We start from the raw sequence: 72,089 nt of genomic DNA on the forward strand, positions 1-72,089 counted from the left end.
CAATGGGGAGGTGACACCAGGAGTTAGTGCGCCAGGTGACACCAACCCTAATGATGCCACCAGGAGGGTGGTCAGGCAAGATTGCAGAAGCCTCTGGCTATGTCCCCATAGCCAGATGTAAAATGAATACTTCAATGCTAAGACACCTAGGGGACCCTGATGGAACTCAATCTGGATGTCGTCATTTTACTTGGTTATGGAGAAACGCTTCTGCAAACCTGCCCACTCCCCACGAAGCATGAAAGGGACCTTCAGAGGCTATTCAGAAAGTTGTGGACGGAGGGCCTTGGGTGCTGCCAAGGTAGAAAGGGAATACCAGCTCCCAAAGTGCTCAAAAAAAAGACATAGACATATGTTAGAGAAACATTGGTGCGACTATGCCACAAACAGGATGCTACCCATGGGGTGCTTCTGGACTGAGAATCCCTACTATTCACAATTAATAGGGATAGTAGAGCTATGAGAGAACTTGGGAGGGGTGCAGCCACAACTGCAAGGTGGTGCCCAGATGCTGTTCATGCCCAAGAAGGAAGCAATGCAATCGCACAGCACAAGCCTTCTCTGTGAAACTCATCCATGTCAGGGGTGCAGTGAATCTGCTCAGGATTTTATTCTAAAGACGCTATTTAAGATGCTGGACCCTATTTCCAAAAAAGGTTCCACACCATACATAGCTCATTTAAAGTCTGGAATAAAATTTAGGGTGGATTCACCATACCATTGACATGGAAACCACAGACCACCACTGACTTGTAGGGAGAACTTGGAAAGGCTAATTTGGGGGCAACGACTACCAGAATCCCCCACTCAATAGTGATTCTAACCCTTTTGGATAACTTTACCATGTGATCTTGCCATTACTTATTTACAAGTCTATGCCACAGAAGAATAGAGTTCGAAAGCAAACTTTGAATTGTGCTGGATTAAGATTTTTTTCCCCTTGTGTCCTTGCACTGAGATTAAATGTGAGCAAGTTGTAGATCCCATCATCAATTGTTATTGCAATAAAGTGTTATTTCTTGATTGGGACTGAAAATTGTTTATGTGAACTGGGATTTGAAGAAAAAGATATTAGATTTCTACCAGACTGGATAGACTAAGAATTTGTTTCACCTGTCTGTTTCAAAATCTTCTACAATCATGGGAACAAATTACAGCATTGCATTATGGCTCCAGCTTACATGGAAAGAAAAACAACAATGTTTGATAGCAAAACAATAGTTTTGTTTTCCTTCTGTTATGGGCAAGGTGGGAGCAAGTGATCGAAAAACATATTCCAAATAGGGTACAGTTGGTGTTGGAAGCTGACTCACTGATCCCTGTGGATCTTCTTCCTCTGAAATGAGTCAGAGCATGCCATAAAGAAAGCGCGTCTTCTTAAGAATTAGCTTTTCCTAGTACAGATAATTGTTTCCCATGTTTTGTATGTATGTATAGGATTTTATTATGACTACATTAATATTGCAAAATATTTTGAACTCCTGCTTCATGTAAATCAAATGGGAAACCATAATTAGGGGGCTGGATTCATGCTTTGGCTCTATTCACATCACTGGGACAAGTGTCATTAGTAATTAAGTCATGTTAATTCATTGGAATGAAAGAATGACTAAGTCAGGAGGCAACACAATCTGGGTTAGGGTAATACTGTACCCTTGTATTATGGAGGTACTGAAGAGAACCATAGTCCACCAAACTTACATATAGCTTTGAGAGATCAGTAGTGCATTATTTAATATGGTGTATTGCACTCATTTCTGGTCAAACAGGCTTTATAAATTTTGGAAGCACTGTAACACTCTCCTTAGCAGTGGTGCATTGGCTCCGTGCTGTCAAGATGTTGTAAGACAACAACTCTTACATTACTGACCATTGGTCGTGCTGGCTAGTGATGATGGAAGTAAGGCCAGAGAGCATTAGATTGGAAAAGGGTGCAATACTGGCATGATTGATGGGTGTGAACATACCATGGGTGGTCAACTTGTGTATGCTGACCTCTCACAGCATTTTCAACTGGATGTAATGCCTCACTCTTTCTAGGCTAGAATTCAGAGATATAGGCATGTTAGTCTGGAATATCAGTATGCAAAGGGATCTTGTAGCACCTTCGAAATTAACCAACTGAACCAAAGAAGTTGTAGCATAAGACCATCTAAGGAAATAAATCAAGTCTAAGGAGCTTATGCTACTTCTTTCACTCAGTCTCCACAGTGTTACAAGATCCCTTTGCATACTTCTTCTAAGCTAAAGACAGTAGTACATCCTTTTCACATAGACAGCACCAGATGTGACTTCTGGAATCACCAATATGAAAAGGTCAAGTAGTGTCTTATATGACAGTTATCTGCTTGAGACGCTGGAAAGCCTTTACTAGTCAAAGGAGACAATAATGGGCTAGACAGACAAAGGAGATTATCACACAGGGTTATAAAATGGGAGAAAAATGGAATGCTCCCATCATTACAGTGCGATCGCACAAAGATTTTCACATGATGTCAAGCTCATCCAGTACTTCTCCCATGAATAACCTGGAATTATCCCAAAACTTCTTATTAATGGGGAAACCCCGTGAATGATTTTCCAATAGCATTTTATTCACACTATTATGAAGGAACAGAAGCTAATAATGATGCATTTGCTCTATTGTGGAGCGCTGTCATGGAGCTTTTCCCAGACTGCACTTCAGCACAGGCAATTCACTCTCATTGCTAGGATCATTTTTGCAATAGATTTCTGCCTTATTTTGAGGTATAGGGCACGATTTTATGTGAACTGGATATATATCATGTTGTTAAATATAGAAGTTTTATTTTTTTTCTGTTTGGGACAGAACCATATTTTTCAGACATGTGCAGTAGCGCAATAATGACACACGCGCAAAACATCCAATCGCGATATACTACTGATACAGCACCGTGATTGGCTTTTGTATGCAGAATGTGACTGCATTTTTATTTCGCTTTTATTGAATTGTTATAGCATAATTGTGCAACTGTACAGAACTATAGATCATTATAGTGCTACACTTCCAACAACAGTATTGTTGTGGAATTGGCCCTAGTGTGATAATCTCTAAAGAGTGTGATATGCTAGAGAAGAAATTCCTAACACCATACATTTCTTAACATGATACATTACTAGTGATTATCCTTCACATGAAAGTAAAGAAGACCTTGAAGTTAATGGGATTGAAGAGACCTAACCATATATGGAACTGTAGCCCTAAAAATAATTAAACAGGATGGAGTGCCTTTCTAAAAGCCTGGAATATAAATGAGATGTGCTTGAGATGCCAGTGTATGGGAAGTAAAGAAAACTAAACAGGTAGAAACTCCCCTGAAGAAAATCTCTGTCAGCCTGACAGTAAACAGCAACCACATAAAAATTCAGAAATAATTTCTGTATGATGTGTGGTGAATACATTACAGTGAATTAACATGCTCTTGTAGCAGGTAAGATGAGGGACAAGAATCTCTAATGAGTTTAAGTTTTTAATTCTCTAGGATTTAGGGGGGCGGTATTGTGATATTGTTATATTAAAGCATTGTAAGCTGTAAATGAAAGCAGAGGACCTTGCAGGCCAGCTCTAAGCCTGCGGACAAGCCTGTGTTGGATAAAATGTTGATGGAGTAAAGAATGTATGGAGCTTCAGTTATAAAATGAAAACTCAAATTAAAAACATCATGTTTAATCTAGTATGCTTTATTGCCTCTCAGACCACAAAATGTAAGGTGGGGGACGGAGGAATTTGTTCTACAAATATAATTTTGTTGTTGTAGTATGTTGCCAAGTCATTTTTTACTTAGGGCAACCCTAAGGTGAACTTATCATAGGTTTTTCTTGGCAAGTTTCTTCAGAGGGGGTTTGCCATTGCCATCCTCTGGGCTGAGTGTGTGTGACTTTTTCTAGGTCACCCAGTGGGTTTTTATGCTCAAATGAGGAATTGAATCCAGATGTCCAGAGTCATAATCCAACTCTCAAACTACTATACCACACTGGCTCTCCCACAGATAAATATTCTACACCTTACAATCATGATAGAATTTCACATCTTGTCACTTAAAAAAATACAGTGCATGACTAGATTAACATATTTACACACACACACACTCACATCTGGTCATGCACAGTATTTTGTTTAGAGACAAATTGTGGAATTCTACTATCATTGTATGGTATACCATAAAAATTGGTTTTGTTAAAGATTTTGGATTAGACCTTTTCAGACCTACCTGAAGACAGGCAAGAAGCTTTGGGACATGGATGAATGGCTCCCTTTTACTGCTCTTGAGGTCAAAGGGGTTTACCCACTTTGGTTTTAAATACTCTGACTGAGATCCTGCAACAGCCATGTAGCTGCAATGTCATGGTTTTGATTTGTCTCCAAAACTGACTCCCCAGAACACACCATAAAATCCGTCCAGTTGCGCTGCGGAATGGAGTGCTGTGGTGTTGGCAAGCATGGTGATGAAGAAAGGCATGTTCCACCAGCTAGTGTACACCCAACAGAACCTGGGATGTCTGTGGGATCCTGTTGCAACTCTTTGGCACACCTGATCATTGGTGGGAGGTGGCTGAATGCATCATCCTTCAGCACCCTGCTTGCCAGTGCTGCAGAACTCTTTCCTTTGGTGCAGCTGGATGGATACTGAAGTGGGTTTTTAGGTGATTTACAATTATGGCAATGGTACCACAATTGTAAAGGTGAATAGGAAACAGTTGCAAAGATATAAGCATGGCTCATGAGGTCATAACTGATTGCCACTCTCTTTTTTAATACAGTACAGGTATTGTTTAATTCAGTTGTGTAAAGTTTTCTTTGGTTAAGCCCCTTTGGTGTGCGCTGTGTGTGGGTTGTTGGGACTGAAAGATAGCAGAGAAAGGATTCTCAAAAATAAATCTGAGAGGAAGAAGGGGAAGCAATTTAGGGCCACTTGAGTGCCTTTTTATAATGCTAAATTGATTTTAATCTGGTTTTACTTTAACATTGGCATTTATTTGGTTTTATATGTTAATTTTTCCTCTCTGCTGTTGGAGTTTACCTTCTGCTCTCTTTAGTCATCATTTTATTCAGACCATGATAAAGTTAATTTGGGGGGGGGGGGGGGCTACAATTCTCAAAATCTCCCAATCAGGATGTGGTCCCTCTCATGCTGGTTGGGTGATTCTGGGAGTTATAGTTCCCCGAGGTATGAGAGGGCCAGCATGGTGCAGTGGTTTGAGCACTGGGTAATAATAATAATAATAATAATAATAATAATAATAATAATTTTATTTCTTACCCGCCTCTCCTCACGTTTCGAGGAGGATACAACATAGTTAACACACAATCATTACATAAAATACACATATTACATTGCATCTCTGTGCAACATTTATATTACAATACATAGGACAATAATTAAATATAAAATTCATGTTTAAAATTCATTATTAGAAATGACTCCGAAGACCAGGGCTTGAAACCCTGCTGGGCCATGGAAACCTACCCTAGGCATGTCATACCTTTTCAGCCTCGGGGAAAAAACCACCATTGAGGAATCTTAATGCAGATACAATAAATGACTACATAAAGCTCCCCAAGGAATGGAGTGAGTGGACAACAACCAGCAAAACTCAAGTAGTTATATCATGAGAATCCACACTTTTTAAAACCAAGCTGTTACTTATGAAAGTGTAGCAGTTAGTTCTCATTTTAAATATTGGCAAAGGTCATGGAGATGCATGTGACATGTGAGGCTTACTGGAGTGCATTACGCAGCAGTCATAAACCCCCATCCCCAACTGATCCAAGTTCTATGTTAAGGGGCCTTAAAATATGGGCCTCCATTTGATCCATAAGCCCATTTGTCTGGTCCTGAATTAGTGCCATAAATCAGAAGAACAGCACACTGCTGCACAAAGGCAAATGAGAATGCTTTTATCCAATGAGACACTGCCTATTTCAATCCAGTATTCATACAGTGGAAGGAAGCTAAAGGCACATTAGGGAAATTGCTCAGATATGCTTTCACAGATTCCAAAACTGAAACATTTTGATTTGGCCAGGTGTTCTTTTAGACAGCTATGACAGCATGCATTCAGACACATCAAAAGGTCACTGGGGAGAGAAAGCCACATCTGCCAGTGTGGTATGTAGCCATAGTTCATTACAAAATGGCAACTTCTATGGAATTCCACAGTTTTGACTGCAAATTGGGCAAAAAAAATAAAATAAAGCATTATTCTTTCATTCAGGAGCTTGCCATCTTTCAATTAAATGTTTCTCTTGTCTTGGCACTGAAACAGGTAGAAAGGTGATTCTAACTTCTTTCTTTAAAAACAAATCTTACATAGGGATGCTATAGAGATGTCTGTAGTTTTCTTAATACAGTCCTTTACATTTCTAATGCAAAAGCTTCCATTTGCATCAGGTAGATGAGACCAGCCTTTTCAGAATAAACTAATCTGTGTCTCTCCACGAGTGTATTTTTAAAATCCAATCTTGTGTGTGCCTTTTTCTATAATAACACTGTTTAACTGTCCTTTCAGATGCAAATATTTCTGTAGACATTGGACAGCATATTAATAGGTTATCTGTTGTTACGTTATCTGCCCTGCTTTCTGTGTGCATACATACATTGATTTTGAATCAAATAATGCTGTGTCCATAAATAAGGAGTACTTCAAAATATTATGGATGTGTTTAACACTTTTGTATGTTGCCATAATTTCTATGAACATTGTGCCTGGGTATCTCTGCATGCCAGCCAGCATGGTGCATTGGTTCGAGTGTTGGACTAGAACTCTGTAGAGCAGGTTTGAATCCTGGCTTGACCATGCAAACCCACTGGGTAATGTTGAAGGCTTTCATGGCCAGCATCCATAGTTTTTTGTGGGTTTTTTGGGCTATGCGGCCATGTTCTAGAAGAGTTTCTTCCTGACGTTTCGCCAGCATCTGTGGCTGGCATCTAGATGCCAGCCACAGATGCTGGCGAAACGTCAGGAAGAAACTCTTCTAGAACATGGCCACATAGCCCAAAAAACCCACAAAAAACACTGGGTAACCTTGGGCAAATGACACTCTCTCTGCCTCAGAGGATGGCATTGCCAAACCCACTCTGAAGGAACTTGCCAAGAAAATGCCATGAAAGAGTTGCCATAATTTGGAAATTACTTGAAGGCACGCAACAACAACAATTTCTGCATGTCTCAGCTGTTCATCTCTGCCTACAGCGAGACTAAAGATTTTACTTTTCTGGCTATAGGTAATAGATTCTACATCTTATAAATGATTTTCCGCTATGAAGGATTATTGATCTACGGCGGGGGGATCAATGGGGGCATATAATAAATTAGGGGAATGATTGATTCCTCTATCCCTGTCTATTAGTGGCTTGAATGATCAGGTTGGCTGTCACCAAGCCTAATCTACATCTTCTAAACCTTCCTTGGGTTCTTAATCCACTCTGCCCCCTTCTGCTGCTCTGTCACTCATCTTTCTTCCCTTGCACACTATGCTTTCTCAGGCAGAAGAATGACCAGCATTGCATATCAGGCAAACTGTCAACTGGCTCAGTTTGTACATTCTAAGAAATCTGTAAGGTCCTTCACATAGCCTTTTCCTGGAGACAGACCAGAGAAGAAAGGGGGCATGCCATGCTGGGGCCATGCCATTTGTGACCTTGCTTAAATGCCAACAATAAAGGGGTAAATGCTGGAACCATGAATAATTCAGCCACCCCAACTTATGTGCCCATTTTATTCTTGTTCCCACTCTATACATTATTCAGAAAGACCCCAAGTTTAGACAACCTAATAAACAAACCTCCTGTCATTATGTGGAATTATACTCCAAAATATTCCTGAGTTTTTATTGAGTGGTCAAAGACATATGCTTTTTGTGTCTGTGCATTTGTTTTATACATAAACCATTTGACACTAACATATATGTTATATAAATAAAGGAAAATTGAATGTTATTTCATATATGTAAAACTTTACTCTAGATTAACTAAAATGTTTGTTCAAAGGATTTGACTCTCATGCAGGACTGCCAGGCATCAATTTATTTGCTTGTGACTTACCAGTATTTGTCAAGAAAAAACACCATGGCAACACCAGTATAAAGATATCTTTGTGTCCACCTTCCTGAAGAAGAGCAAACATAAAAATGGTTAAGACGTGTGTTTTGCTTTTCGGCAGAGTGAAAGATAAAAAATTATCCTTTGGGGAGAAAAACCAAGCTTGATTAAGGCAGCATCCTCACTGTAGAAATAATCTGTTTGACATCATTTTTACTGCCATGGTTCCATGCTATGGGATTCTGGGAATTGTAGCACTGGTGCCACAACCAACTATAATTCTCAGAATCCCATAGCATAGAGTCATGGCAATTAAAGCTATGTCAAACCAAATTGTTTTTGCACTGCGGATGGAACCTAAAACTTGTTTTTATAGCATTGATAATTATGAAAGAGAAGATAGGAAGAGCCATAGCTCCAATTTTGCATACTTAACTAAGGAACTGCTCCTGGCCTGACTTTCCCCAACTTGACAGAAACATCATTTGTTTTTATTGACAGCCAAATGGAACTTCTTGTCTCCACACATCTGATAAAGTGGGATGCGGGGGAGAGTTAGAATCATGGAAATAATATCACAAGCATGACTGAGTAGTGATCATATATACACAACAGTTATGTTTTAATAAATCTAGGTACTTGATATATTCACATTCTATATTGCTACTTAGTTATGATTGTAACACTGTTGCCTAAATTGTAAGTATTCCCCCCAACCTATTTTACCAGGCAACAGCTACATAAGGAAAAGGAGGCCCATTCTGCCAGTGATTGAAGCTCTGATGAATGATGTTTCTATCAAGGGTTGGGCCAAGAAAGGTTACTTGGGCGGGATACAGACGGGCAAAAAGGGGTGTGTTCATGACGTCATGAAGGTAGAGCCTTCAGACAGCCCTTACCTGAATGCCGCCATGAACACGCCGCCCGCACGCCCCAAGCGGGAAGAAGCGGCATTAAAAAGGTGCTGCTTTTCCCCGCTTCTTTTCTGTATGATGCGCAGCTGCGCAGCTCCGTCTGTAAGCTGCTGCACCGGTATGCCAGAATTGTTACGCTGCTAATTTAAGTTGCCCATTTAAAAGCTCCGTGTCTGCTGCGTCACATAATGAGTCGGGGTCCTGGAACATGCGCAGTTTGCAGTCAGGCTTTAATTGCAGCGTCAGCTGCCATGCAGGTGTGGAAGCTGCAGCACAGCTGCAGTGCATTTTAAGACTCGTAACCCTAACCCTAACCCTAACCCTAACCCTAGAGCAACATGTACGCATGCGCTGCTAGAATCGGGGAAAGTTTGGAATTTAAAGTGAACCCCTACACACATTCCTGTGCCATTTTCACCTAACAATAAAAACCCCAAAAACTTTAAATATTTACATTAGTACAAGGGAGGTGATGGGGGATGGCAGGGGGACAGCGGTGGCAGCGGCGACAGCTGTGGCTATGCATTGCAGATTCAGCAAGAGCGCGGGGACCAAAGGAGAGGAGGCATCCATGATGCTGGTGACATTGGCAACGTGCAAGCGGACAAGGATGCCAACACCAGCTGATCACCAGCTGGCAGGAGACCACCATTGTTCTTGGGCAGAGCGGGGGAAAAAGTTTTAAAGGGGCTTGGGCGCTTTAAATGTGCACATAAGCTTTCTGCTGCCGCTGCTGAGTGCCGCAGCTGCGCAGCTGCGCATCCGCCAGCCGGCAAAAGAAAAAAAAAGCCCCGTTTTTGGCCGCCCGTGCGGAAGCTGCCTCTCTCTTTGCAGCGTCCTCCGAGGCGGCGGTTTGGAAACTGCGGGTCCGAAACGGCCCCAGGTGAGGCGTCTTCACTGCCCCCCATGTGGAAGCCCCATCTCCTGAGCCACGCCCCCGGGGCGGGCGGTCTGGAGGCTCCGTATTCAGCAGAATACACCTCCAAGACGTCTTCCCCTGCCCGTCTGTATCCCGCCTTAGTTAAATATACTTAACTAAGTAGCTGATGTAAAAATGTGGCCTTGTAACCTTGCAAACATAAGGAGACCCTAAGGTGGGAATGTTGAAATTATTTGTTCTTTAGATTGTAACTATTAATTTAAATTTATTTGAACGTGTTCATGTATTTGAAACCCGCATTACCATCTTCAGTCAGTAGGTGGGAGACTTCCCTAATCAGGTTATAGATTTGCAACTATACTGTTTGAAATTAGGATAAAATAGTCTGAGGGATATAAGTCTGCCCATGGCAACCTCCTCTGGGTTAGCCTCACTTGTATAGGCATAGAATAGAGAGGTGTCCTACCTCAGGGCTGTAGGGGTGCAGCATAAAAAGGGATGTACCTAAGGATCTGAAGAGCCTTGGCTTCATGCAGGCACACATTGTTAAACTCTGCCAGCTATGTTAATTTGCTTGAAGGCTTTGGAATTAGGGTCATTTCAGTTTGTGCAAAAATGAGTATTTTCAGTAGTATTAAATTATCTTTACATAGGCTCGGTACAGACTGCTGCTATGCGCCGGCCTAGGGCCGATTGCAAGGTTCGGTAGAGTGGAGTGTACACACACTCCTGAGCCCTACCGTGAACCACGGGCACCAATTTGGAGCACCACCATTCACACACGGTATGTGATGATGACGTGCCTCATGTGCCGCATCCAAACAGCGTGGTGCACAGGGGACATCACTGCGCCACTGCAGGATGCTAATGATGCCTTGGCAGCAGCCGAGAAAGTCTCTCCATTCCTTTCTCCCCATCTGTATCCCCCCAGTGTTTATATTATTTTGGTACAGTTTTTTTAAAAAAAAAAACATTGCAGTGGTGTCACTCTTTTAACATTTAGCTATAATTAGCTAATTTTGATTCAGCAATATAGTCATATAGTTTCCTTTCTCACTTTGTAATGAATATACCTTTCAACAATCTGGCATAACAGAGACCACAGGAAGCGTGTTGCTCCTCAAGGCGACACAAGAGCATAGCTTGGAAAAGTTTTTTTTTTTAAAAAAAAATAACAACTCCCAGAAACCCTAAGTTTCTTTTGCTTTTTAAAACTTACTTTTGTTAGTCCAAAAAGTAATTTTTCGTAACTCAGCAAGAGTCTTTGTTGAGTCTACCCCTTTAGAGATATGAGATTATTTTAATAATGGTTAGGGATGTAGCCAAGGGGGGGGGGGTTCTTGGGGTCCGGACTCTCCCCCTTCCATTAGAAAAATTAATGGTGTGTGCTGCTGCACCACTGCACCCAAGCCCCATTATAATGGTGGCCCTTAGTCTGGACCCCCCCTTCCTAAAATCCTAGCTATGTCCCTGTAATGGTCTTAAATAGTGGGATATAAGGGGGATTGTAACTGCAATGGTGGGATCCTACTGCACAACCTCATGGCTAGGCAATAGCTATCCTGTAATCAATCTGTGCTTCTGCTTTTAATGAATGGGAAAATCCAATGAATAGCTATCAATTGTACAGTTAACCCATTACTGAAGTATGTACGATAGGTCATTCTGGGATAATTCAGAGAGAAGGGGATTTAAACAGGTTTCATTGCACTCTTCCCCATTCCCAATGAAAGCAAGACTTCTGGTGGAATTGTAAATTGGTGAAAAGAGATTAGGGAAAAAAGCATACTGCTATCATAGAAATCTTTGGAATCATCTTCCCTAGGAATGCAGAACTTTATCTTCTTAACATGACCGATGGAGAAGAAATATTGGAGAATAATTTTATATATGATCTCAACTTCAAGACTAGAACATAGACAAAAATGGAAACTTAAACACATTTAAGTGAAGAGTGGTTAATCTAACTGATGGACATAAGAGAGCTAGATAGACTTTCACAGAGAATTAATGAGAACACATCATACTTAATACTTAATATAAGGGATATAAGACAGAGATGATCTCACGCTATCTAGAAGACGACGTTGGTAGCAGTATCATATTATAAGAATAAAGATGATAAAACCAGAAGACATCTAGATTAAGGCAGAGATATTATGATATCATATCATACATAATATGAAAGTTATGTAGTAAAATATATACAGATATTGTTTATGTTTTAAATGGGTTTTTTTTCTTTCCATAATTGTTATATCCAAATTATGATTAGCTTGGGCATTAAGAAACTTTCAGTCACCCTAGGAAGGGGGTTAGGAAGAGGTGAAATCTACATCTAAGTATACAGCTGTAAAATATGAAGTAGGATTTATTTACGTTATTATTTTACTGTTGTATATATGATAAAATTCAGTCAGCCTGCCATATTTGTGGCTTTGACTTTTGCGGATTTGATTATTCATGGATTTGAATAATATGAACATAGGAATCTCTAAGTCCTCAAGTGCAACTCTGCTTGAAGCTGACCACATATACCTTTATGAATTTTTGGAAGAACATAGACAAGTGGGGTCTTGGAGTAAGTTTTTATTAGAAAGTTGCTTTCCACACCCACCCAACAGCCAGCCCATTTGTTGATTTTTCCCCATCCTTTCACAATCCCACCCATGCCTCATAAAAATCTGTGCTGTACATTTGAGGGACCTGCCTGAGTAGTAAAAAGTGGCAGTGGGGACTGCAGGGACTATTAGAAACTGGGGGCAATACACAACCCTTTCCTGCTCCTCAAGTAATAAGCCTCCAATGGATCTCAATTCCCTCTGCAAACCAAATGAATGTTTTATTCACATCTAGATCCAATCTTACCTTTCTCCCCAAATGGGATTCAAGGTGGCTATGTACAATTTGTACAACTCCATCCAACTATTTTCAGTGATGGAAGGGATTCTTGGTACATGCTTTTTTCCTCACATGAACCGGCAACACTTTGAACATGCTAATTATGACATGATAAAAGGGTTTCATCATTTTCACTCAAGTTTTCTGCCCTTCTTTGTTGTTGTTGCTGCTGTTGTTTTATAAGGGACTTCCTTTCATAAACTGGGGCCAATTAGGCTTCCCTGGCTCAGGATTAATCCTTTCAAGTACAATAAAATGATTACAACATCTTTTTAAGAAACAAAACTGGAACCTTTTTGTAAAGCACCATTAGGATCATGTATATGCTCAAGTACTAATTTTCCAGTTTGCCAGGATAATGAGTAATTTAAAAGCACATATTTAAGTATAGATAATGACTCTATTTATTCACCTGTCATTAACTGTACAAAGGAGCTGAAATAATCTCCATTGCTATTCATGCCATAATGCGCCATTATCACTTTCATATTTTTTTTAAAAAGCTAAGTACACTCACTATAATTATTGCGTAAAAAGGAGTTGAGATATTGTTTCCAAGATATCAGGTTTAGCAACCTTGCTTGAAAAATGAGTTTGGAAAAAATAATGACTTGCGTATCAGCGAGTCAGGTGTAGCCATTGTTGAGCTATCTCAAGTTACAGCTAGAATGTCAGCAATACTGAGTGACCTTATATTTTAGAGTTCATGAATAAAAAGTTCCACTTCTTTAAAAAATGTTAGATTTTCAGACTGAAACATTATGCTCCTACCCACATTAAAGCAGGTAAGGGTGAGGGCACAGGAAGCACACTGTGGATAGAAACCTTTCAGCACATTAATACCAATCATTGCATTTAAATTTCTTTAAGCTTTTGCAAGACGACAGAATTTTGACAAATCTTAGATAGTTCATTTCAACATCATCTTATATAAGTTTTGGATAATCAGTACAGAGACAGTTATGTATTACACACAGTGTACATAGCAAACAAAGCATATAAAATGATGTTGGAAAGGTTAATTACGAAACATTCTTGTCCTTTTTAATACTGGATCATATTATTTTTGTCCTACACTTGTGTTTTTAACTAATAGCCATTATACTAGCCTGGCTAATTTTGGTATCCTCTGGCTAGAGTTGTCAGGTTTTCAAAAAAGCAATAAGGGACAGTTAGATCTATGATGGTCAAAAAATGGCGATTAACAAGGTTATGTTCTTCCAAAATGGTAGTTAAGTAGGCTGCATCTGCACTGTAGAAATAACATAATTTGACACTGCTTTAATTGCCAAGGCTCAATGCTATGGGATTCTGCAATTTGTAGTTCTGTGAGATATTTAACTAGTAGTGTCAAACTGCATTAATTTTGCAGTGAGGCTGCAGCCTCAGACTTCAATCGGTATGTAAAACAGAAGTTGCCAGGACAGTCATTTTCCCATAAAATTAATCTCATAAATGAGATGAGGAAAGTTGCCAGTTTGCATATACAGTATTCAGCCTTAGCAATGCAGCTGTAGCCATGTTTTTCTCTGAAAAATTAACATACTGTCCACATTATCCAGACCTAAGTTAAATAATGCAGAAGCTTATATCTTTATGAAAAACCACACTGGTTTATTTTTGAGCATTCATCAGCGGTCCTGAGTCTGTTTTAATCATATCAAAAAATGCTTGACAACTATGATTAAAAGTCAGACTAACCTGAATCTCACAGAACACCTGTACCTCTCATCACTATGTTTGTTTGGGGTTTTTTGAGTTGGGGTGAGGGTTTAGAATTGAAAACTCTTTTAACAGAAGCAGGACTGGATTGCTCCAAAACAGAAGATACTATGCTCTGACAACAATTACACTCAGATCTGCTCTCAAAGTAATAATCCATATTGACCATGAGCCAATTACAGCTTCTCAGTTTGAACTACTTCACAGGATTGTTGTTAAGATAGAAATGGGGGGTAGGGAAAATAATGTACAACACCTTCACCTCAAGGGGATGAATGGAACCAAATTGGTCAAAATTGTATTTGGAACAAATATGATGCCATAAAGAAAGGGATGCATTTCTAACAGCCTTTTACCGCATAATCCTTCTGCTCTATCCATTCATCTGTGGAAACACAACTTTCTTCCTATAGCTGTACACGTCTCTGCCTCCAGCCCCTGCTCTCCACTTTGAGAGAGGATGCGGTTGGGACGAGGGAGGGAAAGTTGCATTGTTCCACCTGGAAAAACTTTATGCTACATCTCCCTGCTCTAGGATCTACTAACTAGTAAAGATATGGGAGACTTGTATTGGGTCTTGCAATCCTACTGAAACAGCAAACACATGCATATCACATTCCAGAACAGACTCTACTTTTCTCCTCTTGCTAGGTCTTCTTTGACTAAACTGGCTGAAAAGCTCATGTCCTATAAATATTATCCTTCTCATCTGAACCCAAGTCTGGCTATTAATAAATGAAATACAAATGCTAGCTTATTCTTTGGGACCCCCCCCCCCCCCACACACACACACACTTTGCATAGTGTACAGTTCTTCATTTTGCACTGTATGGCATCTTTCATCTGAAGATTTCAGAGCACATATAATAGACATGAATTATTCAGAGACACTGTATCTATCTCAGCCATTACAGGAAAGTAAAAGTAAAATTACTCCATTGGCAAAAGGGAAACCTGAAGCAAAGGTTGGTGAGTGACTTGCACAGGCTCTTAGTGAATCAAGGGCAAAAGCCTATAACTGAGTCCCTAGGCCAGCTTTTAAAATGAAAAGTGTCTAAGGCAGCAGAGAATTTACAGTCAAGGAACAGTAAAGAGGGATAGGCTGGAATGTTGCCCTTCTTTTACTTCTCATTTCATCATTCCAGATTAGGTAAACATGATTTTCGATGCCTATGATTCCCCCCTCTGATGCTGTTGGGGAGAGGTTTCCATTGAGATTTGAGTAATCCCTCTGAAAACTGGGGCAATACATACACTGTTATTTAATTTTCAAAGCTGCCATACCTTGTAGCAACACCACTTTGTATCATACGCAGCTTGATCCTAACTCTCTGGCTGTCCTTCCTCCTCATATCTATTTCCTTCTCCAAGTGGAATCTTTTACATTTACAGTTATAATCAATGGCATTCAAGAGATGTCTTATCAGCTCATTAATATGACAGTTTTTAAGGAAACCAGATCTAGGTGAATACAGTGGTTAATTATTTTGCTTAGACATTTGGTTAATGCTGCCATGAACATTTTGTTTTTCTATTTCAGTGGAGAAATAGGACAGTATGAGTCGGTGTTCTCCAGACTCCTGTCTAGCTTCAGAATCAATACAGTTTTGGACATTTTCCAGGAGTCTGGATGAGAACCCTCCGTAATAACAATAAACAACAAACACAGGTAGGGCATTCATTCATTTTCAAAGGTTTTGTGAAAAACACTTTCAAAGCTATCCACTCCAGGAGCTTTCCCATTTTTACTCTTAAAAAAATGTGGATAACTTGCTGCATTTAATCAGAAACTATCAAGTGAGATAAAAAAAATCTTGAGTGCTTCAGATCAGTTTTAGATATTAATATTTATCAATATTATATACTGTATTGTTTGCATAACTAAATAAACACATTCTCTGAAGATGCCAGCCACAGATGCTGGCAAAACATCAGGAATAAACTCTTCTAGAACATGGCCACATAGCCCAAAAAAACCACACAAAACTATGGGTGCCAGCCATGAAAGCCTTTGAATTCCCATTAAATAACATCTCTTAGCTGATCCTACTCCCAACTCACCATATCAGAAGTGGCATTACTGAGGTTGGAGTCACCTGGTGTGTGTATAGGTGTAGGTGTGGGGGGTGGGTGTGTGAACTGCCTTGTCCACCCACTTGCCCAGGCTACTGCAGCCCACCCCATCCTGAAGGCACTGCCCTCCTCCAGCAGCTACCACTACTGTGGGGAATGGCACTGTGGCCTCTGGAGGGCCTATTAAGGGTCCGCTGTGGCTGCTGGCAGAGCCTTTCTCACTTTCCCAATAGCCATGCCAGTCCCTTCAGGAGTACTGCCCCACCAGGTGACATTCCCCACTGGCGTGTCACCCAGTGTGGTCTACACTCCCTGCACCTCCCTAATGACGCCACTGCTTATCAGTCATCAGCCAAGTCGAGCAAAGAGGTCTCTTCAGTGGCTAGTTGGGGCACAAGGAGGAAGACCTTTCCAACTCCCACCCACCAGTGAATGAGGCCACCCACAAGTGATTTGTGACAATGATACATACTGGCCAAAACCACTTTTATCCTGTTAAAATATCGCTCTTTAGCCTTGTGTGGTAATCTCCCTAGTCATCTTCTGATTTCCTAGCTGCAATCTCTATTTTGATCAATGATGGATCCAAGGTATGGGAAATCTTTAACTAGTTCAATTCCATCATCTTCTAGGCTGAATTTATATAAGTCCTCCCTATAGGCTGTATTTATATAAGAAAATGTGAATAATTTATATATTTATTATTATTGTTTTCTTGATGTTCAGCATTAAGCCTCCCTTCACGTTTTCTTCAGTCATTGTTCCAAGTCTTTGTTGTTTTCTGCTAGCAAGGTGTCATCTGCACCTCTTAGACTGTTAACATGCTTTTCCTCCAATCTTCAGTCCTACTTCCTCGGAATCTAAGCCTGCTTTGCGCATGATATTTTCTACATATATCTTGCAAGCTTGCAAAAATGGGTGGAGGGAACAACCTTAGAAGTTACCTTCAACTTCTCAGGCATGTGATGTGTGTGTGTGTGTGTGTGTGTGTGTGTGTGTGTGTGTGTGCAATCCTTTGAGCTTTAGTGTTAATGTGCTAGAGAGTATTTTTTTAAAAAAATTAAAGATTTTTTTAAAAAAATTCTAGAGTTTTAGTGCTGAAGTGGAAACCCGTAATGGTGCTATTCTTATGTTTGCTCCCTTGAAGCAAGATCACTCCATCTCACACACACACACCACACATACACATGTGCTTAACACTCTCATTGAAATCACTAGGAATTCACAGTTTTTCACTTTGGATCCTGACATATTGGATCAAAGGTTTTAATTTAGTAAACAGGAAAAGAAGATCACCAACTCATATAATCAGTTAGCAAAGACATTAAGTGGAATGGAGTTCAGTTTGGCCTTTCAAATCAAACCAGTGCTCCTCCTAACTGCAACTGCCTGTGATGGGATATTCAAGAATTGTGGTGGAAAAGCTGTTTTGCTGAACTGGTAATTAGTACAGAACAGTATTCCACTCTCTCTTCCAAACTTGTCATTTTGCATACAAATGAACAGAGGAGTAATGGGATTTCCCCTATCAGATTTCATTGTGAACAGTACTTAGTATGCTTGTATTTCACGGCCAGAATAATGAGGTTTCATGGATCACTGAAGACACTTGGCATCATCTAACACTTGGCTATGATTCTGCAGTATTGTATTATCCAGGCACAAGCATAACTTCTTTTTAATTTAGAGTTGCAACATTTGCTCAAGTAATCTGTTAGGTTAATTGATCAGAAATCTTTACAGCACAATCCTGTGCATATTTATTTCGAAGTAAGTCCAACTGTGTTCAATGGGGTTTCATCTCAGATGAGCCTGAATAGTTGTTCTAGTTTTCTGGGAAAGGGAGAATAGTAGTTCTAATTTTCTGGGAAAGTACAAATGGCATGGAGAAAGTGGATAGAGGTACCTCTATCCACTTTCTTCATGCCATTTGTACTTTTAGACATACAGTACTGTATTTGTCAAATCCCCCTTTACCTGCCTTATTTCTAACCTAAAGACTCCCCATGTTGCAACCTTTCCTCATAAGAATGCCACTCCAATGGTCTAATCATTTTGGGTGCCTCTTTCCACACTTTTTAAAGCTCTACAAACATACTTCTTTGGGATGTAGCAGCCAGAATTATATTCCAAGTATAATCACACTATTGACTTGTCAAAAAGTGTTTATAGTATTGACAGTTTTATTTTTCAGTTATTTTTCTGATGACCCTTAACATACACTTCATCTATTCGCAGCTGCTGTTCATTGGATTGGCCTCATTTCCAACTGTGTTAGTGTGCTGCAGCAAAACTAAAAAAGAGTTGTGTAACAATTTTAAGATTAATCAATTTAATGTGGGCTTTTGCGGGCGGTAGCCCATTCATCAGATGCATTAAACAATCTTCCAAATGTTGGGTTTGTATGTTCTTGTAGGTCCTCCACAATCGCTGGGGTTAAAGGCACAGGACCCCTGTAAAAGTGGGAAAACTGCAAATAAAAAACCACTACTTTTTTAACATGAGAAAACATCTCTCTAGGAATCTCTAGGTCCTCCAGCAGAACTCTATGGTTAACATCTGCCAGAATTTGACTATAAAACCATGCTGGAGGAACTACAAATGCCCAGAGAAGTGTTTTCTCTAGGAATCTCTAGGTCCTTGAGCATAACTCTAAAGTCAACATCCAGCAGAATTTTTCTGGAGGACCTAGCGATTCCTAGAGAGAACATACTAATCAAATCCATAAATAATAAAATCTGCAAAAGTCGAAAGCCAATTGTAGACAGTGAGGTCAGGTAATTAAAAGCTTTTAATGTACTAAAGGATTTTTAAAATTATACATTCTAAAGTTTTTAAAAATATCCACCTCAAAGTCTTTCCCTTTGTCCTTTACTATTTGTTCTCTCTCTCTCTCTTCACATGGTTAGTTAATTACCTTTGTATATTTGGACTTGGTGGCAATGCTACTGTCCCATGACATACCGTATATTCTAGCTGACTTTCTATTATCATGGCAAATGTGGCATTACGATTGTTCTGGATTTGGACAGTTTACTCAGTTTCAGACAGCCCAGTTCTATGGCATTGTCAAGGGAGCTACTGCTATATGGAAGCTTACTCTGGATAAGCTTCTACTTGGGATTCTCTTCTCTTCCAACAGCTACATTAAAAGATTAAACATATAATAATATGGGGGTAAGCCCAACCTAGGAACAGTAACAGCTATGACCAAAAAATTTCTGCCAATTACATTATCATCTCTATACGCAGCTATATTTTAATGTTAAAATGCCAATCCATCTGAAAATCTAGGCAGAAGCAACATGGGCCCTATAGCAGTAGCAGAGACGATGGGGATGCAAAAGAAGAAGATGACTTAGCATAGTTCCAAGGTGGAATGGTTACATAAATATTACAGTTGCAGGCATTTCTCAGTTTCCTCTTTACAATCTCCAATACACTTTCTCTCCCATTCAGTATCCTTCTCTCAGCTCAGTTCCCTTCAACTGCTTTCAACAGTCTTCATCGCCTACTCCCCCTCCACTCCCACTAAGCTGCTCTGCACTGAACTCTCCTGAGCAGAACTCTCTTCAACTAGCTCAACTGGACTTAACTCCCTTAACTCAACTGACTTCCCAGTCACTCACTTCTTCCCCGGCAGCCCCTTCCTCACAGTCAGCCTGAACCAGGATTGGCTGACAGGAACCCAAGTCTGTCCATTGACCCCATCACACTGTTTGACGCTCTTGTGTCAGTTGTCTAGTCAAGCAGTTCTCAACTTGTGGGTCATGACCTCTTTGGGAGTTGAACAACCCTTTCATAGGGGTCACCTAAGACCATCGGAAAACATATATTTTCAATGGTCTTAGGAACCGAGACATTAGTAATTTTATGGTTGGGGGCGTCACCACAACATGAGAAACTGTATTAAAGGGTCACGGCAATCGAGGTGGGAGCAGTGGCCATATAGCCCTGAAAATTGCCCTCCTCCCTGTTTCACTGATGAATGCCTTCTGCTGGAGGAGAGCCAATACCACCTAATGTGAATAACTGAGCACAAAAGTAACTTTGAAACTATCTTAAATTTCTTTGCAAGATTGATGACAGATGTAGTTCATAATACCATGTTAGTTTAGGTCTAGGTACAAAAGTCACTGAAATTATGCTGTGATTTATTTTTGTAGGCAGTAATTTGCCAAAACTTATTACCATCATTTTTTTTACTCTTCCCTTTCAAGTAATGGCAGTAATAACATCATGGATAAAAGCATGCTAATACCACCAGAGACCACACCCAAACTTACAAGTGAGAGTAAAGTAGAACTAGTACCTAGAGTAAGAGCATTTCTATTTCACTTCTTACAATGCAACCCTATGTACGTTGACAAAAACTAAGTCCCACTATGTTTAAAGGGACTTATTCCCAGAAGTAAGTGTACAAAAGACTGCAGTCCTTTGGTCATTTTCCTTAACAACTTTGTTGTTCCCTGTGTCATGGTAATTAAATATAAATTACTGATATCTCCCATCTTCAATAATTATACTAATTATGTTTGGCAAGGCTTTTTGCTGGAAAGATCATAAAGTTGTCAAGGAAAACTTGCTGTTACTTGCTGTTACTCCCTGGTGATAATAAGCTTAATTTACACATACATTTTAATTTGATTTCCCACCAGACTCCCTAGGGATCCTTGTCTCAATCCATAGGGAGAGGCAGTTAAAAGATAATAATTATTGTTGTTGTTGTCATCATTATCTGCAGAGACATCCCAAGGACACTTGGATATCCCTGTAGGTAGTTGTCACAGTGTGTCCAGTGAAAAGAAAATAGCTGTCTGACAACCTAGAAATTGTCATGTTGGATATGGGAGCTTGCACTGGTTGCAAAGGTTTTTCTTTTTGTGGTAGAGAGCTGTTGTTGGTCATTGCATTGTCAAAACAGATTTCTGAGCTATTCAATGATTTTTTAAAAATGCAGCTGCAATCGAGTACATCACCATAACTTACTAACAGGATGACATCCAATATAACTAGCACTTCAAAATGTAATTATTTCAACTATACTGTCCTATTGGAAATGATGGCTGGGTTTCCTTCAGAGACCATCAAATTATTTGCAAAGCAGATGGGCTTAATAATGTTTTAACTTTTATTGATATTCTGTTGCTGGAGTAACAGAACTTTCAGTTCTCCGAAACATCTATTTCAGGGGCTTGAGGCATGTGTGTATAAACACACATACATACCCCATCTGAGATCTTGGCAGGCTATTGACTAGTACAGCTTTGTGGAACCATAAGGACATAAGGAGAGGCTTATTAGATCAAAAGCCAGTCTAGACCATCACAATGGCCAGTCAGATGAAACATGAAAGCAATAACCTTCTCCCAGAGTTGATCTCCAGCTATGCCCACATAAAGCATCAAGCGGATGAAAACAAAACAATTGTGGAGCATAGAATTCTGCAGTATAAGATATAAACTTTTTCTTGGGCCTGAGCAACCTGTTCTAGCTGCTAAAAACAAATTGGCAGTTAGAGTTACTGCAGGTTCTTTTCTTTTTAATTAACAAGAGTAATCTACCTACTTCACCTCCCACTGCCTGGCATTGTTGAAGCTTTACATTACATCAAAGTGGGCTGCAACCCAAAGGCAGCTGTTGAAAGATCATGATGGATGGTCTAAAAGATGCAGTCCCCAAACAGATCAAGATGAGAAAATATAACAAAGGTAATTATTTTTCTGTCAAGCCATAAAGGTCTAGCAGAAAGGAAACCTGTCCACCCAAATGAAAGCTTCACTGGCTCCTAGTCTCTGTTCTAGTTAAGTTGCAGCCACATTATATTATTTTCTCTAAAGGTCAGATTCTGACAGATACCAGTTTCTAGATAAGGTGGTAAATGAATTACTTTCTCTGGAGATGTGTATGTCTATGTAAAGGTTAGGCAAGATAAAACGTTGTAGTTATTTAAGAGTAAAAGAGGAAATTAATTGCTTGAATTATGGGCTGGGATACACATTGTATTTTCTATAGGCATGCCACTCAAAATGTCCTCTTTCCCATTGTGAATGAACCCAGCCTAGCCCATACAATGGGTGAGAATTGTAGGGCCCTTCAGTTGTTGTTGGGGTGCATTTCTCAGCATTCTTTACCATTGGCTGCACCTGCTAGGACTACTAGGAGGTGCAATCCAACAAAATTTGGAGAGTGATGCATGATTCCCACTTCTTGGCATCAAATATAGAAGCACTTGCTGCATAGATCTTAACCATCAGGTTGAGAGCAGGCCTAGAACTATGCATTTGTACAGAAACACTATGAGGAAGGATAACACTGGACATAGCTAGATGGATACTTACAATGACTCATTGGGACTACCACATTTTTAAAAAATGTAATATAAAGTTATAAATATTATTAACAATATGTAAATAACAATGGTGAATGGAATCCAGATTTAGGGTCTATCTGCAACCTAGAAATAATGTAGTTTGACACCACTTAACTGCCATGGTTCCATCCAACAGAATCCAAGGATTTGTTGGTTTGTGAGGCACCAGCACCCTTTGGCAGAGAAGGCTAAAGTCCTTGTAAAATTACAAATTCCAAGATTCCATAGGATGGAGCTACAGCACTTAGTAATGTCGAACTGCATTATTTTTACAGTGTTGATGTACCCATAGGCTGTCCAATGGGGTTGGCAGAAGGAGACTGCCTCTTCTCCATGGCTGCCCCTCCAGCTCCCTGACTCTGTGTGTATGTAATGCAGAAACGAGGAGAGATTTGCCACCCACCAAAAGAAAGCTGCATGGATGTAGCATCTGTCAGTAGAGCCCACAGTGCAAAGAAGATCCTAGGATCCTCACCAAGTGAGCCTGTGATTGTGGTGGAACTGAGACAAAGCTTCACCTGTGGATCTTAATAATGGGGAGATATGGTCTTTCAGATCATCTGGACATAAGCTATGTAGAATTTCATAAGCCATATAGAGTTTTAAAGGTGTTTTCTTTCACTCTAGTCTTTCTAATGATTTCTGTTAGACTGATGCAGCCTGAGTCTTCTTTATCTGAAATGCCTGGGACCCAAACTGTTTTGCATTTCAGATTCCCCCCGGCTCCAGATTTTGGAATATTTGTATATTCATAATGAGATATCTTGGAGATGGGACCCAAGTCTAAACATAAAATTCATTTTATGTTTCACATATAATTTATACACATAGCCTTAAGATAATTTTATACACAACATTTTTAATAAGGTTGTGCATGATACCAAGTTTGTGTACACTGCATTAAGCAAAGGGGTCACTGGAGTTTATCACATTGGCTTTGCTCCCATGATAGATATGGGATGTAACTTTAAGAAGGTGGATCTTATCGCATGTCCCTGTTGCCGAGGAGTATGCAGCCCATTTGCAAACCAGGCTTCTGCCACATCTTTTCAAGAATGAGAAAATCCCATTCTTGAAAAGATGCAGGAAGAGCCTGGAGAAGTTTGGGTTGCAAACAGGCTGTATACTCCCTGGTGATGGGGAAATGTGATAAGATCGGCTTTCTTAAAGTTACATCCCGCGTCTCTTGTGGGAGAAAACCAATGCAATAAACTCCCCTATCTCAGCCACCCATGTGGACAATTTTGGATTTTGGAATTCTGGATAAGAGAGACTCAGCCTGTACCAATAAGCAGTTTTGTTTTATATAATTCTAGCCAAGAAATGCTTCAGGAGAGTTGGTAAACCTTAAGAAAGGCAAGTTTTTCCTTAGATGTGAACGAGGTCTTTATAGTGCTGGGGATCTAAGCCTTTAGGATGAAAAGATATCCTGTCCATAACAGGCACTTTCCATACTCGTCATATATTGAACTACCAAAGTTTTTAACCATCCCAGATTCTCTGATCTTGAACACTCAAAGGCATTTGTTATATTAAGGCTGTCTTGAGATGATGCAATTACAGGGCTGCTACATTTAGGAGCGGATTTCAAAAGTAAATTTATATTGGTCTGTGAGTAGAAAAGCTGTCGAGGTGCAGTTTCATGAATCATAAATCATTTCATTCATTCGTTTAATTTACCTCATTTTTAACCTTAATTTACTTCCGTACAACCCAAAGTGGTGTTTGTTGAGTTTTCAGATCTCGCACATTGAATAGAGAGCCAGCTTGGTATATTGGTCCAGAAGGCCAGGGTTCAAATCCCTGCTCCTTCATGGAAACTCTCTGGGTGACCTTAGGCAAGTCACACTCTCTTAGCTTAAGAGGTAGACAGTGGCAAACTTCCTCTGAACAAAGCCTTGCCAAGAAAGCTCCATGACAGGTTTACCGTAGGATCATTGCAAAGAAGAAATAATTGAAAAGCATGCAGCAACAACAGATCGTCAAGATACTTTGAAAGACACAAAAATTATAGCTCCCATAGTTCTCCCTGCCACACTCATGTTGGCTGGGAAATTCTGAGAATTACTGTCTGGGCTGTCCTTCAAAACTAGGCATGAGATTAGTGGTTTTTATTTTGTCCCACTTCCAATAAGCATACATTACGCTGAAATTTGTACTGAAGGATCAAAATATATGAAGCAATAAAATCCATTTTGGCCTGCACCTCTTAATGCTCTCTTAGTTCCAGCTGCAGCAGTTATCACAGCTCAGTGATCTGTAAATATTTGCTAAAACATGATGGAACTGTGCAGACACAGTAATTGTATGTCACCTAGCGTTGCTCAAAATTAATCTCCCCCTTTCTCTTTTCCCCCTCTCTTTTAAAAGGGGGTTTGTTTTCTTTTACCTTCAAAATTGGAAAGTTATGATGCAATTGGTAATAGTGTTCCTGAAGATCTAAACTACAGCCAACTTGTCATAGTGTCTGCATTTCATCCATCTCCTTTTCCAACTCTGTGGATGGTTGATTTCATTAACCCTCATTGTATATGTGTATATATGTAACACACACAATGATATAACAGTAGACCTTGTCAACAAAGCTCCATGGCATCAAGCATTCATTTAAAGTGGAACAATCCCCATGAAAAAATCAGATGCCAAATGAGCTTTGTTGACGAAGTCTACTGTTATATCATCTACCTAAACCAATGGATGGTTTGGAAGCTACATAAGGTGGGTCACCTCAATGGCCCTAATGTAACTTCCTTCATTCCTTCCTTTTTGACAGAAGGACTAAGGGTGCATCTGCCCTGTAGAAATATTATTTGACACCACTTCTGTAGCTCTATCGCATAAAATCCTGGTATGTATAGTTTTAGATGATCTTTCGCTTTTTCTGCCAAAGAGTGCTGGTGCCTCAGAAAACTACAAATCCCAAGATTCTGTCAGATGGAGCCATGGCAGTTAAAGTGGTATCTCAAACTATTTCTACAGTGTAGAGGCACCCTGAGGCTGCTGCCACACTACATAATTAATGCAGACACCACTTTAACTGTCATGGATTCATCCTATGTTATCCTGAAAATTTTAGTTTGTTCTGGCACCAGAGATCTCTGACAGAGAAGGCTAAATAGCTCATAAAACTACAGGTCCCAGAGTTCCTTAACAATGAACCTTGCCAGTTAAAGTGGTGTCAGACTGCATTAATTCTGCAGTGTAGATGGAGACAAAGTCAGCAAGATAGAAAATAGTGACCAGCTGCAGAGGAAGAGCTTTATTTAATAGTGGCATAAAACAGAAATTTAGATGGTATAGCTTTTCTTACCTTCATATTGCAATCTGTCAAAATCACCCCTTTGTACAACTTTGAAGATTATCGCACTGACTTTGAAACTGCTTTGAAACTGACCCCAGAAATGGCATCTCCTGGAACACATTGGGAACCTGATGGGAACGCCCAGCAGCAACGGCGGCGTTCCACAGTGCAGTAAACTAGTGTTCTGGGTCCCATCGGGTTCCCATCATGCTCTGTGCTCACACCCGTGAGAATGCTCTGGGGAACGGTTTTACCCCAGTGCGATAATCTTCTTTGTCTCAGGTCCTGATGCATTTGGTCACTTTAAAAAGAAAAGGAGAAACTTGCTTGTATGGAGTAAAAACTCGGAAATGAGCCCTAGAACAGGGGGAAAAGGAACATCTTTTGACCCTTTGTAGACTAGTTGACTATAGCTTTCTGCCAGGGGTATTGATGGGTGGGAAGTGGGGGCAATGGCATTTCCTCAAATAAGGATTCTGTTTTCCCCCAGGATTTTTTCCTTCATTTCCCAAATTTCTAGCACTACAATAACTTAAAACTCCAGCTGAGCATTTGGAAACAGAATGTAGGCCTCCAAAGAAAAGGGGCAGAAGAAATTTCCAATGGGATGCAGGCACAGCAAATATAAGAATTCTGAGTGTGAATAATTTTCAGTTTCTCTCTCCTTGCAATGCTAGATATTTGGGAAGTAAAGGAAAAATTAATGAGGGGAATAGATTTCTTATTTGGTAGCTACACCCCTGCTTTCTGCTATGCTTCTTCAAGACACTTCTTCTCTCATATATACCTCTATCTCTCATAGACATCTTCCATAGGTAACTATTCTCAATTTTTCTACTCTTTTTCTGTCTACTTTTTTAAAACTATGATGTAAGAAGACTGGATAGCAGATGATATCTTTTGGATTGTTGAACTGGGACCTATCTTCTCTGGGACCATCTTTCCCCTAGATTATATTGGCCATACTGTCACTCAGTCTCCTGAAGTAAAGGTTCCCATCCTTGGGTCCCTGGACATTGTTGGATGAAAACTCTCAGAATCCCTAGCTAACATGGCTGATGATCAAGGACTCTGAGATACATAGTCCAGCAACAGCTGGGTACCGAAGGCCAGAAACCACTGCCCTAAAGAGCCACAGGAAACACATTCAATTGACTCTTTTTATATATAGGGCTATACCACGTGTATCCCAGAACCTAGGTATGCTTAAGTAAATTAAGTTCAGTGAGACTTACTCCCTAGTAAATATGTTTAGGGTTGAAGCTTTAATCCCAGTGTTTTCAGTTCAATTGAACTTTGAAAAATCACACATTGTCCCAAAAACAATATTTCATTTATTCTTCAATTTCCAGATATGCATCACTCCAACACTGGTATGATGTTGTGATGCTGTGTCAATAGTTAGTTCTGGATACAAGACGTTTTAGGACTGGTCTGTTAGATTAGTGATAATCACTAGAGACTACACCCAATCCCAAAGTGCTTTTTTATATCATTGCTCTGCTTGGAAAACAGTGCCTCAAAACACGCGTGCATCCAAGCACACACACATAGGAACCAGTAAATCATTGTTCATTTTTAAAAGCGAGAGTAACTTAAGCAGTATCTCTGAATGCTAATGTTTAATCAAATGCTACCTACTCTCTATTCATGCAAATTCTCCCACATAAAAGCAAAGAACAGCATAAATTGTTTCCTCAGAATAATTGCTTGTGAAATAACTGGTCTTCATTGATGTTAAGGCTGTTGCTGTTTGAAAAATTCAACATTTACCCAAAGTGGTACCTTGAATACTGCAATTATCATGCTTGAGGCAAATGCAGATTTATTTATTTGTAATTTGTAATTTTTAAATTGGCTTTTCTTACATTATATTGTGTGAAGCATTAGGCCATAGCATAGCCTGGGGAACTATTTTTAGCAAAACAAGATGGAGCTTGTTTATTTTCTCTTTCTGTAAAACATAGGACCAATGAATGCTCTTTATAAAACTATGATTTTAGAACAAATATTAGGAAGGACTGCATGATGATGGAAGCTGTTGGTGGAGTTGACTCCTCCAAAATATTTTTTCATGATAGGTTTTAGCGGGTTGCCATAATTGTCCACTAAAACCCGGGACAAAATGTAGGACAAAATCTAGGCCAAACTGTAGGACAACTGCAGGACAAAACTCAGTCCAAAATGTAGGACATTTAAGGTCATCCATTTTTCTTAAATGTCCTACATTTTGGGCTGAGTTTTGTCTTGTAGTTGTCCTACAGTTTGGTCTAGATTTTGTCCTACATTTCGTCCTGGGTTTTAGTGGACAATTATGGCAACCCTTCATTATTCTTTCAAAGCTGCATATTTATCTACTGGGGTGTTGCAGTAATTGGTTCCTTAAATGTTTTAGCACTGGGTTGTATGATGCTTGAGGTCTCTCTAAGGCTGCATCTGCACTGCAGAAATAATCCTATTTGGCACTGCTTTAATTGCCACAGCTCAATACTATGGAATCGTGGGATTTGTAATTTGACAGAGAAGGCTAAATGTCTCACAAAACTACAAATCCCATAATTCCATAGCATTGAGCCATGGCCATTAAAGCAGTCTCAAACTATATTATTTCTGCAGTGCAGATGCAGCCTATGACAGCTTGTGCTGCCACACTAGTGTCCTTCAACATGATTCTTAGCATGCCTCACACTGAGTTCAAGGGAAATCATTCATTCATGTACCTATTTTGGAGGATCATAGATATTTATTCTGGAGTCTGATATTCACTTACAAGAAAAGGGGATCCACCTAAACAATGGGGAGGGGGGGTTCATGACCATAGGAGCTTTTTGAGGATGGACTAGGCCATCTCAGAGGGTGGTGGATTCTTCTTCTTTGAAGGTTTTAAATAGAAGTTGGATGACCATCTCTCAGGAGTGCTTCAGCTGCATATTCCTGCATGGCAGGGGGTTAGACTATATGGCCCTTGGGAACCCTCCCTATTTTATGAATCTGTTTTCTCTCCCTGGGCAAGTCATTTCATATTGCGGTCATGCAACCTGTAAGCATTTGCTTCTTTTTAAATTTACATTTGTGGACATTTTTTCCATGATGAGGAAGATGATCAACATTTTGTTTTGCAATGTCATATTTTTTTGTCCACTTGGTATCAGGCAAATATAGTCCTTTCCATTCTCCTGCTGTCTGACCACATATGTATGGATAGCTGATGACTTAAAGACCAAGGGTCAGATAGGAAAGGTTCTACTGTATTTCACTTCCACCATTTCTATAAAAAACAACCCACTGAGGCACTAACGATAACAGACTTTTTATCTCTCTTTAACAATCCTTTTATCCTTCACCTCATTTGGCCAAATGAAAACTAAATTCACTCTGATCTGAGATTTTTCAGCACTGTATCAAAACAACAGGGAATAAATTACAATATCATCCATTATCCTTTATGGGAGGAATCCATCTTTTGTTTTATTGCACTAACTGCATTTCAGTAAATGCCCTTAATGTTCCCATCGCCTCCCGGATTATGAAAAGATGTTTATCCTGAAACATTGCCCTTTCCACCAAGGTACTCTCATATTTCACAAAATCCGAGACGCACTAGGGGCCAGATGGAAGGACTCCAATTGGCCCATCTATGGGTTCCTGATGACCTCAGTGATTAAATCTACCTTTCCGTTTCATAGCATTTAGTAGGATTTTCAAACTTTACCTCTCAAAAGAATGAGGGTCAGCTCTTTGGTTGCATCCAGTGGGGGATAATGGACTGGGTAAATCAGATCAATAAAAGGGATTTGAAGAACCATGGGACCGAATGCCATGATTCTTCATTATTTCCTGTCTATCACTCCTGCTGCAGCTTATGTCAAGCCCCGATAAAAAGAATGAGCACAATATAGATCTTGTAAAGTCAAGCAAATCCTCTTCAGTGTCTCTAAATGGGCATTTCCAAAGAAACCTTTGGAGTCATTTTAATTCACAGCCATCGCACTAAATTCTGAGAGAATTTTCAACGTCTTCCCAAACAGCTTAGGCCAAGTATGCTATAATGTAAGACCTTCTTACATTTAGAAATGGCAGGATTATCCTGGTGTTTTGTCAGTAAGCATACAAATAAATATTTCTGGCACTGATGCGACCTTTTCAAAACGCTAACACTTGAGGGGAGGGAGTAAATTCCTTAATGCACACTTAGAAAAAAACAGGGCTGTTAAGAAACAAAGAAAGTGGCTTGGAGGAAATTGATCTGTGAGGAGGTAAGCTAGGAGTGAGGGATCTTTGGCTATGAGGCAGTATAGAAGTATTTTAAGAAGAAATGTACTTTTTAATAGCATGTTTTAAAGCAAAGCTTTTCATTGAGGAATACTTTTGGGTAATATCCAGTGCCGGACTTCTGCTGGCAGAACAGCAAGATCCAACAGAAGTAGAAGGGGGTGCTTCCTAACTACATCCTCCCCCCCCTTCCCTCCCCCATCCATCAACTTGCTTTGAAGGGCTGGAAAACCTATCAGATAGGCAATTCCAATGTTTGTGTGTGTGTGTGTGCATGCATATGCGTGCACAAGCCAGGAGAGGGGTGGGTAAGAGAAATAATGGAAGTTATGCCATCATCCACAAATTTGCCCTTTGGCCAGCTGGAACCGAATCATTTGGAATCGATTCATTGATAAATGTGAACCACAAGTGGGTTATTTTGATGCCTGAAAATGACAGAAAATACAATGGGGGCAAGTGTAGTGTAAACCACAATCCGATGTCAAATCGATCCATTGATTCGGATCGCACACCGATTTATCTGTAAGTGGGAATAAGGCCTTTGTTAACTACTATAAACTGTAAAAGATTTGCAATAATATTAATTGGATTGTCCAGTGTATAAGGTGGGTTGAATGATTGTAGTCCTCCAGGTGTTGTTGGACTGCAGCTCCCATAATCTCTCACTTCTATTCTAGCACAGGCTCATGGGCGCAGAAGTTTGTGTAGTGTCTCATCATTAGACTCTTCTTTAAAATCTAAGGCGGGATACAGATGGGCAGGGGAAGACGTCTTGGAGGTGTATTCTGCTGAATACAGAGCCTCCAGACCGCCCGCCCCGGGGGCGTGGCTCAGGTGATGGGGCTTCCACATGGGGGGCAGTGAAGACGCCTCACCTGGGGCCGTTTCTGACCCGCAGTTTCCAAACCGCCGCCTCGGAGGACGCTGCAAAGAGAGAGGCAGCTTCCTCACGGGCAGCCAAAAACGGGGCTTTTTTTTTCCTTTGCCGGCTGGCGGATGCGCAGCTGCGCAGCTGCAGCGCTAATCAGCAGCGGCAGAAAGCCTATGTGCACATTTAAAGTGCCCAAGCCCCTTTAAAACTTTTTACCCTCGCCCTGCCCAAGAACAATGGTGGTCTCCTGCCAGCTGGTGATCAGCTGGTGTTGGCATCCTTGTCCGCTTGCACTTTGCCAGTGTCACCAGCATCATGGATGCCTCCTCTCCTTTGGTCCCCGCGCTCTTGCTGAATCTGCAATGCACAGCCACAGCTGTCGCCGCTGCCACCGCTGTCCCCCTGCCATCCCCCATCACCTCCCTTGTACATATGTAAATATTTAAAGTTTTAGGGATTTTTATTGTTAGGTGAAAATGGCACAGGAATGTGTGTAGGGGTTCACTTTAAATTCCAAACTTTCCCCGATTCTAGCAGCGCATGCGTACATGTTGCTCTAGGGTTAGGGTTAGGATTAGGGTTAGGGTTACGAGTCTTAAAATGCGCTGCAGCTGTGCTGCAGCTTCCACACCTGCATGGCAGCTGACGCTGCAATTAAAGCCTGACTGCAAACTGCGCATGTTCCAGGACCCCGACTCATTATGTGACACAGCAGACACGGAGCTTTTAAATGGGCAACTTAAATTAGCAGCGTAACAATTCTGGTGTACCGGTGCAGCAGCTTACAGACGGAACTGCGCAGCTGCGCATCATACAGAAAAGAAGCGGAGAAAAGCAGCACCTTTTTAATGCCGCTTCTTCCCGCTTGGGGCGTGCGGGCGGCGTGTTCATGGCGGCATTCAGGTAAGGGCCGTCTGAAGGCTCTACCTTCATGACATCATGAACACACCCCTTTTTGCCCGTCTGTATCCCGCCTAAATTTCTGCTTCTTGGGTATTGTGAACACATATCTGTTGTAAGAGATAGTTATACAGTGTATAGATTTTATATTAACAGTCCACATTTCTTAAAGCCCCAGAAACTAATACCTGAACTGGCTGGATGATTCTGGCAGCTGTAGTCCAAAACAGTAATTCTTCCAAGGTGTTTCCTGAAAATCCCAAGTACAAGTAGTTACAATTATGGGCCCTTACATGTGGTGGCAGAGTGAGCAAAAATAAAACAGGAAAGCTGGCCATTGACACACACACCCCACAAGATACCACTAAACAATGTGTTAGGTGTGTTAAGTATGTTTTCCCTCTATATGTTCAGATTATGAATAAATTACAAAATGCACGTTTTGCTTCATATTGAATGCTTCATATTCAGTGCTAACAACAGAATTCAAAAATATAGCTGTGTTAGTCTGTAGAATCAGTATATAGAGAGATCTTGTAGCACCTTTGAGACCATGTGCATCTGAGGAGGTAGACTTTAGTCTACAAAAGCTCATGCTGCCGACTCCTTTTTTCCAGTTCGTTTCAAAGGTGCTAAAAATGCTTTAAAAAGTGCCAGTCTCATTGGGTTTAGGGATCCCCCTTTTCCAGAGGGGCTGTGAATCTGATGAACACAAACATCTTTTGCACCAAAAATACACAGGGACATCTTGATGATGTACATACTGATTATATTAACATAACAGTACCAGAAATGGGGAGAAACAGGAAACAATTCCAAGTCAGGGGTGGGGGTGGAGAAGGGGATGCTTAACTCTTTCTCTGTTGCCAGTTTCCCCTATCAAAACCTTCCCTCTGTGCATTTTTTTTTAAAAAATTGTGTGATAAATATATTTCCCTTGTTAAGCGGGGGGGGGGGGGGGAGGAGGGGGGGGGAACAAACAGTTGGAGTAGGTGAGAAATGGAGTCTTTGGGGAAACAGTGGGCGTCCTGTGTACATATCCTGTTTTGTTCTTAAATATAGCCAATTTTTCAGAGATCTCAGATAGCACACCTGGGAAATATCACTTCCTGGGATATATTGGAAAACAGCTGTCGGGCAGAATAGACAGCACCAGACTAGAGGAATAAGTGGTCTGAATCAATGTGTGTGCGCGTGCACTTGTACCTTAATTTCCCATTAAACCAGGCTTAAAGGAATAAAGATATTATTAAAAAAATAAAGATATTATTTTAGAATAATAAACACTAACGAATTGTTGGAAGATGCAGATCCCCTCCTTGCACTCCCTCCACCTCTGCCAAAGCATACAGCTCATTTTTCAGTTTTTTAAATTTTAAATCTGATAGAAAATCTGGTGGCAAGACAAGGAAGAAAAATGTGTCTCCCCTCTTTTCTGTGTCTCCTTCTGCTGCTCCTTCTTCAAAAGTCAGAAGTAACTTTACTCATTAGTGCTAACAGGGTGGAGAGGAAATAGAAGGGAAAGAATAAAACTTTTATACTGAGGAATGTTGGGATGTTACACTCTACAATGAAACCTTATGCCCTGGAAATGTTTCCCCCTTTCTTCCCATTTCTGGTACTGTCATGGAATATTGGCACCAGTGTTAAGGTCACCATTGCGTACATCATCAGGATGTTCCTGTGTATTTCTGATGCAAAAGATATTTGTGTTTTTATTTTGCGCTGGTTAAAATTAACGCTACATTCCTTGCAGAAAATCTCTTTCTCTGCAAATGAAAAAAAAAATGTTTTATTTTTGGTTAGAATTAGAACATTTATCAAAATTCCTTTTGCCTACTAGTCAATATTAAGAATTATACTAAAGAACTATACTGAAAAACAGGCTGGGGTGTTGTGTTGTTTTAAAGTATTTTAAACAGGGTAATCTTTTTAAACTGAATTTTAGTCTTGTAACAGCCAATCTGTTTTAATATTGTAATAATTTAATTCCATTTTAATGTATCACTTTTCTATGTTTTTTTAATTGTACCGTTCTTTTGAAATTGTGAGTCTCTCTGGGTCCCAATTCTGGGGAAAGAGTGGGATATAACAACAACAACATCATCATTAAATAACCATAATAAACTGATCTATGTGAAATGTCCATGAAGACATATTGTTAGGAATAAACGTTGTGGATAGGAATGTATGAGAGAGACACTTAAAACTTAGGGAATTACGACACAAGACCTGTTCCCACAACAGTCATATCAGTTTAAAAAATGGAAATATATCTGTTCCAGAGCAGCTGTTATCCCGCATCTTTTCAGTCACATGACTTGGGCTGTTGATGCCATCACACTCTTTTCTGGATCACCCCTTAAGCCTGCCTCCCTGCCCTATATCTTACCCAGCATGCCTTTTGGTATTTCTTATTTTTATTTTTTATGTTTTCACACCATTGATTGTGATTTAAGATGTAAAAAAGAAGAAGAAAAGAAATAGAAAAAATGCATTCAGGCTGCATGGAAATTGTGAGGGAGAAGGGGAACAAGAGGAGAGGAGGAGAATGTGACACCATGCGACTGCCAATATTGCAACTATGCCAGCAGTGACATTTTACAACTGGGGCAAGCGCAACTGCAAGCTCATTGATGGGTTTCCCCCATCAATGAAAAGGGATCCCTTAACTGCATTTAGGAGACACAGTAGCTATGGGCTGGAGCCAACATCACGTGATAAATATCAGCAAAGGCACTTTTTTCTAAATCTAATTACAGCTTAAAAATCTTCTTGTTCCCTCAGCTGCATTCTTCTCCCTCTTTTTAAAATTAATTTCCTAGCTCTTTTAAAGCTCTTCCTCAATGTTAATTTTCTGGTAAAAAAACTCTTGTGCATTTCATTTTAATGCTTTAAAAGCAGGTTAGACAAGGAATGCCTCCACAAAGTCCTACTCTGCCCTGTCACTGCAGCATGTTTCTCTGAGTATGTGCCTTCAGATTGTTTGTTGAGTTATGGCGACCCCATAAATTTCATAGGGGTTTCTTAGGCAAGAGGTACTTTTGCAGTTCTTTCCTCTGAAATATAGCCTAAGAACACCTGGTATTCTTTGGTAATCTCCCATTCAAGTGGTAAGCAGGGTTGACCCTGGTTAGCTTCTAAGATCAGACAGGATAACTCAGAGGATTTAAGCCATATGAATACCCCTTCTGCTATGATGACAGTTAAATGTATTCAAAATTGTGAAATCATTGACATTTTAGGAGACTTCTCTCACACACACATACTCAGGACTTCTGACAATTTTGCTGTGGATTCCAGAAGGTTGCAATTAATCACAAATTTCTTAGAGTGATTAACAAACAGAACTTAACATGTGAATTAACATTAAATTGTAAACTGAATTTGTTAATCACTCCAAGAAATATGTGTTGTTAGTGATTGACTGTATCCTTGTGTAAACCAGAATTCTTCTATACTAAACTCGTTGGACATGCTATTTATTTTATTCTTTTTAGATACTATAGCAACTCACATCCTATATGGATCCAGGTATCTTCTTTCAGTTATATCTTCAGGCATAACAGCAATCTAAAGGAGTGTTCTAAATAGCCAGCACGTATCCAGCTCACTTTTATATTTAACAATAGAAACGTGTTCAACAAAGCTCTCTTTGTTGATCACTGTAAGAAATACACCCTCTCTCACACACACAAGGCCTTTCACTTGCTAAGCGTTTAGATTCAATTTACTGTAACAGAAAGGAAAGGGGTAAAGGTGGGATAAGCTTTCCTTTTCTTTCCTGTAAATTAAATCTAAAGCTTAGCAAGTGAAAGGCATGGCGACTTTGCTGGAGGAGAATTCTTCACTTGTCTCCATTCTGAAATGCCTTCTATATAACACACTTATGTCTCTATTATTATTATTATTATTATTATTATTATTATTATTATTATTATTTCTTTTCCAGTTCCCAACTCTGACCTTTATCAAAATTCAGATAATATTGTGTCCATGACCAGAAAACTTTAAAAAGCTAGCAGAAGAGTCAATAGCACCTGGAGGGCAGCCCAATAACCTTTGAGAAGGGAAAATGAAAACAATGAGCATCCACAAGCCAAGTCAGTTGGCAATATCAGAAAATTGTTTAGGGTGCCCAAAAGACAGTTTTAAAAAGCATTGTGAAAAAGGAGCAGACATGGTGCTAAGCTCTGGGAACAGTTTTCTTCCGAACTTCTCCTTAGCTGCAGAAATCAGTAAACCTAATGAAGATGAATTGGGTCTAATATATTCACAACTTTGTACTGTAATGGTTTTGGAGGACTTTTCTTTTTATAGGTTTCTCATCAAATCTATATCAACTCCATGAGCAATGGTTTTGGTATAAAGCAGCTGTGGAAGGAGAATATCATAGACATTTTGGCGCGTTACAGACGGGCCCATGAGGCGCCGTCATCACACACGAGGGGCAACGCTTCCTGACACACCTTGCCCCTCGCGTGTAATGACTACGTCAAAATGGCGGCAGCCGTTCCACAAGGCCACCGCCATTTTGACATAGCGGACACTCTGCGTGCGCACATCACGCCCCGGAAGTGACGCCACAAGTGCGTGACTAGCGCCTCGCGGCGTCTCTTCCGGGTCCCAGGAAGGAGCGCGATTTTCACACTCCTTCTCTGCAGCGTCCGGGAACCGCGCCGTTTGGCTGCTGCGGTTTCTGGACACTGCAACTGGCGGCGGTGGCAGACCGCCACTTCTTGGCAGTCTGTAATGGGCCTTTGTCAGGGAAGCTTCCATGATGTCTGACCCTAAAGTGGCTGGGTGGGAAGAGAGTAACACAGACAGGTAGTGCAACCTGCCAGTTCCATATTCCTTACATGCACAGTTCACTGTCCTTCTATGGCCCTTCCATACAAAAAGCCACCCTCATGAACCCCACTCCTCTCCAGCTATGCTTATTTTCACAGTATAATTTTTAATGCTGGGTAAAAGTCATTTTATGGCTGCTATTCTTAACTAATTGGGAATCAGAAGTCCTTGCCAATCTATTACAAACCAGCTGGTGATCAGGGATGCTGAGAGCTGGCACTTGGCACCTGGACAAGATGCATGTTTGACACTCCCCTCCTTAAGTTTAGGGACAGATATTACATTTGCTATCTGGGCTCTTAAGATACCAAAATATATTTTGCAATGTACTTTTTTTCACTGCTCAGATCCCAGTGAAAGAGACTTAGGGAAGACCTCTTATAAAGTCACAGCTGGGAAACCCTAGTAATGTTACAAAGATGGAATTAAAAGGGACAGCCAATGGTGGTGCCATTAAGCATGATACATTAAACATCACTCCAGATATGCCATTTAAATTAAAAAAAAATCAAGCCTAACAAATAAGGAAAGCACACATGCACATACTGTATATACCTTTCAAGGCTGTGCTCTTGTCCTGAGGTTTCTCCCCTCCCCCTGAGAATTGGAAAATTGGAGCCAGTCTCTGGAGTTTATCAGACAAGAGAAATTGGAAGTATAATCCAATGGCAATCCAAATGCAATCATGGGGTTTAACGTTATTGCGGGATAGACTATCACATGCAATTTTGGGCAATGGGAAGTCAATCTGAACACAAACATGGAGTTTCACATTATTGCATGAGAGGTGATCACACGTAATTTCAGGCAATGGCTAGCTATTTTCGGGCAATGGAAAGTCATTTCGAACGTAATTCAAATTCACGTAAATTTGCTGAACTAGCGAATTCACGTGAATGCGTTCTGGCCCCACTTCCTTTTCATTTGAAATTAAGAAAGATTTCCCCGATGTGATGAACTCCCCTGAGGTCTGGCAACCCAACCAGCCAGCATTTTAGGCAACTGTTTGACATACGTGGCTCTGTGACACTCTTGGAAATGATCTGGAGGTCTCCTGGGCTTGGGTCAGGCACGGTGTCAAGGATATAATCCTATTTTTACAGTGCAGCACTAGGTTAGAGATCAAGACACATCAGGGCATGGTGTGAGTAAAGCTGCCTGCTTATTGAAGACTGCCAACCTGTGTACTTTTCAGGTCATGATAGAAAAATAAATAAATTGCATTCTACCATTGGATCCAGATTAATAGTGCAATCATGTGCATGCTTAAATTAGAAGTCTAATTTTAATGGTACTTCCTCCCAGGTAATCCTTCCCATGAGACTGCAGTCTATATTAACTGTTGTGCTTAATTCTCACTGAAATTAATGGAAGTTAAATTATGGCTTTTCCCCATTGATTCCAATGAGACCTAAATTCAGCTAATATCAGTGTAGCCCAGTCTTTCTCAACTATTTTACCCTGGAGGGACCCTTTGAAATAATTTTCAGGTCTCAGGGAACCTGTACATAAAATTATATATAAGTATATGTGTGTATGTGTACACACACACACACGTTTTTTTTCCAGTTGCAGTCTCACACAGAACCTCTAATGATTTCTTGCAGTACCCTAGATTTCTAGAGAATTCTGGTTGAGAAAGCCCAGTCTTTTCTCTGTACACTCAAAGTTTAGAAATTATGCTCCCTTGTACCCATGACCATGATGCTTGGAGGATTCTGAGAACTGTAGTCCAAAAAAGTAACTTTCCCAAGCTCTCATCACTTTATGTTTAGGGTTTCTCAGTATCCTTTAAGCAACAATGACCTTTAAGCAACAGACAAGGAGATGCTTATCAGTGCCTTTTACTTGACCTTACTGGGGAGACATTGCTCAGGAGCAACCAAGCATCCCCTGTGATGTCCAATGTGGCCTGGTTACTTTGGACCTGTCTTTTCAAGAAGTGTTGCAAGGGAGCTTTAAGAGTATATGTTACTTTGTCTAACAGGTGGGAAATATTACCTTTCTGGACTACATCTCCTACAATGTGCCAGCCAATCTGCGCTCTGGCCAAGCTGGTTGGAGGATTTTTTAGCAACTGAAGTCCAAAAAAGTAAGATTTCTCTATTGGAAAGCTTATGTGCACATTCAAGATGTTGCAGCTTTCTACACAGTTGTCTTGTTTTATCTCTGCCTTGAGTCACAGTCTGAAAGAAAGATGGGATGTAAGTAATCTCATCACTCAAGAGCACAAAAGACAAAGAAAATCTTCTAAATTCAGTGCACACTGTCAAACTTGCAAGACCCAGCCTTGCAGAAAACAAGAAAGTTTTATTTCAGCCTAATAAATAACTCGCTGGCACCACATTTCCAGGACCAAAAGGCAAATGTTCCTTTTTCATGGAGGACTCTTCTCCAGCTCCCCAATCAGAGCCTTTTCTTCTGTCTCAGGATTCTTGTTCCTCAGACCTGAGCTCTGAAAAGGTTTGCAAAATGCATCCCAAGCAGGGGAGAAAGCAAAAGCTTTGCTTCCTGACCACCCAAGGCCCTCAAAGAAATTACCAGTCCTGATTTTGACGTAGCAGAACATTTGCATTTCAAAAAAGCCAAAAGCAAATATTAACTTCAGCCTCGTTGTATCACACTATAATGCTGATTTCAGAAGTCCAAGTGTAAAGTAAATATAATTCACCAACATTCAACAGTCTTTCTTAAAGTGTTTTTTTAAAAATAATTTTGTATTATGTTATTTCTTCTTCTTCTTTGAAAAAGGAAAGTGGACAGGAAAGAGAGTGGCTTGGAGAGCAATTTCCCAGTTGGCACTGTTCCGTTCAAAGGAGAACAAAAGACGGGTGATAGGGCAGAGGGAGGCTGCAAAATGATGGGTTAGTCTCCTGGTAAGAACCAGTGCTGTGCCTGAGCCAATTATAGCTGATGAATGGTCTGTAGGAACCTGCTTAGTAATTGTAGGGGAAGTGGAAAAGAATAGCAAATTCAGTAGGAACCTAAATGATAGAGAATCACAGGGTTGTTTCTTTTTTTTCGAAAAAACATATACCAGTACCTCTCTTCTGTCAAGATTTAGCAGTCCATCAGAACTTTTTCTCCCTCCTGCTTGAATCCACTAATTATGGATGTGCTTCACTGACACAAGTGGTGGCAGATTATTCCCTCCCCCTTGCTCCATCTCAAAGTCACTGGCATCTTCTCTCCCACATGATAGTTAGTTCTCTTTAAAACAGCCAGGGACATAAATTCCTTTGCAATCAGTTGAAAATCTGACGGACACTAATATTTACCAGGAATAGCAAGGAAGAAGTAGGAAGCTGACCTAACCCCCCCCCCCCCCCCCCACACACACACACACACAACCACCCTTACCCACTCACCCACACAAAATCTCTTCTGCTAGGATCAGAAGGCAGGATCCCTTGTACCAGGCCTACTGGGCTGGATGAACATAGTATATGACAACTGTTCCCAATCTGTTGCCATCCAGTTGTATTGGACTACAATTGCTGCAAGTCCCCATGTTATAGCCCAATACACCTTAATCATGCCAGATGTGGTGGAAGCCAACTGGGATGTGATGCCAGAACGCTCCTCTTCCAGCTCACAATGCCACCCCATTTTTAGCCATTCCATTGGCCTTATCTTTCCTAGCACAGTAGCTATATTAGTCAAAAGTTCTGATAGCATATCTGGGCAGCTCTGTGCTATATTTGTCATGGTAGCAGCTTCAATAACATTCTGCTTCCACCAAATTTCAGGGCCCTTCAGTTGACAGCATAATCTGAAAATAGGATTTCTTCCTCCTCCTCTTCTTCATTTGATTTTTACCTGTAACAATCCAGCTGCATGGACTTCAATATGTAGGCTGTCCTCCCAATAAGCTGGGAAAGATGATCTCAGAATGATGTACTGTTTTTGCTCCTTTGGAACATACATGCAGTAGATGCATTGATCTGTTTTTAAAAATGGAAAAGCACTCCAGACAAAAATAAAAATGTTTCCCAGAAATTAGGCCATTATCTATGGTCTTGCACTGGGATACAAACAGTAATTATCGCAATTATTGGTAGCAAAACCAGATGCGGTATATACAGGAAACAGAATATTGCATCTGCATTTTGCAGGGTGTCATGGTGAAGCACCTATACTGCTCAAAATGGCACTGTGGAAAATGGAGACTTCCAGGTAAGCTGTGCAAAATCAAGGGAAAGCCGCTTTTAAAAAATATGTAGATTCCTGCCATCCACAATTCCAAACATGGAATCCTTCCATTTTTCTTATGCCCATTAACCTGGCTGTAGAAATCAGCTTGGAAGAGAGAAAAGGAAGGCTTGCCCCATCCAAAATGATGTCATAGTAGTGGTTAGAATGAAGAAAACAGATATTTTAAATAATAATCTTGAACAGTAGCAGGAACCGAATGGAGATTTGTGACCCAAACAGTACCTCAGATGAAGAGAAGAATTTCTATGAAGACCATGTTGCAGCAAAACCAAAAATTCTTTTAGTTTTTTCACCCCAATGAACTAGGACAGGATAGTTTACTCCTCCCAGAGCCATGTTTCATTACAGACTCCCCACAGTATCAGGCATACAATGTAGGCATTTTGTGGCTGTATTACCTGCGCAGTTGTAAACTCTGTCCACAAATTCCAACCTCTTGCCACAGTTGTTGTTGTTTTTGTTGTTACCTACCTTCAGGTTGACCTCAACCCATGGTGACTGTGTATGAGAAATCTCCAAATCACCTTATCCTCAAGCCCCCTGCTCAGACTTATGGCCATGGCTTCTCTGATTGAATCTATCTATCTGGAATGTTATCCAATGGCCTCACTAGAGTTGATGTCACCTGGTGTGGTAATTCAAGATGCCAACTCCCCCCCCCCCCCCTTGAGCTTATCCCATATCTCTACTGAGGGCAGCACAGCAGGGGAATATACCAAGGAATAGTCCAGAGTCCAGTCCAACTGTCACACAATACCAGCCAGTCAGTCACAACAAAGGGCAGAGGCAAAAGCATAGTCACAAGACAAGTCCAGAGGTCAGATAACCAGAGTCATGAATCAAAGAACACAGGAACAACAAGGCTGCAAAACTGGTTGTCCACTGCCAAGAACCTCTGCAGCTAGAGGTCTTTTAAAAGACCTCTGCTTCTCTCAGCTGAAACCTATTAGTTCTTCTCTCAGCTTCTAGCCTCACAGACTCCTTGATCTGTCTTCTCTCCACGGGTCCTAACACCTGCAGCCTAGAGTCCATAAAGTCTGTTTCTCCCTCTCCAGCTTCCTGACCCTCCTCTGAGACTGCTGATCCAGGCAGCCCCAGATCTGTCTCCTCCATGTCTTCAGAGTCTGAGTCCTCCGAAGTCCTGTGGTGAAACGTCAGGAACTCTTCCAGAACATGGCCACATAGCTTGAAAACAAAAAGCTATGGATTCCAGCTGTGAAAACCTTGATTATTGTGTAACTTGCACCAACTGAATTAAGTTCACCCTTAGATCTGTAATTTATTGGGTTTTTTACCCACAAATATCCCAGTGCTTTATTTAGATATGGATGCTTAGTTATTTTTAAAACCAGGAATGCTGATTTGATGATGTTGCTATAATTACTGTATCAGATAAGATAGCTCAATTTAGTATACGTTCTAAAAAGAGATTTTAATCGAGAGGTAGGTGATACATAATATATTTATACCTAAACTTCAAGCATATCTCCAGGAATTACAGTGGGATTAAACTGCTTACACTATCCAAATCAACACAATAACTATTTTTGTAGATCTCCTCCCCACATTTAAATTGGTGATTTTTGAGCCTGATAAAGACTGTGTGATAAGCATGTTGTCAGTTCCAATTTTATCTTATTTTTCTTTCTTTATAAAATAGGCAGCTTAATAGGGGGAGATGAATGGGGGAGATATTTAGCAACTAGATATTTAGCACTAGTACAGCCTTCTTTTTTGTGGTGCTCTCTTAGATAGATAGCTATTAGATATTTAGCATTAGTACAACCTTCCTTTTTGTGGTGCTCTCTTAAGCATTATGATTGATATTCATTATTGCGGTTACAATTTTGCAACCCAGAGTTACAGATCCGTATCTGTTTTCAGTAAGACTGTGCAATCTTATGACTAACCTATATAAACACCACCCAGCAAGTCTTAAGAGCTATTGATCAGATTGGTCAGTGGAGTTCCATTCAGCTTTTAATTTGAGCATAAGTAGGGTGAAATTTCCCCCCTCCTCTGACCAACAAGCTAGTCTGCAACTTCAGAAGCAGGGCCTTTGTTGCGAGTCCTTGTGTTGCAGCATTGCTCACTGGCAGGAAAAAGGTGGAAATATCATCCTCCTACACTCCAGTCACCTATTTAACACATCTCCATCTCTCAGCAGTGGCTGTTGGCACCGAAGGTGGGTTTTGAGGGGCAGGCCAGGAGATATAACTCAGTAGCTGATCTAAGATTCCGCCATAGGTTTTTAGAAGTTGGCAGAGCTAGATGTGTACCTTCATTTTATCCTATACCTATCCAGTTGAACTGCTGTATGGAGACCCAGTGGACAGAGTACTCAATTCAGACTGGGACTCAGGTTCAAATCCTTGTTTATCCATGAAATGTTCTCTAAGTGCAGCCTGCTCCAGGAGGTTCCTGTGAGGATAAAAGTGGATAATGCTTTGGTCGCTTGTTCTAAACTCCATGGAGAAAGGGCAAAATACAGATATGGTTAAGGATCCAGCAAGGTGTAGTGGTCTGAGCACTGGAATCCACCTCAGAGACCACGCATGGCCATGGAAATCCACTGGGTGAGCTTTTTTTTCCTTCAGCTTCAAAGGAAGGTAAAGGCAAATCTCTTCTGAACAAATTGTGCCATTAAAATCCTGGCTTACATATCTTTGTACATCACTTGAAGATCATCACTTAGCACCACTGAAAAAGCATTGGCTGGATAATGACACTGGGTTTTGTGGACATTCTTTCTCATGCACAAGTCTTTGCTTAAGAACATAGTTATCAAATCATTGAAATGCATTTGATTGTACTCAATCTTAATTTCACACTTTTATACAAGAGTGGGGAGAGGGTGGATTGTCAGCCGCCCATCAGCCCATATCTGAATGGTCACTTAGCCTTTGGAGCAGAACTTTGAAAAAGTTACTTAATTGATGCTCAGAATCTCCCTGTCAACATGTGGTCCAAAAAGGTAAATTTTCTGAGCTCTGCTGGGAAGTCCTGCAACAAGTGTTGTGATCTGGTTTGATCCTTCCTAAGCAAAGTACATAGTCAGGATAATTTAACCCATATATACATTCTATGAAGAGATCATTATCTTTACAGATCACACACATTTGCTTTCCAAATTTATAGTACTCTGATGACCAGTGTGGATTCTGGTTTTTTATTTTTAGAATAGACTACAGAAGACTGGAGTCAGACTGATGATCTAATGGACTATGGTGTTCAAGTGAGGACATAAGATGCTGGATCAGAGTAATGTAGTGAAGGTCTAGCTTCATTTCATTCCTTTCATCCTACAAAATACTAAAGTGTTGTGCATTGTTGATTTGTTGTTCTTCCCTGCCTCGATCCATGGGGAGAGTTGGGTAAAAGTTATTATTGGGACCAAACAGACAAGCCAAAATAAAGATGCTTCAAGTCACTTTGGATGTACTGTTTAAATTACACATGCATCTTAAGAGGCCAGAAGCTGCACCAAAGCTGCACTCCAATCCTTAGGACTGGAGCGTGGCTTTGGCACAGCTTTCAGCCTCTTAGGACACATGCATCATTTAAACAGCATACCTCCAAAGTGACCCAAAGCAGCTTTATTTTGGCCTATCTGTTCAGGCCCATTAATAGCATCATCATCCATCATCATCATCATGGAGGAAGTGTAATGAAAACCCTGGTCTTCCCCTAATCTTGGATATATCATAGCCTCTACACATTTAAAAAAAAGCAAGCAAATAAGGGCAAGATCATGCATGAAGCATGCAGTCATGATGTCATGGCTGTGATCTGTCTCCTAAACTCAACTCACTGTAGCATCCAGCCATTTGCTTTGAGGGACAGAGTTCTACAGTGCTGGAAAATGGGATGCTGAAGGATGACACATCTAGCCTGCTCCCGTCAGCAGTGCACTGAGCAAAACCAATGGCCTCTGTGGGATCTTGTTGCAACTCCTTAGTGTACCATTGATCATTGGGAGGACTGGGCTGAGCACATCATCCTTCAATGCCCCTCTCTCCAGAACTCCATCTCTTGGTGCAGCTGCATGGATTTTAAGGTGGATTTCAAGGGCTTTTACACTGCAACTGTAAATATGAATAGGAAACAGTTACAGTGTCATAAATCTAACTTATGATATTATAACTGTTTAACAGGATGACAGTGAAACAAGCAGCAAAAAAAGTAATGTGAAGTACCATCATTCAAGCATTGCTCCTGCTTCAATGCGATTTCAAGGGATGCTGTGCCAAAATAGGTCCAGAACTTTGGATACCCCATGTAAAGTCTGGTTGAAAACCCAGAGTTCACTACACTATTAACATGGAAGCCACTAGCAGTTTGATACACTTTTCATACACTTATGTAATAATGAAGCCACCAGTCAAAATGTATGTCACGTATTCATCATATCTGGAGAGAGAAAGATCTTTACTAGACAATTTTCTACTAAAGAGTATTTCCTTTCCAATGTTCCCTGCTATTCGCAAATAAAGATTCCAGCTAAAATTTAAATAGGAATAGAGAAGATGTTTTCCCCCCTACATTATCTTATCTAGCTTTCATTCTTTTTTTGAAATCTTGACTCTTATACAACATGACATGATGGCAAGCTTGGACTAGAGAACTCTCCGCCTGCCTCCATGGATGGAGGATGGCATGTTAATGGCTCTGAAGAACAGATGTGGAGTGCACTCTTTCAATTTGCTAGGTGTGAATGTTGAAGATAATACATCCAAACTCACACTGGCCTTTTCTTTCTATTAAAAAGACATCTTTCCAGAAACTGGTCCAGATTTCTCAGCTGGAGCAAATTGGCATATAGCTGTGATAAGAACAGTTTTTACCAGTGAGCAAATGAGAATCAACTGTGCTGGTGTCTTCTTCCTCCGCTCTTTTAATAATTCCAACTGTAAAGGAAATTAATAACTATTCTAGTAGATAATGGTCTTTTCCCTCCCAAGAACTGTGAAATTAGCTTACCCACTTCTCCTTTGATAAACTAAACAGGGTGGTCTTCACAGACAAAGATTCAATTAAAATGCAAATACTTGGTTGTAGAAAGAAAGTGGGAGGACGGTCCTCTCACCCTTCTGGTTCTTTGTGAACAGCATTTGTTGAACATCAGAAATTAAATGGTTTGAGGAGTGTGGTTGAAAAGGAGGTAATTGTGTTAGCTGAGCATATCTGTTTGTTGGACTAAAGCACTACAGGAACATTTACTACAAAGGACAGGAAACATTTGGGTGGGTGTGAAGCTTTTCTCAGATTGGGTTAATTGTTGAATGCCCTGTCTGAATAGGTACTTGGCCCTGCTAGTTGTTTGCTTTGACCCTGCATGTGCCATTTGCATTGCCTCTCTAAGCTAGTTGCAAGAGAATGCACACCATGGGCAGAAAGGTGTTCCCTTCCATAGAATACGTAGATGCCCTTGCTGCATGTCCACAGGACCTTTCACACTATGCAGTTTATAGCACTATGATTACAGGAAAGGAGATTCCACCTAAATAATAGTAACAGTAAGAACTATTCAACAGTGGAACACTCTCCCCCAGAGTGTAGTGGAATCTCCTTCCTTGGAGGTCTTTAAACAGAGGGTGGATGGCCATCTGTGGGTGTGCTTTGATTGTGAGTTCCTGCATGGCAGAGGGGGTTGGACTGGATGGCCCTTGAGGTCTCTTCCAACTTGATGATTCTACGATTCTATTATTCCATTTTAACTGCCATGGTAAGATCCAGTGTCATTCTCAACAGTTCACCTGAACTTGTTGTTAAAATGTATTTGCTTTGTCAAACTGCTTGTTGCAGGGACAGAAAACAAAGGGTTTTGCTAATCCCGCACCCTCCAACTGGCACATGTTGTAGTTGTGTGACTTCAAGTCATTTCTGACTTATCATGACTCTAAGGCAACCCTATCATGGGGTTTTCTGGGGCTGAGAGTGTGTGATTCAACCAAGGTCACCCAATGGGTTTCCATGGCTGAGTGAGGAACTGAACCCTGATCTCCAGGGTCACAGTCCAGTGCTCAAACCACTTCACCACACTGTCTCTTCCAACTGGCACATGCTTTGATTCATTCCCAGCCACCTTCTCTGTCAACAGTAGCAGCAAGCCAAAAGCATTCCCACCCAGCCTCCACTCTGCCACAGCCATGTGTTCTGCTGAGGGAAGGATTAAACAGCCAAAATTTTTGGTTAACATGTACACATTTTGGCAAAAAATTAGAAATGGTTGTCAGTGATTTTGAATGACATCACTGGCAACATCCCATACAACCCTAGGATTGGCAGTTTAAGGAGGAGCATTTAGAAGTGTCACTCAGAGGGCTCCTCTGGGGCCTCTGAACAAACTGCAATCCCCAGGATTGCCTAGGATGCAACCAGGGCAATTAGTGGAATCATAGGACTACCATGATGTAGTGTCAAAGGCTCCCAAGTGACCAGTATGTCATTCAGTGGCTCTGACACTTGTTACATGCAGAGCTTTCTATAAGATGCTGTTTGCCCTCCTCACATAATTGCATTTTGCTCTGGGGGGGAAATTGCTTTATTGTGATGATATTCTCTTTCAGTGCCTACAGCAGCACTCTGGAGAACAACTGACATTTATACTAGTAATTAGGTGAAAAACAATACAGTTTTGTTGGGGGCAGGGGTGTATAATGGAGTGAGAACCAAAAGTCAGATTCAGATTTCCTACTTAGCCACAAAGTTCACTTGGACAAAGTCATTGTTTCTCAGTTTGATCTTTCTCAGAGTTCTTCCAAACGCTTTCAATGAAGACGTGGATGATACAAATATAATAAGTAAATTAAAATAAGTAATCTGCATGACCCAGAACTCTACTTTTTTGGATTTATATACTAATCTTGAATCTATTCCTGCTACAGCTTCAACGCTATGGACACTTAATTTTGCATATGCCTAGCTGAGTAAGCCTAGTCAATGGGACTCCCAGTAGGCATTGTGTTTACACTGATATATTTCTGAAGCTGCAGTCATCTATGTCAGGAATGAAGGACCTCAAATTAATCTGAATCTAGCCTGTGGAAATTTGCTACTTCTCTAACAGTCCTGCCTCCCCGTCCCGAGGTCTTACCCTGTCTCCCAATCTCCATAGTAGCAATTCTCCTTCATGCTCCATAATAATAAATAATAATAATTAAAAACTTTATTTATATACCGCCTTTCCAAGGTGATCAAAGCGGTTCACAACATCAAATATTCATTACAATACAGGGTAAAAATACAGTACAGAGTCTGCCTGGACTGGGATTCTGAACACTGCACAAAGCAGACGTGTATGTTAGCTAGGACCTGGAAGAAAAGTTCCTTCAAGCACCAATTGAGTCTCTTTGCATGCTGCTTGCTATCTCAATTGGCACATGCAAACAAATCCCCATGGTTATTTCCAATCAGTGACTGGAGATGTTTGTGTGAATTCCACTTTGGAAATTGCACACTGGGATTATAAGTAGACCCAAGCAGATGTGCAGCTTTGCTCCTGCATTAGTTGAATTCTTTTCTCTGTGCCATTTTTTGCATAGTGGAAGGTAAAATGTGCATAGGAGAGGTTACCCATCCCTTGACATCATCTGGCCCCAAACCCACCGAACTGAACCCTGTAACCAATCGAACTCTTCACCCTTGCTATACCTACATAGAGCATATATGTTATTGGATTGAAATGTTGGAGTAGTATGGTCCCTAGTAAGATAAAGAAGATAACATTTCATATGGGGTTTATTCAAACAGTGAAAATAATCCAGGTAGAATATGGGTTGAATCTTTGTTGTTTGCATGCATTTCAAATGTATCCAACTAAGTTGTGCAGATGGGGGGCTACCAAAGTCCCCCTTTACCCGGGATAATCAATCTTGAGTATTTTTCTGTGTTTGTCTAAAAGATTTTCATCATCCACTGTGTGAATATTCAATGTGAGTAGACCAAGAATAAACTTGGATAAAACTCTGCATGCCTTGAATTTGCTTCATCGACGTCATCTTTATTCCAGTGCTGGCACGTGTGAACAATAGAACTCGCAGAGATGCACAGAGATGCAGTTCCATAGTGTGAACAACAAAACCGGAATGCACGAGTGAGATTATTCGTATCATCGTGCTAATAAAAATGGCATCTCAATAACCCCCTGTGGGACAGTGGTTTCTCGTATTGTCTCTGTCATGCACATAGGGATGAACTGACAATGATTCAATTGGTGCATATGCTCCCAGCCCTTCACTGGCTAAGGGCCCAGTGCCAAAGGAAAATGGCATAGCTTCCTGTTGCTGCATCTTCTCCAGTTGCTTCCTGAACCTCCCAGGGCTTCTGTCACAATTAAATTATGTGTTACCTGAGTAACTGGGTAAAAATACATAATACTATATTGCTGTAGTGCTATATTACACTTTAACTGCCATGGCAACATCCTATGGAATCCTGGGATTTGCAATTTAGAGATGGGCTTTATAATTCTCAACCAGAGAGCTCTTGTGACTTACCAAACTGCAAACCCCAGAATTCCACAGGATGTTGCCATGGCCATTAGAGTGGAATATAGCTCTATAGCAGCGTAGTGCGATAAGGATTGCTTTTTAGTCTCCTTGAAGTTGCAGGGCTGAAAAGGAATTCATACATTATACTTTTTGTGCTGCTCTCTATTGCACTATTAAATTTTTATGCCTCTGTTCTTTAATCTAGCATTAATCCATACAATGCATTTCTTAAAGCAACCCAAAATATATACAAGTTGTATATATAAAAAAAAGTCTCAAGTGATTTGCAGCTATTTCTTGGTTTGCAATTTGTTCATTAGATTTTCCTGTTTACATTTTTCTCTCTCTCGCTCTCCTTCTTCCTCCGGCTGTATGTGTATGTGGCTGTATGCGTGTGTGTGTTTTTTTACTGTTTGATACTTTCTTTTAAGATAGTCCTCCCACTGCCACTTAAATTTTAAACCAAGCATACAAACTTTTCATTTTTGCTTTTCATATGGCTTTTGATTAGTTGAAAGTATGAGTAATACATTCTCTGTCATCAAAAAATAAATTACTTTTCAGCAAATCTCCAAACAATTATACTTGTTCCTCTGCAGAAATCACTGGTTCTGGATAAAAATGCGGCAGGAAACATCCCTGACCTTATTGTGAATTCAAAAACAGTTCTTCAGTTAATGAATCTCTCAGAGCTCAGTGGTTGACAAACTCATATAATTAAATTGTTGATACATATAGTTGTAGTCAGTTGGACCGCTGCAACCAGGCAAATGGGTTTGGGTGTCTTTGTAAACATTATGGCCAAAGAGTGACAGCTTTCCAGTGAAAGGGTTCATTTGTGTTAAAGACCTTGGTGGTTACTTTTTGAATTCAGTTTGCAGTTTGAAGTTGGGAAAAGATTTGAAGGTTCAGAATGGACTGGGGGTGTGATTTTTTTAACCTACTTGCACAGTTTCTCATAGCTCTTGGGTAGTGATGGGTCATACTTGTGCACTTTGACTTTATTTATTTGCTGCTGCACTATATAACCCTTGGGAGTTCTTCTTCCATTGGTTTTGGCTTGAGAGTTGCACCCCAGCCCAGAGTCCCCATATATCCAGCTCTGGGAAATTTGATTGCTAGCCAAGGGATAGTTTAGGTAAAACTAGTTTGGGGGCCAGTTCTACCATTAGCTGTGAGAGGATGTTGGACCACATCAGTATAACAGCTGGAATGCTTTTTACATAACACTCTGCATCATGAGTTCCTATCTCTAGGGTTGCTGAAATGTTCCTCACATTGCTCATCAGTTTCAGTTGTCCTGGAGATAGTGCAGACCACTTCTGATCATACAACTCAACGCATTACTCTATATGAATGAAAACATACCTCCTTCATCCCCCGCAAAGGAAATTTAATGAATGGCATGTAGCGTATATGCTAATCCAGACCATTGAAAACACCCCCAATTTCATGACAATCCATCCAGCTGTTCACACATGCTGCTGTAAGACACTAAGAACCAAACAGATAAACCATTAATTTTATTTATTTAATTATGGCCAGACTTCAAAAAGGTAATGTTTTAAAATTCAGCCTGTGAAGGTCATTCAAATGAACCCCTCCAAGTGAATTTTGTGTGAATACATTCTCCAAATTCAGCAAAAATCCATCCAGCAATTTTTGTGTAATGTGGTAATAAACAGATAGAAGTTTAATTTTTTTATCTCTCACCTTCACATATAAATGGTCCCTCAATGCACCTACCTGTAATAACAATTCTTATCTATGCCACAAAAGTTTCTACTTACATATCCTTTTGACCTATTTTGGCTTTCACAGTACACTAGGGATGTCTGATTTTCTCATTTTAGATGGACACTAATCTCATGGTCAGACTGAGGTTTTAGATGGCCATACTCAAATGTGGTTCTGGAGGTCCCATTCTCTAGAGTAGGATCCCAGTGGAAAGTAGCTAGAGCTCAAATTCTGTATCTCAAATGTTAGAATGCAAACCTGAAAGCACTGTGTCATTGATTTAAAGAAGAAGAAGCTAGAATAGGCTCTTGATGTCAATGCAATGCCTAGCCAATCCAGAATTTAATTTAAAGAGGTTGGAAAGGTTACTTTTTTAGATTCTCAGAATCTGCAAGCCATTGCTATTCCTAGTTGATAGCTGTCCAGACAATACTAGACAGTTAGTATTGTCTAGGCTATGTTAAATAGATATTTCCCATGATGATTGTAAGGGATGGTACTAGACATAGCAATGCCTAGGGATCCATCACTCATGTTTGTGTGTGCCTACACAGAGGACATATGGGTTAGGACACCTCAGTATTGTTTAAGAAGATAGTGTTTCTCTATGGATAAATATAAGTTGCCTGCTAAGGAGAGGTATAAGATATACAGGTTCAGTCCTTATGAAAGTTTGACACCTTACCTGGCATATACTGCAATGTAACAAATGTAATATCTTACTCATCATCCTGCTTAGAGGTAATGTAAGTAATGTGCCTCAACAATAAAAGCTCTATGTGTCTCCCCAAGGCGAATGCATAGTTGTAGATCTATGACTGCATAAAATATATAGCCTAAAAGACTAACAGAGAGGCTACAGATTCTCCAGTATAAATAACCTGAGATTGCCACACTTAAGAATGCTTAAGTGGAGTGTTGATGCTAACTCTGCCTGTTTGGATTGCAGTTCATGAGATAGAAGCTGAGGTGGCCAGAAATGATAAAAGAGATTAACTGACAAATGATAAAGAACCCTCTGTTCCTGATCCTAAAGAGGTAAAGGTAGGGAACCATGCCTGTTTCATCTGGCAGTTGTGGATAAAAGTAGTTTTACCTAGCTTTAGGTGCCATACTATTCAGATGACTGTTTTTTCGCTGCATTCCAGCAACACACCTTAGTGCCTGCTACTTAGTTTATACGCACATTACTTTTCTTTCCTTTTTTAAAAAAACAACAACATATTTTCCTGTTAAGATTCCACTAAATTGAGTTTGCTACCTTGTACCCTGCAACACATAAATACCAACTGTGTGTGTATATATAGCCATAAGTATAGCAATTATCCTTTATATAAAGGCAACATTTTAGGTATAGAGAGCTCACAAATATAGGAACATAGCATTAAGAAGCATTTGCTGCTCGGATGGAAGGTGTCTTATGAAACGCAAGACTTTCTCTATTCAGAGGGATCCAGTAAAAGACTTAACTACCGAGTTCTGCAAAAGTGCATCTCTCCGAATTATATGCTGTTAATTCACTGACAATATTGGAATAGGTTACAGGTGCTTCCTAAATAGCCATTTTGTCAGATGCTCTTCACAGATTTTTTTTCCAGGAAGAGCTTACTGTTTCCCAACGCCTTCTATTTTTCATATGTTAAAATATATCTAATATTCTCAAGTGCAGCAGCAATATCAGACCTTATTGTCATTCTCATATAAAAAGGAAAATACAATTTTAAAAATTTAATATTGGACAATAAGGAGCAGGCAGTGAAAGATATTTGAAATGTTGATGATACTCATCAATATGGGATAAAACTGAGTTAGCACAAATAATAGCTATGCTGAAGATAACAGACCAAAACCTCTTTGAAATCATTAAATGGTGGGCAAGCATAAACTCTGGGAGGACTATAGAACTATAAACAACAATAACATCAAACCCAATTGCAATAGAGTAGCTCAGAGCTATGTGGTGTGGCATTTCTGCTTGATAATCTAAATATATAATGATTTAAACTTATGTGATTGCTAGCTTCTATTTTTGAACTTCATACTGTCTCAGGAAGCTCCAACACTGGATTAATCTGACTATGTAGCCAAGCTGGAGCTACTGGGAAACAAGACAGAGGTATTTAGTGGATGTGGTGGAAAATCTAATGTTTATTTTTGGAAACAAGCTATTAAACCTACCCACCCATCCCACTCCTTGCAAATTGCCCAAGGAGTACATAGTCAGTGGCTGCAGAATGGTGGATGTCTGCTGGATTGAAGCAGAAACCCATGGAGGCATGTGGAGTATCCAGAAGGAGGACATGGCTGACTGGTACACTGAAAAGGAGTGCTCTATACTGTGACATTTTACTGTAAGTCCAATTCATTGCAGATATTTGTATTGTCTTCTACTTCTTAAGTTACAGTTTCCATTTAATTCAAATGAGGGTGAGGCAAGAAAACAACATTCCAATTTCTAGACACATATATGTAGAAACAGAACAGATCTAAGTCATTGTTCAGATTAGTGAAAATCAGTAGTTGTGCCAAGCAGAGAACTTGTTTAGATGTTGCTGATAACTGATTCCATCTGTGATGAAACTCTTACCCAGGTGAGTCCTGTGGTTCCAACCCTTGGGCTGCTGTCACTTGCCTTGCTTTTTACCCTCAATACCCCAGATCGGTGGGTTCGGTGGTAAAGTGGGACTAGTTTTCCTTGTTAATTATCAAATTAAAATAACCAAACAGATGTCAAAAATAAAAATTGTAAAAACTGATTATATAATAAACAGTATAAATACCTAGTCTAGGTTGGTTTCATGCACAGTACACAGAGACACCTATGTGTACTGCCTCACTTACTACTGTGTCCAAAGAAGCAGGTTGATATCCATGGAAGCTCATATAAAAATAAAATAACACTAACCAGTTAGTCTTAAAGGTGCTGCCACATTTATTTTTTTCTCTCCCCCTTCCTACCTCCTTTTAAAGGAAACCTTCAGTTTCAGACAAAGTAATATCTCTCCATGTTCTTGACTCTCCAAATTCTATTCAGACTTTATCATAAATAATAATAAATAAAAATAAAAATTTTATTTCTATCCCGCTTTTTGCCAGGCAATCAAAGCGGCGTACAACAAGTTAAAATACATCCATATACATAATACCCCGCCCCCCTTAAAACAAGAGAGCTAAATAAAAATTATCATAGGCAGAGTTCGCTGGATGGGAAGTCTTATTTGTGGCCGAGCATTTTATTCCGGGAAGGCTTGCCGTAAGAGATGCGTCTTAATGGCTTTTTTAAAGCTCTCTAGATTGGTAATTTGACGGATCTCGTCCGGCAGGCTTCCTCGGCCACCTCATTCCTTCCTTCTCGGCCACCTCAATCCTTCTCTTCTTAATATTCTTAGCTCTATGAAGTTGAAGGCTTCCATGGCCGGCATCCATTGTTTTTTGTGGGTTTTTCGTACTATGTGACCATGTTCTAAAAGAGTGTCTTCCTAACGTTTTGCCAGCATCTGTGGCTGGCATCTTCAGAGAATGCCAGCCACAGATGCTGGTGAAATGTCAGGAAGAAACTCTTCTAGAATATGGCCACATAGCCTGAAAAACCCACAAAAAACTATCCTTAGCTCTGTTTCTAGCTGGCCCCTAGCTAACCCCTTTCCAGACAAGCCTCTTCTATGGCTGCATCCTCATTGCAGAAATAATCCAGGTGACACCACTTTTAACTGTTATGGCTCAATGCTATGGAATTTTGGGAATTGTAGTTTTGTGAGACATTTAGCCTTCTTTGTTAGAGAGCTCTGATACAACACAAGCTACAATTCCCAGAAATCCGTAGCACTAAGCCATGGTAGTTAAAGTGGTGTGAACCTTGATCATTTCTGCAGTGCAGATGCAGCCTAGATTATATATTTTTCCTATACCCCCCTCCCCCCCAACATTGCATAAGTTGTGATTGGCTGGTTCAATCCAGGCTAGCCCATTTTCTCATTTCACACCATTTACTAAAAGATGGTATCTGCTTGCTTTTCTGGAACACACTATGTTTTATGTAAAAAGCCCCACCATGCAATCCAACATTCCTCTCATTATCCATACTAATTTGTTGTGAAGGGTCACTGTGTGCCAAGAACAGATGCTCCCTTTCATCAGTGAGAAAGTTTCCCCTAGATGTAGTTGCAGAGAGCTCTGAGATTGTTCTAAACAAAAAGTTCCTAAGAATAGTCATAAGACATAGCAGTGCCATAAGAAGAGAAAAGGTCAGAGAGTGACCATGAGGTCTAAGTAAGGTAGAGCCACGCTGAAGAATAAGTCTGTTTAGACATAGAAAATGTTGTAAACTCTTAGGAACTTCAAGTTACAGATGTACAAAGCATTCTGAGCCTTGGCCTTAAACATCTCAGTGTGTTCTGCTGATAAGAGAATGCCAAGTCTTACAAAGATCGAGTGTGAAATGTGTAGTTTTGAAACAGTACTTCCTCCATATTGGCTAGTTATCTTACTCTCATAGCATTTTCTGTTTCTCAATTGCTGATGCTATGCATCTATATAATGCTATATAAAAATGGATTAGCTGCCTGATTGCTACCAGATTCTGAGCAAGCATGCCAGATTCTACTTGGCACTGCATCTGTCTAAATAAACGGCTGTGTTCATTCTACTACAGATTCCACACGTGACCTTAATCAGCCAAATTTCCCCTATACACATGTAATATTATTAAACATAACAATAACGGAGGAAGCATTTCTTTATTTGAACCCTAGTCTCCAGAGTCACGGTCCAATGCTCACATTATGCTGAATCTCCATGTTACAATACTATGCTGGGTAATACTGTGCTGGGTCTCCATGCCACAAGGCTACCACAATATTACCCATGTGCTAGACGTACCACTCAAATCTACCCAGTGTGTATACACTTCTGAATGTACACCCCCACACATTAAATTCAAAGGCCTTATTCTTCCCAGTGCTCTGCTGGCAGTTTCTTGAAATAGTTGCATACCTCCCATAATTGACTGTCGTGGTGATGAATCCACTGCCCAAAGGTGAAGACAGCTGAAGTGAGTGACAAGTACAAGACTATTATATATCCATCTCCTAACCAACATGGGATCAAGTGCACACCTGAAACAGTCACAGACTCAATCACATAAGTGTGTGATTGAGTACAGTCAGCCCATGTATTATCCAAAGGATCCATTCCAGCAACCTTCACATAATATGGTTTTTGTGTTAAATATGGAAGCCTATTTTTCTTACCCTAAATGAACAGTGAAGGTGTAGCAGCCACTGAAAACTGTCACTGTTGACCTGATGATTATTGCAGCCCAGCTGCTGGGGAGAAAGGAGGGGAGTGGGACTGCTGTGTGAGCACACTGCTGCCACTGCATCTGCCCCAAGTGCCCCAGGATTATCTTTGCAGCAAGTGAGTGAGAAGCTAAAGAGGCAGAGGCCACTGCAGCCACCATGCACTCTTCCCAGTCTACACTAGTCTCCCTCTGGGGCCACTGCCCCTGGGATGGTCCTGTAAGGAAACTGTTTGGCCATTGGGACCTGCTGCCCACCTCACCCAGAGACCATGCCAAAGGTGGGCTGAGGAGAAGGATGGGCTGATGACTGGTACAGTTGGCCCACCCACCTCTAGAGATAGCCCAAGGAGAAGGAGGAGGACCACCACTGCTGGCACCAGCTCCTGAGGCTGCTGTTGCCATTACTCTGGCCCTGGCCACCCTCCAGCAGAAGGCTGACTTCTGCAGCTTTAGCCACTCAGTGCTGAGTAGCAGGTCAAGTGAACATCATGAGATAACACGAGCAACACAGAGGAGAGCTTCACATACAATTGGATATGGGTAATATGGATTCATGTAATACACAAGCCACCTGTATCTTTCCTCCCACAGGTATAGTCAAATTCTTATTATTTCCTTGGGAAGAGTTGGAAAAGGATGAGTGGAAAGGAAAGGATAGGCCAGATCTTCCTCAGCCCTAAACTGAAAATTGCAGGCTCCTATGGCTACCTCTCATTTATAAAAAAGCTGGGAGACCCTTTGTTTGTCCCCAGAAAGCAATCCCTTATGTCTACGAGAGGTAACACTGTTCCATTGTACTTTCTACACATGACTAATATGTGATCTTCTGCCTTGTGCTATAATTATCCTAAATTTATACTTATTCCTCTGATAGGTTTTTTTTATAGGTCTAGGAATAAATTATTCATGCTGAGGAGGCTCTCTGCATATATTTTTTTCCACTAGCTCTTACGGATCTCAATGCTTTTAACTAATGTGAATTGATATATGCACAGACTTGGATTTTCCAGACAATGAAGAAGTAGTGATCTACCTTTAGCTGGTTCTTAGGTGCTGCAGAATTTTCTCTCTTCCCATCCTGCATGTCCACCCCCAAGACTGTGAATGGGTTATACACTGGGCTCTCCACATTTGCTGGAGATAGAGGTGCAGGACCCCTGTGAAAGTGGGAAAATTGCAAATTAAAAACAACAACATTTTGTACCTTAGAGAACACCTCTTTAGGAATATCTAAGTCCTCCAGAACAACTCCATGGTTAACATCTGCCAGAAGCTGACCATAGAATTGCACTGGAGGACCTACAAATGCCCGGAGAAGTGTTCTCTCTTGGAATCGCTAGGTCCTCCAGCAAAATATCTGGTGATGTTGCACATAGAGTCATGCTGGAGGACTTAAGAGATTCCTAGAGAGAGCAAGTTATTAAATACGTGAATAATCAAAACCACAGAATTCAGAACTGCAAATGTGGAGGGCTAATTGCATATTATTGCTCCAGGATCAACAAATGGCAGCATTTCTTTCCCTTACAATGACTACTTCATTATGTCAGGAACATTATAGGAACTACCTCCTCATATAGGCCTCTTCCACAGACTAATATACATGCCATGTGGGATTTCAGTTGCTGAACGAGAGAGGCAAAATTCAGGAATGATAGTTGGTGGTTCTCAGGCCAGTGAGATGGTGAATCCATTCTGGGTTTTGACTAGTTTAAGAAGAGCTATCCAGGATCCTGAACCTATCTAGAAATAGTGCACATCTCTCCAGAGACCTCTGTTAAAACCTCACCCAGCACATTGGATGGGGGGGAGCGGTAGATCTAGGGTTTGATTTTTTAATTCTATTGTAATTTGATGTATTTTATTGTTGTAACCCACCTGGATCCTTCGTGATTGGGCGCGCTATAAATAAATTATTATTATTATTATTATTATTATTATTATTATTATTATTGGAGAGCTTGGAAGAGACCACAAGAGTTATCTAGTCCAACCTCCTGCAATGCAGGAATACACAATCAAACCAACCCTGACAGATGGCCACAGAAGGAGACTTTGCCACACTCCAAGGCGGCATATTCCACTGCTGATTACCTCTAACTGCCAGAAGGTTATTTCTAATGTTTTGGTGGGATCTCTTTTCCTGTAGCTTGAATCTATTGCTCTGGATCCTGTTCTCTGGAGCTGCAGAAAACAAACTTGCTCCATCTTCAGTATGCCATCCTTTTGAATATTTAAACAGGGCTATCATATCACCTCTTAATCTTCTCTTCTGCAGAGTAATCATACCCAGTTGCCTAAGCTGCTCTTCATTGTGAATGGTTTCCAGACCTTTCACCATTTTGGTTGCTCTCCTCTGGACATGCTCCAGCTTGTTAACATTCTTTTTGAATTGTGGTGCCCAGAACTGGACACAATTACTATTACGTCCCTTGATCAGACACTATATTTCTGTTGATGCAGCCTAAAATTGCATTAGCTTTCTTAGCTACTGCATTACATTGCTGACTCATGTTCAGCCTGTAATTCATTAAGACTTCTAGATCCTTTTTGCATGTACTGCCATAAAGCCAGGTGTCCCCAAAAATGAAATCTGTGAGATTTGATGTTGTTCTCCACCTTGACCCATGAGGAGAGATGGGTAAGAAACAAATTAGTAGTAGTAGTAGTAGTAGTAAGAAATACAAGAAATAAGATATTGTTTTGAGCATAGATCCTTTCTCCGGTATGATTGGAAACTTATTTTATTGATAGAATATTGTAACCTCAAATTTATTTTTCCTTGAGTGGATCTTTCTAGTGGAATGTTTCTCTGCTGAAGACAGTATATGTCTGCCCCATAGAAATTTGGGTTGATCAAGTGAAATTATTTTCAGCGCTGGAGCGATTTTGTCTGAAAAGAAAGTTAATTTCCCTTTGGCCTCATGTCTCATCAACTAGGTTTTCACAAGCAGAATGATATACAGATTGATTTTCTTTTCTTTTCTAGAGAACAAACTGGAGAAAATAGGTTCTTCTTTCTAACATGCTTTTGACAGAGCTTGGAAAGTATATGTAAGACAGGTCATTTAAGAACAATCAGCCACATTTTGCAAAATTGAAATACATGTAATTCAGTTGTTATTAAACTTTCTACCTTGTGACCTCCTCTACATCTACATGCGGATGTCACTTGCACCCCTCAGTATAGTACATGAATCAAAAAAATTTTTTTCATTGAGTGTGAATATTTTTGTTCATATATACATATATATTCATACAGAAGAAAACAAGCATTCTCCATCCCCAATATGACATCTTTTCAAATATTTAAACATGGCTGTCATGCCACCTCTTCACCTTTTCTTCCCAGGCTAAACATACCTAGCTCCCGAAGCCACTCCTGGTAAGACATGGCTTCTTTCACTTGTTTGGGTGCCCTCCTCTAGCTTGTCAACCTCTTTCTTGAATTGTGGTGCTCAGAACTGGTCAGAGTATTCTAGGTGAAGCCTGACCAAAGCAGAATAGAGTGGTACCATTACTTCTTTGCATCTAGACATTATACTCCTATTAGTGCAGCCTAGAATCACATTGGCTTTTTTCAGCTGCCACATCAAACTGTTGACCCATGTTCAGTTTGCGGTCTACTAGGACGCCTAGATCCCTTTCACATGTACTGTTGTCAACCCAGGTGTCCTCCATCCTATATCTGTGCATTTCACTTTTTGTCCCTAAGTGTAGTATTACATTTCTCCCTGGTGAAATTCATTTTGTCAGTTTTGGCCCAACCCTCTAATTATTTAAAGTAATTTCAATTCTGATCCTGTCCTCTGAGGTATTAGCTAGCCCTCCTAATTTGGTTTCATCTGCAGATTTGTTAAGCATGCTCTCCATTCCATCGTCCAAGTCATTGATAAAGATGGTGAACTACACTGGGCCCAGGACAGAACCCAGTGGCACCCCGCTAGTTACCTCTCTCCAGGATGAAGAAAAGCTATTGGTGAATGCCCTGAGGAGTTGTCAGACAACCAAATACAGTTCCACCTAACAGTCGCATTGCCTAACCCACATTTGATGAGCTAATTTTGCAAGAATATCATGGAAGACTTTGTTGGAGTCCTTACTAAAATCAAGATACACTACATCCACAGCATTCCCTTCATCTACTGAACTTATAACTCTCTATATATATAAAAAGAGAGAGATAAGATTAATCTGACAAGACTTCTTTTTGAGAAATCCATTGTGACAGAATTGCTAGGCAGACCTGGCTTCCTGGCAACCAATCATATAATTCAGGAAGACTGTGAGGGGCCAGGTTGTGGGACAATTGGATTATATACAAGCTGGTGTGTCTGTTTGTGTGTCTGTGTCTGTGTCTGTGGAGGAGACTGGAGAGAAAGAGTATGTGTGTGTGTTTAAGTTAAGGTGAGATAAGGATTCTACCAGGAGTGGGATTTCAGTTCACTTAGTCCAGATTCAGCTAGACTAGACAATGCTAGTTGGTATTTCTACTGAGACTGAGAGAGTAGAATATAGAGTTTTTAAAAGCCTGCAATTGTTGTTGTTAATATAACCACATTAAACCTGAAGTAACTTACATAAGATACTTCCTTTCTTAATGTTATTTAATAAAGTTACTGTTCATTTTTTACACTAGATGTCTCTATCTGAATGATGACTAAAAGCTATAAACAAAGGCAAGCAGGCTACCTAAAACACTGAATTGGTTTGTGGAACACTTAGCATCTTGGCCTGTATACAATTCAAAATAGTGTTAAATAAGTTAAAAGCGGGGCAAGTGTCAGTGACTAGGGGCCTTCTGTGGATAAGAGGTAAAGGTAACCTAAGGTTTGAGAGAAGGTCTCATCACATCCAGGCTGACTTTTAGTGATCAAGGCATTCTTTTCCAAGTGCTTACAGACTGTTTCATGATCTGATCTAGAATCTTTCTTGTTATTGATGTAAGGCTGATTGAGTGGTGATTGATTCCCTTTTGATTCTTCAAGAATTTTCAAAAATTATGGTTCTGAGATTATTTCTACCACTATAACTCTATAACAATAAACACATTGATAATAAATGTTTCAGTAATTCTAACATTGTTTTCTGCTATTAACTATATGGTTCCATGAACTCTGTAGTACATGTACTCAAATTATTTACTTAGAAAACTCCTGATTTCATTTCTTTATCTGTTTCTTCCCCCTTTTCAGTTCTCTCTGCAGCAAATTATATTGCTGCCAATTAGCTGTTTCTCAACTGGTCCTTAGTAGCAACTTAGGGCTTTGTTGAATTACAAATGAAAGATGAGAAGCAGAAAGTTAGAAGCAGCTGTATGCTTATCTTCCCGCATGATGTTGTAGTGCCGTTGTTTCTTTTTCTTCTAGTCTGAAAACAGAGACGGGGAAGGAGAGAGGAATGAAATCATGGGTGGCATTTTTCACCTTCATTCCAGCTAAGAGTTTTAGTATGGTATTATAATTTAAATGCCAAATCAAAGTGAAAATAAGTGTAAAAAAAATCCCCTCTTAAATGTAAACATTTGGCCTAAATACAGAGGCATTCGATCCCATCTGATCTTGGAAGCCAAGCAGGATCAAACCTGGTTACTTGGATGGGAAATCGCCAATGAATATCAGGTGCTCTAGGCTATATTTCAGAGGAAGGAACTGACAAAATCACCTCTAAGTATTCCTTGCTTAAGAAAACCCTATGAAATTCATGGTGTCACCATATGTCAAAAGGTGACTTGAAGGCACAGACACATGTATAAATGTAAACATAATACAGTAAACACAAGTATTTTATGTAGATATAATGTGATACTACTTTTTTACTAATTGTCCTAACTTATACACATATGAGGGTTGGCTTTGCATCCCCTTGCTTTGTTTCCCATATGTCTTGCCTTGAGTTTCATAATGAAATACTCAATATAGACAAATCATGTAAAATAAATAATAAAAATGTATGGCAACCTCTCACAATCACTGTCTGGACCACAGAGTGACACCTGTCCTGTCCCCAGGTACAAAATGCTGATATCATGGCCTGTTTGCACACTAAGAAAAACTTGCTCCGGAAACACAAATGTGAAGCCATTGTAGACATTGTTTTCATCTTTAATTGGCTCATTTCCACAAACCTCTTGGTGCATCACAACTGTTGAGGCAATGTGTGTTTACTTGTAACCAGGGATGGCACATGCTGGTGCCATCTCACAATGACTGCCAAGAACATATGCAAACCTTAGTGCAGACCTGCTTCTGCATGCTTCTAAAAGCACTGACAAAGAAGACATTGACCCGTTACAAACGGGCCAGAAAGTACGCACGTGCTTCCGCACCCCCCTAACCCTAGTGCGCGCTCCGCGTGCACAAAATGACGGCGGCCGTTCCACACGGCCACCGCCATGATGACGCCATGACCGCGCCGCCTCTATACGGGGCGGCGCGGACGTGACATCCTCGCTCCACGCCAGGGTGCTTAGTGCGCCCTTAGCGCAGAGCAGGAAGGAGCTCCGTTTCGGAGCTCCTTCCTGGTTTGGTCCGCTGGGCGCAGCCTTCACACGACTGCGCCCAGCAGACCAAAGGGACCAAGTGGCCCCTTTCTCCTCCTCCCCGCCGCCGTGGGGTGTCCTTGGGGCTTGAAGCCCCAAGGACACCCCTTTCCAGGCTGTGGGGAAGGGGCCTTTTGCTGCTTCCCCGCCGCCTGAAAAGCGGCGGATCGGGGCCTCAGCAGCTGCCGCTCTGGACACTGAGGCCCCGATACCGCAGGGAAAGGGGCAGGTGCAGCCCGCCCCAAACGGGCGGTCTGTAACCCGCCCTAGTTTCAGTGGCATGCACAAATATTGATTCATGCTGCATTGTGGATGTTTTGGGGACTCATACAGGACTGCCTCAATGTATAGCACCCACAGTTTGAAGAAATTAGGCATAATGCAAATCCCTTGTTTGTACTATTTGTAGTGAGAACCAACATCCATTTCTGTATCCAGATATACAGTGCAAACAAAGATTATGAACTGCTTATCTACCTTTGTCATTCAGTCAAATTGCATTTTAAGATAAATGCAAATACATAATTCTTCTAGTATATCTTTTCTCCAGGCATGAAGCATGCCTGTTCTTCAAAGTTCTGAGCCTGAGCCATCAAACTTGCAAGTGAAGCAATATTTACCTCTTGATGACCAATCACAAAACAAAAACCAGGCTGAGGTAAATTTGTACTAAGATAAACAGATGTCTTATGTCTCTTCAGGTAACTCTGATTCTAATGATGTGCCATCTGTATCATGAAGTTTTTGGCTCACTTACTTCATAAATCACTCTAGGCTTTATTGTGCAGTGATCTATGTAAAGCAGTGGAACTCAAACTTTTTACCCTTGGGATCCCCCCCCCCCTTTAAAACTACATGTGGATGTTGGACCTCCACACAATGTAGTGTATGAATAAAAATATTTTGTTTATTTATAATTTAACATTTAATAAGGAAATAATATCATTCAAATTAGAACAGTTGTACAGTCCGTCCTCGCCTTACGCGGGGGATCCGTTCCAGATCCCTCCGCGTAAGGCGAATTCCGCCTATGCTCGAGCCCCATTGGAAACAATGGGGCTCGTGCACGGTGGCGCGGCGGCACAGGCGCGCGCGGGGTGCAATGGGCGGGCGCGCGCGGGGTGCAACGAGCACGTGCGCCCATTCAATTGAATGGGACGCGCCGCCCCTTCCGCCCCGCGTGCACGCCGCGGCTTGAGCACGTACGCTCAAGTCTGCGTATGGCGCGCCCGCGTATGGCGCGGGCACACTGTAGTTGAACTACTTATGTGCCCTCTTGGGGGTCCCACCTGACTGTTTGAGAACCACTGATGTAAAGCAATGGTCATATGTATGGTGTAGCAGTGTCAAGCAAAAACAGTCCACAGTGAGCATACACTATGACTGAAAAATAGCTTCAGATTGTTATTTCAGATCCTGGTATGTCAGCATCAAACAAACCAAAGTTTGTGGGCAATCTCAGATATTGTTTAGGCACAACACAAAACTATGGTTAAGCTGAATAAACCATGGTGCGGGGCTACTTTACTTAAAATTTTAGCTTCAGTGCTTGGGATTCCTTAAATGTCTAATATCCCTAGTTATGGAGAAAATACTAAAAGCATGGTATCAGAAGAAAAGTATCTGACTGGAATAATATAAATGAATGTAAGAAATTCCAAACAAATGGAGCAGAGATGCAAGAAACACAAAGAATGCTTAACTGGGTTGGCAATACTACAGCAACACAGATATAGCAGCTTTATGGCTATTATGAGCATGGTGGGATACATTTTAGAGCCAGAATGAAACTACCCTCTTGAGCAAGTGAGAAATGGTGAGGCCAGAAGAATGTATATTTATTTTGGCACTGATGGATTATTCACCAACTTACTTTCTTTCTTTCTTTCTTTCTTTCTTTCTTTCTTTCTTTCTTTCCAGCTCCTAAAGAACTTTATCCTACTTGGAAGGTTAGGATATAAAGGACTGTGTTATCCTTCCACTCATATTAAAATGATGCAACATCAGAATCAATCAGCAGCACCAATAGGATCTGTTTGAAAACAAGCAAAGATACTCTTCCTGCCAGATGTTTGCTTCATGGACTCTTATCTCTTTTGACTCTCTCTCTCTTTCTCTCTGCATGTAAGTTTTGATAATAAATAGGAAATTAATTTTGCTATCAGGAAAGGAGATTCAGTTCAAGCAGAGCTCTATGGCAACTAAAAATTGATTGAATATGGACACTAGCCTACAGAGCTTAATGGAATCTGATCATTCAAAATATTACAGCGACAGATAAAGGTTACAGTGATGGCTAAGGAATAAAACGCTAAAAACAACAACAACAACCAGTAATCGACATGTAGCTTTCTATTTAGGCTCTCTTGCCACAGAATGGCAAAAATTATTTTGGGATTGTATTTCCTAGAATGCTTGAGTCATCTTTTATTTTGTAATGTCCTACATTTTCTTTTATTTTGTAATGGCCTACATTTTTGAATGTCCTACATTTTGCAGTGCCTTGTCCACCTTTGCAGTGATGACATCTATTCACCTTGTTTGCTACACAAAATATTTTACCAGAACAAAGGTGAAAAATGCCATCTGTGATTTTTCATTTCCTCCCACTTCCATCCTTGAGCTTGAGAGAGAAGGAAACAACTGCATTGCTTTCGTGGTACCCTATTTTTCATCCAAACCACCCAAAACACTTAACTTGATTTTCCTTTCTTCCTCCCATATAATCTGATTTCCTTATCTTCCAACTTTCTTTATTTTACTGATTCGCATGTGAATTCACTTTCCTGGAATGGATGTGGAACACAGATGGACCACCTGGATATGAAGAAGACAAACTATCACTTCCAAGCTGCCCTTACTTGGTTTAAAAACGTTTAACACAGGAATTAACAAAGATATCTTACTGGAGTCATGAACTAAATTTTTTTCCCTAGATATTTGAGTGTATTAAAATGTCTGATAGGGATATTAATAATTAGACATACATGCTTATGTGATTTCTTAACTGGGTTTATAATATTTTAAATTAAACCTATAGTATTTTTAATCCCCATTTGGACAGAATAGGCTAGTTTTACAATTATGACTCTGGTAAAACTTTCCATACATGGATGTGTAGCAGAAAAATTCTTCTTTGAAGAAAATATTTACATATTTCTTCTTCTTTTACCACAGTTTTTCTCCTGTGAGTTCAAGGTGGCATTCATGGCTCCCCTCCTTTCCACTTTATCTGAAATTGTGAGGTAGATCAAACTGACAAATACGGTCACATAGTGAGTATTGTGACTCTATGAGGACTTCAAACTGGATCTCCTAAATTTCATAGGATCATAGAGTCTGAAGGGACAGCAAGGGCCATTTAATCCCCCACCCTCTTCCCGCCATGCAGGAATTTACCAACACTCAGTACACTATTCTGCAAAAATAAATAAATAAATAAATAAATAAATAAATAAATAAATAACACATTTCAAAATCAAATTAGTAACAATTTTCATATTTTCTATTCATAACCATCTGTCTTATAGTTTAATGAGTCAGATTCACATTGACTCGTCATTGTAATTTTGCTGGATAAGTAAAATTAATCAGACCTTACTATGTTTGATACCATAGTATATGAATATTTACCAAGGTTTTGGGAAACAGAATCAAACATGGTGAATGGTACCAAATGGTAAATGTGTATATTTATAGAACTGAATGTTAATGGCTTATGATGTTTGGATAGATGCATATTTGAGTCAAAAAATGTTTGTAACGTAAAGGAGAATTTTTTTTAAAAAAATATTCTCTTAAGGTATTTACTTAAAGCAGTGGTTCCCAACCTGTGGGTCAGGACCCCTTTGGGGGTCGAATGACTCTTTCATGGGGGTCGCCTAAGACCATTGGAAAACACCTGTTTAATTACAGTTATGAAGTAGCAATGGAAATAATTTCATGGGTTTGGGTCACCACAACATGAGGAACTGTATTAAGGGGTCGCGGCATTAGGAAGGTTGGGAACCACTGTCTTAAAGTGAGCCAGTGTGGTGAATTGGTTTGAGTGTTGGACTACAATTTTGGGGACCAGGGTTCAGTTCCCAGCTCAGCCATGAAACCCACTGGGTGACCTTGGGGAGGTCGCATTCTCAGCCTCTGGGGAAAGCCATGGCAAACCTCTTCTGAACAAATCTTGCCAAAAATCCCCCATGATAGGTTCACCTTAGAGTTGCCATAACTTGGAAGCATCTTGAAGGCATATCACCACCACATTTACTTTAGCTACTTATTCTTTACTTTGATCTTTAAATATTTGGCCTTTACTTTACTGTACTTTAGTTTATCTAAAACTGTGACCAGCCCAAAGTCTTCTCCCAGAAAAGAGGGTTTCAGATTTCAGCCTGAGGATCTGTTATCCTAGTGTTACCACCACTAATGGTTGAGAAAGCTGGTAATCTTGAAAAGAAAGACAGACTAAAGCAGTATCCATTTCTTGCAAAAACCTAATTTTTATTTTCCATTTTTATAGTTGGTTTTCTCCTCTTGCTTTGGCTGATTTCTTGCCAAATGCAAGCAGAATGGTTTTCTGCGATTATGTACTTGCAGTGGAAAGATAACAAGCCCTTCCATTCTATTTAGGGACTTTGGCATAATATTCAAAGGGATCTAAAATTTAATAAATGGACACAGAACAAGAGTCACCCAGTGCTTGATATGAAGAAGTAATACATCTGAGGATTTGGGAGATAGCCATCTAGTCACTTTTTATTATTCTTTTATCCATCCCTGTCAGCCAACACAAACAGAGAAGAATTCATAGTATGTACCCCAAAGGAGCTTAGTTCTGCATCAGACTGATAATAATGTACTGGAGAGAAGAGTGAGGTGGGGGAGAATCTGGGTTGTGTGAATGTTATTTGATGTTAAATATGATAGCTTAGCATGACTGTTGACATGATGGGATCTATTAGCAGATTTGCATTTCAGCAAGGAGCAGCTATAAGGAGCTGCTCTTAAATTTGTTGATGTTTTTAATATTTGCATGATACACTGTAAGGCAAGTCAGCCATGAATATAGCTGTCAGCTGACTGCCTGATCTCCTGTGAGGAAGCCAGCTTGAAGAGAGGATGCAACAACATTTTGGCAAGGATTATATTAATTTGGGATGTCTGAGGTGGTTATTCTAAAGTTATTCTTAAACAGTTTATCAAAAACATAAATATATTTCTTGCTATTAGAGAAAAAAGAGCCACCAAGGGATGAGGAAACTAGCTTATGTATTGAAAAATAACACAAATTAATTCACTTTGCAAACTAGAACAAATATAATATGCTCCTTCCACCACAATATAAGGAATTCTGGAGTGGTTTATTTTTTGAAGCTTAATCAATATTTCCAATCGACTGTCTGCAAAGCAAGCTTCACAAGGACCCACAAGACATGAAGAAACAAGATATGTAATTGAAGGCCATTTGGACATTATGTTGTGTTATGTTTACTTTAAGTTACACCATATGTTTGTATACCCGATATGTAATAAATATTAGTCATTAAAAGAGGAAAAAACCTCTCTCTCTTTTGTCAAAACACTAGCAGCTTATGACATGCAGCTTTTAAACCACAATTAAAGTAGGAAAATTGTGCCTTTGGTGAGACTTACAGTGTCACGTCTGACTTGTTCCTGTTGTGCCGTTGAAACATGGTTAGGACACAGAAACCCATCAATAAGCTCCCAGTCACACTATTGTTGTTGTAGTTATTGTTGTGTGCCTTCAAGTCATTTCTGACTTATGGTGAGCCTAAGGTGAATGTTTCATGGGGCTTTCTTGGCAGGATTTGTTTAGAGGAGATTTGCCATTGCCTTTCCCTGAGACTGAGAGCATGTGACTTGCCTAAGGTCACCCAGTGGGTTTTATGGCTGAGCTGGGAATTGTATCCTAATCTCCAGGATTGTAGTCCAACTCTCAAACTACTATGCCACACTGGCTCCAATTGCGCTGCTGAGCCATTAGTTCTCAGGCATGATAAATTCTTCTCACTTTTGAAAGTGAACAAGAGACATGAAACAAGCATTTTGTTACTTCTCACATGCTGCCAATGTGTTGGTTTTAGACAGGACCAGGTCACATGTGGTCCATGGGCAGCTTACAACCTCTAGCCCATTTTTGTGCACAGACATATAGATACACTCATTTTTTACTGCTGACAGTAAAAACAAATGTTGGCAGTGCAGCCCACATTGCATTCCAGGGATCAAAACTGGGGGGTCCTCGTGATTTTAAGAAATACAACATTGAGAAAATACTATCTTTCATTAGATCACTCTGTATGGGGGAAAGCAAACAATAGAATATTTCCCAATCATTCTGCATAATGAAGGAGTGCCAACATTGTTGAATTTCAGTCTCTTGCCGGCTGTCTCCAGAAGATACTGCCTTACATACATTTTCCTAAGTCATCTGACTTGGTGAGCCCAGGGTTTTTCCTAAATTATGTCACTCCTCAGGAGTTTGTTTTATCCAGCTGGTTTTGAGATGATTTACTAACATGAATAAAAATGACATATCTACGTATATGAGCTATGACTAGTTGTGTATTAAAGAGAACAATAACTGTTTTGTAAAAGAAGGCCCTAGAAGTGAGAACAACTGAAAACAAATGGAGAACTATAAAGACAATGTCAAGTTCTAAGACTTTGTTATGAAAAACTGTGGTACTGTTAAAACAAGTGTCGAGAGAATCTGCAGGAATGTAAAGCTATTTCTGGTAAACATACTTTGTCAAAGTTCATTTTGGAGAGATCCCCTGTTCTTTTAACCTTTTTGGAAAATTAAGGTATCAGGGATGAAGTATCTCCAAGAAATCCCATGTAGGTTTAGGTCAAACTGAAATTATTTCACTTGTCCCATGTTCCTTCCATTTTTATTCAGTTTTCACCATCTAGTACAAATATATTCATGTTCTTTCAGCATCATTTTCCTGATTTTTCTTATTCTTCTTTGATGTTATTGACTTTACGGCACCATTTCATTCTGTTGATTTTGCTAACAGTGTCACAATGCCTGGCCTGATGTGGTAATATCATGGACATGGAAAGTAGTAAACAAAACTACATGGATCACAATGGCCGCAACAGCATGTGCAGGTGAGGCTGGTGACAACGTGGGCAAAGAAGAAAAACAGCCCAGAGCTGGAATATATATATTCAGGTAAACTAAAGGATAACTCAGCCACTGATAAGTCAGAAACAATGCTAATGGCTGGTGCTTCAGCTTCTTTTTTATAAATTGTTTAGCTGGACTAAATATGTCACTACTGAAGTTAAGGTAGTCCCACTACTGAAGTTAAGGTAGTCCAAATAATATTGGTGCAGCTTATGCTAAACAGCTCTTATATATCATATTCCATTACCTGATCTTTGTCTGCCTTGTCTATTTTCTTATATATCGTATTCTTCACATATTCAGCCTTTTATGTCAGTAAAAGCACACACATTAAGGGGTCAAGTAAATCTTGGCAGCTATAGATAAGGGGTCAAGTAAATCTTGGCAGCTATAGACACACGATGGACGAACTAAGCTGGAAAAATCTCCAACACTTGACCATTTAGCATCTTAAAAACCAATGCTAGCAGGTAAGAATGTTACCCTCCCCATTCTCACATATGATTTTTAGTAGAATTTAGTAATTCTTGCCTTCTAGTTTTTGAGTTCTTGTTTGTCTGGTTTGACAGAACTCCTGCTAATGCCAGTATATATGAATTGTGTGTGTGTGTGTGTGTCCTTTTTTCTTTTTTTTATTTCACTGGTGCCAAATTTTCGAAAGAGTTTCAAAGAGAAAGAAATTGGAATCCTTCTGCCACTATTGTCTAGTAAGACCTCTCCAACCTTGCTCAGCCCCTACCATGAAAAACAACAACAAACAAAATGGCTGCTGTCACCTCTTTGTCCCCAGTTTGTCACCTATTAATAGGGGCGTTGAAATGGAGCAGCTGTTTCAGATGACCTACAAAGTGGCACCTTGGAATGTCACATTTGTGTTCCTCAGCTCAGCTAATGAGTGGACTGGCACAGCAACATTAACTCCACACTTACTTAACACTGATGGTTTTATCAGAATGTGTTTGTCATGTTATCCTACCAAAAGCTCTAGGGATTACCCAGCTTTCTTGTTAGATAATGTTATTGCACCCTTCACTGGTTTGAAAAGCATGCATCCATTGTGTGAGCAGCTTTATAGGTCTGATTTGTGAGTATGCATACTTGTGCGTGACAGTGTCATTCTACTGCTACGATCCTCAGCAAGGCACTCTCACGCAAAAGTCAGGGATGAAATGCAGCCTATTTTCTTTCTCAAGCTGTGCAGCTTTGTATCTTGTGTTTTTCACACTGTCTTCAAGAAAACACACGCTACTGTGTTGGCTCTGCAAACTCTGGGAGGGAGAAAAGGCAGGCAAGCAGACATTCCCAGGCCTAGGAAGGCATTCCTATCCTGAAAGGGTATGCTGTTAATATATCATAAAATAAATACCCTGTGGCTATCTAGAAGTTATCCAAATAGTTAACTAAGAAAAAAAAACCAATCATCTTAACACTGATTTTTTTTAATAATTGGTGATTCCCAGAAAGATCTCTTAACTGAAAGTTTGAAGAGATGTGCTTCAGTTCTGATCCAATAAGAAACATGGAAGTTCTA

The sequence above is a fragment of the Sceloporus occidentalis genome, unplaced genomic scaffold, assembly GCF_023333645.1.
Source record: "Sceloporus occidentalis isolate IW3139 unplaced genomic scaffold, rSceOcc1.0.p SCAF_118, whole genome shotgun sequence".
NCBI lineage: Eukaryota > Metazoa > Chordata > Lepidosauria > Squamata > Phrynosomatidae > Sceloporus > Sceloporus occidentalis.